The 72,089-nt window shown below is 36.4% G+C and overlaps 2 protein-coding genes and 3 long non-coding RNA genes across 7 annotated transcripts in view; all 5 read left to right on the forward strand.

Moving 5' to 3' along the window:
- LOC126810239 (organic cation transporter protein) overlaps positions 1 to 6,764 on the forward strand; it is a 14,203-nt gene extending 7,439 nt beyond the window's left edge. For all 3 annotated transcript variants that reach the window (XM_050535243.2, XM_050535244.2, XM_050535245.2), the window contains exons 7-11: positions 723 to 935; positions 3,124 to 3,350; positions 4,573 to 4,754; positions 5,808 to 5,959; positions 6,603 to 6,764. In XM_050535243.2, coding sequence (XP_050391200.2) covers positions 723 to 935; positions 3,124 to 3,350; positions 4,573 to 4,754; positions 5,808 to 5,959; positions 6,603 to 6,702 — 874 coding nt within the window. In that variant the 3' untranslated portion in view covers positions 6,703 to 6,764. The remainder of the gene's footprint in view (positions 1 to 722; positions 936 to 3,123; positions 3,351 to 4,572; positions 4,755 to 5,807; positions 5,960 to 6,602) is intronic.
- Positions 6,765 to 21,438: 14,674 nt separating this feature from the next.
- Positions 21,439 to 34,712, forward strand: LOC126810309 (uncharacterized). The gene is made up of 4 exons (XM_056098824.1): positions 21,439 to 21,559; positions 22,923 to 23,282; positions 32,625 to 32,742; positions 34,255 to 34,712. Exons 1-4 carry the CDS (start codon positions 21,487 to 21,489, stop codon positions 34,610 to 34,612), a joined length of 909 nt encoding a protein of 302 aa, XP_055954799.1. The 5' UTR covers positions 21,439 to 21,486; the 3' UTR covers positions 34,613 to 34,712.
- Positions 34,713 to 39,231: 4,519 nt separating this feature from the next.
- Positions 39,232 to 42,168, forward strand: LOC126810288 (uncharacterized). The gene is made up of 3 exons (XR_008786189.1): positions 39,232 to 39,579; positions 40,512 to 40,695; positions 41,076 to 42,168. It is a non-coding gene; the product is annotated as an uncharacterized LOC126810288 (long non-coding RNA).
- Positions 42,169 to 43,272: 1,104 nt separating this feature from the next.
- LOC130010803 (uncharacterized) lies at positions 43,273 to 44,498 on the forward strand. The gene is made up of 3 exons (XR_008786080.1): positions 43,273 to 43,534; positions 43,740 to 43,819; positions 44,167 to 44,498. It is a non-coding gene; the product is annotated as an uncharacterized LOC130010803 (long non-coding RNA).
- Positions 44,499 to 49,836: 5,338 nt separating this feature from the next.
- On the forward strand, positions 49,837 to 56,950 carry LOC130010804 (uncharacterized). Its single transcript, XR_008786081.1, has 3 exons — positions 49,837 to 49,917; positions 52,495 to 52,669; positions 56,408 to 56,950. It is a non-coding gene; the product is annotated as an uncharacterized LOC130010804 (long non-coding RNA).
- The last annotated feature ends 15,139 nt before the right edge of the window (positions 56,951 to 72,089 follow it).

The raw sequence follows: 72,089 nt of genomic DNA on the forward strand, positions 1-72,089 counted from the left end.
TAACCATCTTTAATATGTTACGAACAGGTCAGGAATTTTGAACTAAGTTTATCATAACTCGACTATTTAGCATAAGCTGACAACATAATATTAGTTCTGACTCACCACTGACAGCCAACCATCCTGCTAGGGACAGGACCATTTAGATTAAATTTATTATAAATCTATTTTTTCAGTAAAACCTAACGGAATAGTATTGATGACTCTCCACTGGTCTTAACCGTCACTGATATGTTAAGAACTAAGTTTACTAGAAACACCTGGAAATATATTATCTCTGATTCGCCACTACGGATCACCCATCAAGCCAACCTGTTTCACAGAGAATTGCGAGTCCTCTAATATATCTGTAAAAGATAACTGCCTTTAGCACGTGCCGTCACAGCACGCGGCGTCAATCATTGGCTGAATGGCGCGTGCATTGTTTACATAAGATGTTACTGCTTCGGGCAGAATGCTGCCTTTTAGTCATTTTAATACCCATTTAAACTATAGAAAATAATTTTACCTACAAATACTTTAAACGTCTTTATTTATTTGTCTAATGCATCAAAAAATGTTTTAGAATTTAATTTGTCGGTGGAAAAAATTAAGACTCATTAAGTCGCATTGATGTTATCCTGATCAGCGTGCCGTCAAGCTAACAACATGGCAATTTCTGACTAAAATAATTATGACGCTATTTTAAATAAAAGATGTAGAAATATTCATTCTGATTCAAGGTTATTACCAGAATCGCCAAGATGGCTTCTATCCAAAGGTAGATATAAAGAAGCAGAAGCAATAATACGAAAGGCAGCTAAGGTCAATGGGGTGGAGCTTCCTGGAAGTCTTTTTGATAAATCATCCCTTGAATCACCTAAGAGTATTCAAATATGGAAGATATGTACAACGCCTCAACTACTGAAAATATCACTCATAGTTTTCTTCAACTGGTAAATCGATAATTCTAAATTAAATTATGGTTTGATTCTAATAATGAAATATAAAAATATATCATGAACACATTAGTGTATCAATTTGAAGATTCTTTCATATGTTATGAAGGAGATCTCTGGGTTTTTTTATCGTTGGTGGTCGAGAAAGTTCCTCGAAATATTTCGATGTATTTTCCCCTTGCCGGTTGTATTGGAAAAGGGACAGTGTCTTGTCATTCTGCCCCGGGTAAACGCACGTTGTCGTACACGTAGTCGAACTACCGATAGGTGGAATTCGCTGTCTGGGCAAAATGACCTCTTTAATATTGGAACAGAAACGTAGATCTGTCTTGAACTCCATTATATTTGTAGACAATGGAAGTGAAATGAAATGAAATGAGGGGTTTAACGCCCTACTGTAGTGCTCCTACTGGGCTAATGAACACGGGCATACGCCATACAATGCTAAGATTGAAAAATATGTACGGGCAGCGGCACTATGGCCTACTCTTATATTGAATTCCAACTGCTAAGGGCTCTTTTACGTGCACGCCATTGTATACACGGATACTCGATATTTTCGTACCATCCGAACGACTAGACAGCTGTCCTTTTCAGGCCCTCCATTCTGCTCCTGAGACACGGTGGCTAGGTGGTTAAGACGCTGGCTCGCTAGCCTGGAGGTCGGGTGTTCGATCCAGAAAGTTCATCTGGATTTTCCGACGTGGTTTCCCCTTGTCAGTGGTGCAGAACGGGGGGCCTGACAAAGACAGCTATCTAGACCTTCGGATGAGACGGAAAACCGAGGTCCCGTGTATACATTGGAATGCACATAAAGATCCCTTGGCAGTTGGAATTCGATATAAGAGTAGGCGATAGTGCCGCTGTCCGGGCAAAATTTCCCTCATAGCACACTGTATGGCGTATGCCCGTCTTCATTAGCCCAGTATAGGAGCAGAACAGTAGGACGTTAAACCCCATTTCATTCCATTTCATTTCCACTCTGCTCCACTGACAAGAGGGAACCACGCCGGAAAATCCCGATGAACTTTTTCGGCCAATGCAGGGATCGATCGATTAGCGTCTTACCAACTTACCCACATGTAGACATGATGATGAAAATAGTTGTATTTTACGTCAGTATGATCATGTCTACATGTAGACAATGGATTTGTTCATTTTGTAGATGGGTTCCAGGCATGACTTATTATGGTTTAACGTTAAATGTTTTATTAAAATGGATTTGTTTTTGTAGGGGGGTTGGTTAGCACGTGCGTGCTGTATCATAAGGCCTGTCATTGAGTCAACATCCGTGGTTTCGAATCACCGGTTGTACGCGACAAGGAGTAGGGTCGCCCAACACGGTGGGTTTTCTCCCGTTTCCTCTCACTGCTAAAGACCCCTACACCCATTCGAATTATTGAAATAAAATTAAACTATATGTTAGTCCCAAAATGACCTAGGTTGTGTTGAGTGGACGTTAAACCCATCTCTCTCTCTATCTCTCTCCCTCTCTCTCTCTTTCTCTCTCTCTCTCTCTCTCTCTCTTTATAATTAACTGCAACGCATATTTGATTATTTTGCAGAAAATAAACTAGGTCATTTCGGGACTAATACATGGTTCAATTGTAAAATAAACAAACATCCAAATAAAATAGTATTTTAGAGGTTGATTGGCCAAAACAAACCTCTAAAATACTCTTTTATTTGGATGTTTGTTTATTTTAAAATTGAACCAAAATAAGATATATCAATAATAAGATATATGTCTTCCTCCCGGTGAGTTTTTTTATGAGAACACGCTATCTGCAAGTGTTCGAGGTCCAGTAAAATCATTTGGGTATAATATGCCAGGAAAGCACGCGGATATCTTTATATCTGTCTTTTGGTTACTTATTAAAGCGTTTCATTTGTCTTTTAAATGATTCAGGCTCCAATGCAGGCGTCTTTGAAAAATCCCCCTCTTGTCAAACTTGCATCGATTCTTCGAATAATATCACTACTGAACAAATTATCCGGTAATCCACAGGTGGCGATGTAACCGGCCGCAAATGCTAGTTTTGACAAACGGAGAAGTTTCGCTGAAAGAGAGATGTTAATTCATACAGAGAATGTATCCCCCACATTAGCACCTCTCTCTCTCTCCCTCTTATGGTTTAACTTTAAATATTTTACTTATTTAAGACAATGACTTTGTTTTTTGTAGGTTTGTTGCAAGCATGACTTATTATGGTTTAACATTAAATGTTTCAAATCTAAGCGGCGATACTTATCTCAACTTTACAATTTATAACGTAGCAGAAATGATCGCCTATATTTTGTGTCTTCTACTATTAGACAGATTAGGAAGGAAGATTTTACACTGTTCTTTTATGTTATTTGGGGGTATAGCTTGCCTGAGTACCATGTTTCCGGTTATATATGGAGATGAATGTAAGTAGAAGGTTTATAGTAGGTTACCCACACTTTCACAACCGTTTTCACGGCAATACTATATATACCGGAAAACAACGGAAAACAACGAAAGACAACGAAAAACACCGAAAAACAACCGGAACGCGCCGGGAAAACATCATGTTATGCTAAATACCGAAAAACACCGGAAAAACACTGAATACCCGAAAACACACTAAATACCGGAAAATATCCTAAATAGGTCACCTGGAGCCTGGTCCTCTGTATGCGGGGTGGGGGTAGGGTTAGGGTTACGTTTTTCCGGTGTTTTCCAGAGGACCAGCGGGGGGTTAAAGTTAGGGTTGGGGTTAGTTTTTTCCGGCTTTTCCCAGAGGACCAGGCTCCGGATTCGGTATTTAGTGTTTTTCTGGTATTTTCCGGTATTCAGTAAAACATCGTGTTTTCCGGTTGTTTTCCGGTGTTTTTCGGTGTTTTCCGGTATATAGTATAAACCCAGTTTTCGTGTTTTTATAAAATGGCCCACAGTACAGCTTTAGTAAACGATTAGCTAAATTCCTGATGTGGGGAAACACATTTAGGTTTAATTGTTCTATCGATTAAATTATTGAATAACGTATTTGTACACTATTCTTTATTAGTAGAATTCATTACTGGACTGGGGGCCGCGGTAGCTCTATGAGTAAGACGCTGGCTCACTAACCAAGGTCCCAGGTTTTGATCCCAGTAAAGTTCCCTTAGTCAGGAGTACACGACGGATGACCTGATAGGGTACACTTAATGAAAAGCAACGTTGACAGCTGGAATTTAATTATTTCGCGGTCAAACTTTCACTCATAGCATGCATGCCATTTACTCGTCTCCATTAGCCACCGTGGAACGGAACGGTAGGGCGCTAGACTAGTTGTACTTCATTAATTCGGGGGGGGGGGGTATGGCTGAATGGTTGTCGTGTGCGCGTTGTATCATTAGGTCTGTCATTGAGTCAACTGACTAGATTTTGATTACCCGTACGTGAGAAGGAGTACGGTCGCCTGTTCAACCTCGTGGGTTTTCCCCGAGTCCCCCGGTTTCCTCCAACAACTAAAAACCCTTACGCGCAAGTGAATTAATGAAATAAAATTAAACCATATGTTAGTCCCGAAATGACTAGTTTATGTACAGTGGACGTTAAACCCCCATTTCTCTCTCTCTTTCTTCATTAATTCAACAATAATTCATATTAAAATATTATATATTACAGCTCACATATGGATGACATCAGCCTTATCGATGGTTGGAAAATTGTCGATATCAGCAGCTTATGCCACCATATATATCTTTAGTACAGAACTGTTTCCAACAGTTCTAAGAAACTCAGCTTTAGGAAGTAGTTCTACCTGTTCACATTTTGGGGGAATGTTATCACCCTATATTGCTGATCTAGTAAGTATTTATACAGCAAACATTGTTAGTCATTTACGGGACGCATAGAGCCCTGAAATCACAGTCTGCTCGCTCATGTGCTCATCGTTGTAGACTAACTATCGTTGAAAAAATCATTCGGCGTCCCAGAAAAGATATAAATCGACACCAAAAACATGGAAATCGATCAAGTTGAAGCGTTTTGGCGTACAACACCTGTTTCGGCGAGATGACGTCATTGTGACTTCACACAGTTGTAATGACGTCATGCACGACCGTTGAAATCATTGTTTTTGAGTGTGCTTGCCCTGTAATATCCCCAAAATGTAACTGATGTTCTTGTATTAGAGAAATTCCCTAATCACTGTATTCTAAAAACGGCAAAAAAACAACATGGCAGATATCGATGACGTCATCAGCCGCTACGACGTCATGACGTCATCAATTACGTCGACCAACCATGCAATGTGAAGAGGATGTCAATATGGTTATGCGTAAGAATAATTATTCATTTCAATATATTCACGGTGCATGATTTTATCCATACTTCAATTTTAGCGAGTTAATTCTGCAACGTTTTTAGAAAAAAATGCTATTAATTTGGCCAGTACTGTACATTGTACTGTTTGCATGTACATTATATAATTGGGATCCCTGCATTGACCGAAAAAGTTCATTAGGATTTTCCGGCGTGGTTTTCTCTTGTCAGTGGTGCAGGACGGAGGGCTTTCCCCGGTAACTGTCTAGTTATTCGGATGAGACGAAAAACCCAGATCCCCTGTTCACATACGCGGCACATGTAATTTGATATAAGAGTAGGCCATAGTGCCACTGCGCAAGCAAAATTGCCATCATAGTAAACTGTATGACGCATGTCCGCTTTCATTAGCCCAGTCGGAGCAGAATATTAGGGCGTTAAACTCCATTTCATTTCATGTATATTATTGAATGTACATACTTTAAATGTATTTGTGTAAACACTGGAACGGTATCAACATAGGCCTAGCTTGTTCCTCAATCCAATTTTAAATGACAATAAAATATTGTTTATATAAATACAATAATTTGTTTCAGGGGATAATAATCGGAGGAGATTTGAAAACAGCGCTTCCGTTAATAGTATTTGGTTCAACATGTGTAACAGCCGGTTTGCTGTCTCTACTTCTTCCAGAAACATTAAACCAAAAGCTACCTGAAACTATCGAAGATACTAAATCCCTTCATAGGTATGTAAAATATATTATATTCTTTAATGTAATGGGGGTCACTGTGCCTAAGTGGGTAAGACGCTGGCTCGGTAGCCGGGAGGTTGGTTGTTCGATCCCTGCATTGGCAGAGAATGTTCATCCAGATTTTCCGGCGTCGTTCCCCCTTGTCAGTGATGCAGGACGGAGGACCTGGCAAGGACAGCTGTCTAGTCATTCGGATGGGACGAAAAACCGAGGCCCCGTGTACACATTGGTGTGCACGTAAAAGATCCCTTGACAGTTGAAATTCGATATAAGAGTAAGCCGTAGTGCGGCTGTCCGGGCAAAATTTCCCTCATAGCACACTGATGGCGTATGCCCGTCTTCATTAGCCCTGTTCGGAGCAAACCAGTAGGACATTAAACCCCATTTCATTTCATTTCATTTCTTAAATGTAATGACGCATTGTTTATGTGTCCAATGGTTCGTTATGTTTTATTGTCATGCCAAGACGGTCAATGCACTATGAATGTCTCATTAGCCATGCTGAATTCATGTTAATGAAAACCCCACCGTTCTTTGCCTTAGACGGCTTTAAATAATGAGTAATAATCCACTCCACAAATACAGTAATTCATTGTTGAATTTGCTTAATTAAAGCATTTTTCTTGTATTTTTTAAGGAAAGGTCAACGTAAAGGTGAAATCGAGATGCCAGAAATCAACGATAATAATGACGTAATGGAAAAATTCCTGACTGTCGACAAGACAGTAAAGGCGTGAATATTTGAATATTGTATATTTACAGTTCTCAGCATTTAATAAATAATATTTGTATTTTTAAATATTGTCTCGCCATGAATATGTTTACTGTCCCGCCATATAATATTCCACTGCTGGAACGTCAGACAACATGAAATGCAATGGGGCTTGACGTCCTACTTTTCTCCCCCGACTGTGCTAATGGAGACATACAAACGCCATGCAGGGTGCGATGAGTGGGGGAGGGGTGTTGACGGGAAAACAGCCTTAAGGCCTACTCTTATATAAAATTCTGTAAAGGTTCTTTTACGTGCACGCCAATATTTACACCCTACCTGGTTCATGTGTAGGAAGCTAACGTTATTAGTCTATTTTGTGTTGTACAGCAGTGCGCCAGTAATGTGGTACGTGAAAACCTCAATAAATGAAATGAATTGGGGTTTAACGTATTACTTCCGTCCCGTTTGCTAATGAAGACGGACATACACCATACCATGTGATATACAGGATAATTTGCCCGGACAGCGGCGCTACGTCCTAATCTTATATCGAATTCCAACTGCCAAGATATTTTTTACGTGCACGCCAAAATGTACGCGGGACTTCGGTTTTTCGTCCTGCAAGGGGAAACCACACCGGAAAATCTTGAGCTTTCTCGGCCAATACGGGGATCGAACCCGCGACCTTCAGACTAGCGAGCCAGCGTCTTACTCACTTAGCCACCGTGGCTCCCTTTATTTCAACAATTCACTTGCGAATAGGCGTCCTTAGAAGTGGGAGGAAACACGATAACCTGGAGAAAACCCACGCGGTTGGACAGGCGATCCTACTCCTTGTCACGTACACGCGGGGAATCGAAACCATGTCACCGGACTCGATGACAGACATTGTTATTTCACGCGCATGCGTTAAACCAGTGGCCCCCTCTCCCCTACACTTAAACATCCATTATCTAAGAGCTAAATCTGCCTAATGCAGGTCTTTCTTTGAGCCTTAAAGGTATATTATAAATTATTACTTAGACATTTATTAACCTGATTTTAAATAGATTAGAACTGTTCGGTCATTAAATGATTTAATTTAAAAATGGATAAGCGAGAATAAGACTCGAATCACTAGTACGGTAGGAACGATCAATGCACAAATCTTATCAAAACTACAACCATTGATAACTTTGCTCAAAATAAAGTAATTATAGTATAGCGAGAACGGTCAGCTCTTTATCCAAATCTTAAATAAAGCAACTTTAATAAAAGTATTTTCGTGATGTGATTTTGGAGTGGAGTAGACTATGTGATATTATCTTTAGTATATTTATCAAGGCATTTGTATTAGCGTCGCGCGCTGATATGAATCTTTTTCCTCTTAGCTTAATTATGCTATATTCAATTCTAATGTAATTATGTTGTAAGGTGACACTCACCGAGAAACATAATAGTATAGTTTGATATTTAGACGTTTTTCGTGATTCTGTTAAAAAAAACACCCCCACCACACACACACACACACAAATACAAAGAATAATCAAAGTATCAAATACGATTGCACATCCAACATTTCTTCACCCACCAGGATAATGAATCCGTCCACCGAGAAACATTATAATATATATTGATATTTAGACGTTTCTGTTGATCCTTGAAAAAAGTGGTTTCGAATCCCCGGTTGTACGTGGCAAGGAGTAGGGTCGCCTGTCCAACCTCGTGGGTTTTCTCCGGGGCCTCCGGTTTCCTCCCACTGCTAAAGACCCCTACGCGCAAGCGAATTATGTAAATAAAATTAAACCATATGTTGGTCCCGAAATGACCTAGTTTGTGTCACGTGGCAGGCTAGCGATGCCATCTAGAGTTGATTATGCTCTGGATAGGTTAATTAATGTCTAATTAATAATTTAGATAACATTATTTCAGGCTTAAACAAAGACCTGCAATAGGCAGATTTAGCTCTTGCATAATGTATGTTTAAATAAGGTTTAACGTGCTACATTGCTTCACCCAGCGGTATAACGAATACAGGCATACTCCCTACACTGAGCTAAGAGGGAAAGTATGCCCGGTCAGCAATTGAATTCCAACAGTCAAAGGTAGTTTTATGGGCACACTAACGTGTACACGGGGCCTCGATTTTTCTTACATAGAAAGTTCCAAAAGCTTCGAGAAGGGGTGTGTGTGGGGGGGGGGGGGCGAATGGTTAGCACGTGCACGCTGTATCATAAGGTGTGTCATTGAGTCAACTGGCGTGGTTTCGAATCCCCGGTTGTAGGTGGCAAGGAGTAGGGTCGCCTGTCCAACCTCGTGGGTTTTCACCGGGTCCGCCGGTTTCCTCCCACTGCTAAAGACCCCTACACGCAAGCGAATTATTGAAATAAAATTGAGCCATATGTTAGTTCCGAAATGACCTACTTTGTGTCGAGTGGACGTTAAACCCCTTTTCTCTCTCTCTTATTACGATTCCGGCCTGCTATCCGCGACTAAAAGAAACAAAGATGATTTCGCATAGAGTACCATTATAAACATATTCTGGATTAAATATTTAGTTTCTATATGGAAAATAGTAAATGCAGCATCACCCCCCCCCCCCTGCCCCCCAAAAAATAAACAAAACAATCCCTGATTGTGTGTTGTACTATTTTTCATTGAATACACATTGTTAACATGTTTATGTATGGTTTAATGGTCGAGAGCGAGACATTAAGTAATATATTGATACTTCACGAGGCTTTAGCGGAGTGTTGTTTCGATATATTACGCAATGCCTTTTAGCTCGGGACCATTAAACAACTTAAAATACAGACACTATCCCGCACATGCTTTTCAATGAAATACGTCACGCGAGTCCAAAATTCATCTAGTATAGATAATGTACGATTGGAAAGTTGCCCGTACATTATTGGAAATAATGGTTCGCCAACATCCAAGGATGACGTCACATCTGTATTTTAATTCACTCTTCGAAACTGTGCTTGAAAGAAAAAAAATATCTGACAATTAAACATTAGACATAGATTGTACATTAATAGCCCAATATTCAACGTGGAAACGTCAAACTGAATGATTGATTGGACAATACGATGTGTCGCAAAAGAATTTGCCCGACAAAAATTATACTTATGTAACAAATTCTATACCAGACCCTCCAAATACTTATTTTTCTAACAAGCCTGTTTGGTAACGTGTTCCAACACTTGACAACGGAAGTCATTATAACTTTGTTTTTTGACAGTTCTGTTTCCATCAATTTTTAGATAGGATTTTCTGTATCTGTATATACCTGTCTGTGTCGTTTTACCTTCAAACAGGAAGTGTTACTTGTATTATAAAGTTCATAAAAGATTTATTATTTTAATCTATAGAGTTGTCGATAACAACAAGATGGTGTAACTTTACCTTCCCTAAATGACAACATGTCGTAGCAAATACTGGTCACGGTTTCTACACAATTAACAAACTATTAAAATAACGTGACCGGATCAAAAACGTCGATATTATGTAACCGAGAAGTTGTTGTATACGGGCATGGGATCCTCGCTATATGATATTACAATATCTAATTATACTTCCTGACCAGGTTGATGAATAAAAGAAACGGGACCAATATATGACATAACATACCAGTTAAGCGGTTGACGTATATAGATGGGCTGGTACTAGATACATCGAAATAGTTTCCAGGCGTAGTACTACAACGTATATCGTTAAGTATATATTTGTAATCCTTTATCCGGTGACGTATATATCTTAACTGGTCAGAGTAAGTATTATATCTTTGTTTTCGTTAATATTCACCATTATACACAAGCACGACGTTTCGATAATTATTCTCTTATCGTAACCACAAGCACATACCGATATATTCACATAATACATTGAACAATTGGTTCTAAAAACATATGGAGAGAGAGAGAGAGAGAGAGAGAGAGGGGGGGGGTTAACGTCCACTCGACACAGACTAAGTCATTTCGGGACTAACACTTGGTTCAGTTTAATTTCAATATTTCGCGGAGGGGTCTTTAGCAGTGGGAGGAAACCAGAGGACATGAAAAAAATCACGAGATTGGACAGGCGACCCTACTCCTTGAAACGCACAACTGGGGAATCGGAACCACGTCAGTTGACTCAATGTCAGATCTTATAATACAGAGCGCAGTTGATAACCATTCATTGAAGTGGTAATTATTTCCGCAGTGATGGTAATTATTCTCATTGGAGTGGTAATTATTTCCACCGATGTGGTAATTATTCTCATTACAATGAGAAGTTTTAAATCTTTTCAGAAGGATGGTGTTAGTTGGTTACAGAATGATAAAAATATTGATTTACTGTGTTTGTCTCTTTCCATGTTTTATACTATCTGGTAAGTAGAACATTATTTACTCATAACACGTGATAAACGCCCTGGTTAATAAACCAGTTAAATCATAATATACTCATAACACGTGGTATGCTGTCTGGTTAGTAAAACAGTTAAATTATAATCTGCTGATAACACAAAACACAACAGCTTATTTATTTATCTTGTGTTGATGTTGAATGAAGCGTAATATAAACGAATCGTACATTCTGGTTTACATTCAAAATCCCAAATGAAACACCCCATTGTCAGTTAATTTACTTCTAGACACACGATAGTTTCCTACTCGATATTATTTATTTATCTTGTGTTGATGTTGAATGAAGCGTAATATAAACGAATCGTACATTCTGGTTTACATTCAAAATCCCAAATGAAACACCCCATTGTCAGTTAATTTACTTCTAGACACACGATAGTTTCCTGCTCGATATTGGGGTTACATTATCGCCGTATATGATACAATGTTGACAATATTCCTCAAATTAGACTCTACGGTTAACGGGACTGTGGTTACAAATTCATCTGTGTTAATCTTATATATTTTACCTTTCAGAAACTAAAGTCAGTACAGCTTGTTTTGGCGCACTAGGTCCAGAAGAGTGTGCTAAACATAGACTCAGCTGTACAGAACCATTGTTTATATCAATAACTAATATAACATTTGGATATCGACGAGGGTGTAACTATTATGGTGTAAGTAGCTGTGTTAATACAACCTGCTGTAGAGAACAGCCTGGAGATTGTTTTACACCTTACAACCAGACACTTCTATCACAACTACAACAAACATGTAAGGAGAGATCCAGCTGTGCACTTGATAGACATCAGTTGTATGAACATTCTCGATATTGTCGTCTGGGTTATATATTTCACTCATACAGCAAGATAGAATATCAGTGCATAGGTAAGTTTAAAATACCGCTTCGACGTCATCCTTTGATGTTGGCGTAACACTATTTCAAATAATGGTATGGGCAATGTGCTAAACGTACTTGATTTATACTAGTTGAAATATTGGACCCGCGTGACGTATTTCACTGAACTGCACGTGATGGATAGTGTCTGTATTTTATGATATGACGTCATCCTTTGAAGCTGGTGGACGGTTGTTCGATCTCTACATTGGCCGAGAAAGTTCATCCTGATTTTCTGGTGTGTTTCCTCTTGTCAGTTATGCAGAAAAGGACAGCTGTCTTGTCGTTCGGATGGGACAAAAAGATCCATTGGCAGTTGGAATTCGATATAAGAGTAGGCCGTAGTGCCGCAGTCCGGGCAAAATTCCCCTCATAGCACACTGTATGGGTATGTCCGTCTTCATTAGCCCAGTTTGGCGCAAAGCAGTAGAACGTTAAACCCCTATTCCATTTCATTTCCAAAACTACATTTTAAAAGTTACATTGCAAATGTATTCAATCAGGTTAAATGTAACGAACTTATTTATCCATAGTATGGCGTATGCACTTCTTCATTAGCCCACTTCGGAGCAGAATAGTCGGATGTTAAACCCCATCTCATTTCATTTCTCGACATTGGTTATACCAAAACAGGAACGTAGCCTTAAATGTGACCATTACAATTTCATTTTTAGCAATATAATTCATTACCTTGAAAATAATTAATTACCATTACCAGTATGGCATGACTATACGTGTATCAATAAATGTACGATCCTCTTTATAGACATTGCAAAGACAACTTTATTTTTTTTCTGAAATCAGCCAAAAAATCTTTGATTCACCATTACAGAGTTTTGTCTATAAATTGTCACTTCTATAAATGACAAACTCAAGACAAAGTCGCTCAGCAAAAACCACAAGTTAAAATGTGTTTGATTCTTTTATTCTTTACTTTTCTCCTGTCACTGAATCAACTACTATGATCGTATCTGTAATAAGTTCTCCAGCCACTGAACAATACCGAGAAACCATAGTAAGACAAGGTAGTTTTTAATTATTACTTGCTATCTCAATTTACACAAATCTATAAACATGTATTATTGAAACAAAATAACACTTTTGAATACTGCTACTCCGTATTTCAATTGATCAGATACAGAATCAGCAACCGTTAATGCAACTTTTGCAGGTGGAGAAACAGCGATTGTTGGTGGAGTTAAAGAACTAGCTATTGTTGGTGGAGTGTTAGGAACAGTTATAATCACCTGTATTGTTATCATGGTTATTCTTGTAATAAAAAAAAGGTAAGTTGTGTTATATCAGTAATACTAAATAGGTAAAAATTGTTATATTAGTAATACTATATAGGCAAATATTGTTATATTAGTAATGCTACATAGGTACACATTGTTATTACTCGTGCTAAAAAGGTAATAAATGAAATGAAATGAAATGGAGTTTAACGTCCTACTGTTCTGCTCCTATGCTGGGCTAATGAAGACGGGCATACGCCATACAGTGTGGTATGGGGGAAATTTTGCCCGGGCAGCGGCACTCTCGCCGAATTCCAACTGCCAAGGGATCTTTTACGTGCATTCTAATGTATACACGGGACCTCGGTTTTTCGTATCATCCGAAGGACTAGACAGCTGTCCTTGTCAGGCCCCCCGTTCTGCACCACTGACATGTTCGGTCCCGTGTTCGGTCCCGGTGTTGGCCAAGACAATTCATTTGCCAGTCAGAGCAGAACAGTGGGACGTTGAACACCGTTTCATTTCATTTCCGGCGTGATTCCCCCTTTTCAGTCGTGTAGGATAGGGGTCCTGGTAAGGGACAACGTATAGTCGTTTGAATGGGACGAAACATCGAGGTATCATGCTCGTAACAGTCCCTGTGGCAGTAGTAGCAGTGTCCACTCTCATAGCACGTTGTATGGCGCACGGCCGTCTTCATTGGCCCGATCGGAGCAGAACAGTAGGACGTTAAACAACATTTCATTTCATTTCATTACCAACATTATTTTCTAACTACCAGTACTATAGTACATAAACCTAGTCAAGAAATTACCGTAAACGCTAATCCATTTTTGTATAATTACAGAAGGTTGTCGAAACTGAATTCCGAGTCGCATCAAGATGATCACCTATATGATTCCCCACCAAGCAGGTCTAGAGATGGGCAAAGTCAACATTCAACTATAAACAATGAACGCACTAATTATTATAATATAGGTAACGTCAGCAGATCAACACAACAGATAACCCATGGACAGACGCACGGTTCGAACGATAGTCAACGTTCTACCACAGCCAATGGAGTTTCACAAATCCACCACAACAACCAGCATTACGAACACCAGTATGAATCAACACTAAGTGAAGTCCCAAATCAACCAACTGGCTATTATAATATAGATAATCCTTATACATCTAGACAGCATACACCAAATGATGAAATGGACAGACAGAATTATACTACAACTGATGGAGATGCACAGAACAACCAGCATTGTGAACACCAGTATGAATCAGCACTAAGTGGAGTCACAAATCCACAAACTGTTTATTATAATATAGATAATCTCACCATATCAACATAGCATACAGCAAATGATCAAATGGACAGCCCGAGTTATACTATAACTAATAGAGATGCGCAGAACAACCAGCATTACGAACACCGACATGAATCAGCACTAAGTGGAGTCACAAATCAACAAACTGGGTAATATCAACACAGTTAGACGCGTGGGTTAGGGTGCGCTGCTTACAGGTTAGCCCCTTCCCCACTGGGAAATCCCGTGGAAGGTGTTCAGCCAACCCCTGGATCCAACATCCAATATGAGTCAACATTGCGTGGAGCCATAGATCAACCAAAGATGGTTTATTATTCTTTAAATACGCGGGAACAAAATGGTTATTATGGGTAACATCAACACAGCTACACGGTTACCACTTGAATAAAAAAACGCGTGGTTTAGGGTGCTCATCACTAGTGGTCTGCCCTGTTCCACTGACAAGGGACGTACTCAGCCAACACCTTGAACGAACCCAACCGCAACCCGAGCAACAAACATTTCTTTCATTGTAGATAATTATATATCATATTTTATAGTTATAGTTTGTATTGTACACGTAAAATAACCTTTGATATCTGGCGACGGGTAGGAGACGCCACTACCCCGGCAAAATTATCCTATCTCGCATTACACAGGTAAACCTAGAGAAACAATATAACATAATAATTTTATCTAAAAGTATGGTGTTGACGTGACCCTAAACTCCATTTCCATTGTAAAAATAAAAGAGAGTTTAACGTTCTACTTTCGAGAACCAATCTGAACAACATGAGTATTTTTGTATACATGTATATATTGTCTCGTTATATTTTACATTTTATCAGTACTTGATAATGACTGGAGAAGCCTAGTAGAATCGTCGCTCAGTAATAAGCAGTAATTGTATTCCATAGAATTGTGACCTGTATATGAGGATTGGGTATGACAGCGGTAGTTCCATTTACCTTTCGTCGCATTCCAGCTGCAAAGGTCATGAGTAATGGGTTGACAATTTTACAATTCAAACAAATTAACTTGCTTAGGGAAATTATTAACTTGATACAAAGTTTCTTCCCAACATTTAGCCATTGTGTGTAAGTTTTGTGTGCATTGGTGCAGATCTTTTTCTTTTTACCTTTGTTATGTTATTTTGTATGTTTGTTAAATTCCATGGGATCTAGTTTTTTTTGTCCCATCCGAAGGTCTTGTCTAAAAAAATTCACGAGCATAATTATGTTTTGAGCTTCAAAAGTTTCATTATGAAAAGTATAGGTTCAGTAATTTAAGTGTAACACCAAGGTTGTGGACCCTGTAATGTCACAATTTTTATCCGATTGTGATGGAACTTAAAGCATATGTTTATACACCAAATATCGCGGTTCCTTTCGATTGTCGCGCATGTCAAACCATAACTGTGATGAGGTACCATATTCCACAAGATCATTTGTGTTCAATGGTGTTTTTTTACCTCAAGAGTTCCATAAAATATTTCATTAGCCAACCAGCAACATGGTCAAATCTTCTATATGCCATTTTCATCTACGAATGCCGGAAAACACACTAAATACTGGAAAACATCTTAAATAGGTAGCCTGGAGCCTGGTCCTCTGTATGCGGAGGGGGGGGGGGGGTAGGTTGTTCCGGTGTCTTCCAGAGGATCAGCGGGGGGTTAAAGTTAGGGTTAGGTTTTTCCGGTGTTTTCCAGAGGACCAGGCTCCGGATTACCTATTTAGGGTGTTTTCCTGTATTTACTGTGTTTTTCGGTATTTAGTGTTTATCCGGTATTTTCTGGTATTCAGTATAACATCGTGTTGTCCGGTAGTTTCCCTGCAGTACAGCTTTAGTAAACGAATAGATAAATTCCTGATGTGGGGAAACACATTATTAGTTTTAATTTTGTTATCGTTTACATTACAGAATAACGTATTTGTACACTATTTGACTCGAACATTATGAATAGTAGTAAATTCATTACTGGACTTGTGGCCGGGGTAGCTCTATGAGTATGGCGCTGGCTCATTAACCAAGGACTCCAGGTTTCGATCCCGGTTGAGTTCCCTTAGTCAGAGGTGCACGACGGATGACCTGATAGGGTACCTGATCTAGTTGTTTGGCGTGCACTTAATAAAAACCAACATTGACTGTTGGAATTCAATTATGTCGCGGTCAAACTTTCACTCATAGCATACATGGCATTTACTCGTCTCCATTAGCCAGCGTGGAACGGAGCAGTAAGACGCTAATTCTAGTTTTACTTCAGTAATTCTGGGGACAGGGGTGGATGGCCGAATGGTTAGCGCGTGCGCGTTGTATCATATGGTTTCTCATTGAGTCAACTGGCTTGATTTTGATTACCCGTACGTGAGAAGGAGTATGGTTGCCTGTCCAACCTCGCGGATTTTCTCCAAGTTCTTCGGTTTCCTCCCACTGCTAAAGATCCTTACGCGCAAGTGAATTAGTGCCGAAATGACCTGGTTTGTGTCGAGTGGACGTTAACCCCATTTCTCGCACACTTTCCTCATTAATTCAACAATAATTCATATTAAAATATTATTTATTACAACTCACATATGGATGACATCTGCCTTATCAATGATAGGAAAACTATCGATATCAGCAGCCTATGCCACCATACATATCTTTAGTGCAGAACTGTTTCCAATAGTTCTCAGAAACTCAGCTTTAGGAAGTAGTTCTACCTGTTCACATTTTGGGGGAATGCTATATGCTATATTGCTGATCTAGTAAGTATTAATATAACACACAATATTAATAACAACATTAACAATTATTTGTCTCTAAGGTATAAATGCCATATTTAAAGATAATCATATCGTTAGGTACATTAACAAAGTCCCACCACACTCCGCAAAGTCCAACAATACTTCACACATCAAAGTGTGATTTAGACTACAGTCTCAATGGTATATGCCATATATTTTAAAGATAATGATGTCGTTAGGTACTTTAACAAAGTCCAACCACACTCCTCCAATCAAAGTGTGATTTAGACTACAGTCTCAATGGTATAAATGCCATATATTTTAAAGATAATGATGTCGTTAGGTACTTTAACAAAGTCCAACCACACTCCTCCAATCAAAGTGTGATTTAGACTACAGTTTCAATGGTATAAATGCCATATATTTTAAAGATAATGATGTCGTTAGGTACTTTAACAAAGTCCAACCACACTCCACCAATCAAAGTGTGATTCAGACTACAGTCTCGATGGTATAAATGCCATATATTTTAAAGATAATGATGTCGTTAGGTACTTTAACAAAATCCCACCTTACTCCAAAGTGTGATTTAGACTACAGTCTCAATGGTATAAATGCCATATATTTTAAAGATAATGATGTCGTTAGGTACTTTAACAAAATCCCACCATACTCCAAAGTGTGATTCAGACTACAGTCTCAATGGTATAAATGCCATATATTTTAAAGATAATGATGTCGTTAGGTACTTTAACAAAATCCCACCTTACTCCAAAGTGTGATTTAGACTACAGTCTCAATGGTATAAATGCCATATATTTTAAAGATAATGATGTCGTTAGGTACTTTAACAAAATCCCACCATACTCCAAAGTGCGATATAGGCTGAAGCCAGACTAGTTATTAGGAGATGGGAACAATGAGTCCTTGACCTGATGTGTGTTATATACTATTCAAAAAAAGTAGGGGATATTTGATTTTGGGGGCATAATACTAAAATATGCAAATGACTACGAAAAAAGTCACTATAGAACCTAACAGAAGAAACATTTCCAGTTGCATGTGACGCCCAAACGCACCAATAGCTACCGCATGGAATGCAGGTGATGCTTGGGATCATCATGGGGGTCCAACCCAAGATTTGCACGACTCTGACTTTGAATGTTACAGTCATTGTGGCATTGAATTCCAGGGTGGAAACATCAGTTTAATTGTTTTAGTGACCAGAAAACAAATTTTGATATGCGTCGGCTTACCCAAAATGAAAGGTTACGTGCCCTTGGCATGCTACAGATCGGCACAACACAGGCGGTTGTGGCGCGGACGATGAATGTTTCTCAGTCTGTCATAAGCAGGCTATGGTCCAGATACCGTGATACACAATCTGTACAGGACAGACCACGCTCAGGTCGACCAAGGGCGACAACTCAAGCCCAGGATCGATTTATCCGTACCTTGGCCTTGAGAAATCGTGTCATCACAGCAAATCAGATCAGCGCTCGTCTTCAAACAGACACTGGTGTGAGAGTGAGTGGCCAGACGATTCGGAATCGACTGCATAGGGGTCACCTTCGCGCCCGACGTCCTCGCGTGATCCCTTGTTTGAGAGATCATCACATTCAGGCAAGACGTCGTTGGTGTAGGGATCGTCAACACTGGGATAATCGACGCTGGATCAATGTGATGTTTTCAGATGAGTCAAGGTTCACTGTTGATTTTTTGGACAGACGTAGGAGGGTGTGGCGTCGTCGAAACGAGCGCTTCCAAGACGTTAACGTCATCAGACATGATCGATTTGGGGGTGGTTCTGTTATGGTGTGGGGAGGCATCACTGTTGCTGGAAGAACGGCTTTACATGTTGTTGCAGGGCGTGTTACAGGCCAGTACTACCGGGACAACATCTTGGCAGTCCATGTTGTGCCGTTCGCACGACGTCATGGCCGCCGTTTCATCTTCCAGGATGACAACGCAAGATGTCACAGGGCCAGGATCGTTACAGGTTACCTCCAACAACAGAACATCACCACATTACCTTGGCCAGCACTGAGTCCCGACCTCTCCCCCATCGAGCATGTCTGGGACATGCTTGGACAGAGGTTACGTCAACGTCAACAACGTCCTGCCAATGTCCAAGAACTTGCTGCTGCGTTGCAACAGGAATGGGACAATCTGGACCAAAATGACCTTAGACGTCTCATTAGGAGTATGCCACGTCGGATCAATGCTTGTTTGGCAAACAGAGGAGGATTTACCCGTTACTGACTTGGTTGTGATGCTGTGGTAACTTTGCTGTTTGACCCCGGGTATCATTTTACCCTTATAATGGTCAGTCTGTGCCTTACTTAGTATAACGATCATTTGGAATAAATCGATGAATGTGAACTTCATTTCATTTTGTCATTTGTTTCTTCGTCAGTTTCATTAGGTGACTTTAATAACACTTAAAAATCAAATATCCCCTACTTTTTTTGAATAGTATATATTCCGCGTGTTATACACCATCTCTGTTGTTTTGTGTTACTGAGTTATATTTTGGCGTGAATTCCCCATTCTTTGTCAATAAAATGATCACATCCAGAACGAATTCTGTGTCACCCAATCAGTGTTTGTATGAAGGGACGTATAGGCTATACATATCTTCATCAACGTCGCTCATTAAGAAAAATATTCAATGACACAACCTCACTAAATTCAACTGCAATTGGACACAGGCACAAAGGGAGGTCTGTGGTGAAAAGCACCACAAACCCAAAACACTCTATCAAAATGATTCTAAGACGAAAATTTTGTGGAATGTGGTACCACACAGGCACATAGGGAGATCTGAGAAGAAATTTTTGAAAAGATTGATATTTTTTTTCTAAGTCCAATATCTTGTGGAACTCTTGTGGTGAAAAACACCACAGACCCAAAACACTTAATTTTTTTTCCAACTAAATGATTGATTGGAAAATACGATGTATTACAAATGGTACTTCATACAAAATAATTTGGCCGACAAAAATTATATTTATGTAACAAATCCTATACTTATTTTTCTAATATACATGAATAATAATTGATCAAACATTTAGAAATAAGCCGTTTTGGTAACGTTCACCATCACTTGACAACAGAAGCTATTATAACTTCCGTTTTTAACAGTTCTGTTTTCATCAATCTTTAGATAGTCCAGCAGGATTTTCTGCATCAGTTGTTTTACCTTCAAACAGGAATGGTTGCTTGTATTAGAAAGTTCATGAAAGATTTATTTTTGTTAATAGATATATTTTTCGATAACAACAAGGTTGTGTAACTTTACCTTCCCCTTAATGACAATGTTTTGTAGCAAATACAGATCACGTTCTGTACACAATTAACCGTTGACAAAGGTTCTACCCTTGACCAGTGGCGGTTCAACTGTTTGTGATATATCGGTAATCAATAAATCCCACAATCGCAGACTTGCATGTTGTAGAGTCCGAATGATTTCTTACCAAACTCATTCTGCTGTAAACCTACTATAAACAATAATACGTGAACCACGTGCGTTTTACGATCCTCAAAGTTTTGGGGTATAGGTTCAATGCGGCGGGAATATTCATTCACTTTGATTAGGGAGCGCTTGATGTATATGTTGATAAGCTTAATGGTGAGCGGAAATGGAAAAGGTGAGAGACTTAAACGTACAACAGTTTCTGAGATAAAAAAAAACCCACGTAAAAGGGGCGTAGGCATTGGATCGTCTTTTAAATGCAATAAATTATTCTGCGACTTTGCATCCGTTGCAAGGTACAGCGACAAACAAGTCACGTAACACAAAAAATGACTTATTTTAATATATTTTTTATAGCTTGGGGTATTTCCTCGCGAATACTATGTTTTGAGAAGAAGTTGAAGCATCATTTTAATAGATTAATTAGTTTGAATATGTTTTAGTTCAATTATATCGTCAAATCACCCACTTTGTACGCGGGAAGGTATCTTTAAGTTTACATTACTGAATGCAATTTACTGAAAACAAATGACACGTGATTTGTAGGGCAGTTAAAACACTTCCCGGTCAGGTCAACGAATATGTTATTTCTAAAGTTTTAATATATTTTAATTGGCTATAGTGTTAAATTCGGGTGACACAGACATTTTAATTGTGCTACGAATATGTCAGTTCTGAAGTTTTTATATATTTTAATTCGTTACAGTGATATAGTCGGGCGATACAGACATTTTAATTGTCCCTCGACTTTGAATAACCAGCTACATTACTTCTTTCTCTTTTAATATTTTGAGAATAGTGATGCTAGGCGATTATATGATGATAACGAAATTGGTTTACTGTTTCTGTCTCTTTCCACATTTTATACAGTCTGGTAGGTAAAACATTATTTACTCATAACACGTGATCAACTCACTGGTTAATAAACCAGTTAAATCATAATTTACTCATAACACAGGTTATACAGTCTATTGGTAAAGAAAGTACATTGAATTCTACCGTTGACAAAGGTTCTACCCTTGACCAGTGGCGGTTCAACTGTTTGTGATATATCGGTAATCAATAAATCCCACAATCGCAGACTTGCATGTTGTAGAGTCCGAATGATTTCTTACCAAACTCATTCTGCTGTAAACCTACTATAAACAATAACACTTGAACCACGTGCGTTTTACGATCCTCAAAGTTTTAGGGTATAGGGTCAATGCGGCGGGAATATTCATTCACTTTGATTCCCACACTCGTGATTAGACGACAGATGGTATCTGGTCAGCTCTATCTCGACGATCAGTCCCCGAAATAGTACCATGCTGCATTTTTGGCAGTCTATTTCTTAAAATTTCAAGCCGAAAATATTCATTCATTTCGATGCACCTATTCTGTTCCTTTGACACCTGGTCGGATACGGATAAACTAGTGAGCAGGCGACAGTCGGTATCTGGTCAGCTCAATAGGTGTTTTGGATCTCCGCCACCTTGGCACAGATTATAAATGAAATGAAATGAAATGGGGTTTAACGTCCTACTGTCCTGCTCCGAACTGGGCTAACTAATGAAGACGGGCTTACGCCATACATCGTGCTACGGCCCACTCTTATATCGAATTCCAAATGCCAGGGGATCTTTTACGTGCACGCCAATGAGTACACGGGACCTCGGTTTTTCGCCCCATCCGAACGACTAGACAGCTTTCCTTGTCAGATCTACTGCTAACACGTGGTATACTGTCTGGATAGTGAAACCGTCTAATTATCATCCTCGGTATCCCCAGTGTTTTCATTCCGTTCTACTCCATTATACTCTGGGTTAATCTATGGGGGAGACACGTTTTCAAATTAACCCAGGGTATAGTGGAGTAAACGGAATGAAACCACTGGGGATACCGAGGATGTCTAATTATAATCAACCAATATATACTCTGGTCAGTAAAACTCATGCACCCATATAAAGCTAGTTAAATTATAATCGACTTATAACGCAAAGCACGACGTGTTAATGCTAGAGAGACAGTCATAGAACTTTTAAACGATGGTGCTACATTCGGGTTTCAATTTACACGTACCTCATTCCCAGGCAATTTTCTTCTAGACACACGATAGTCTCCTAGTCGATATTAGGGGTACATTATCGCCGTATATGATACATTTTTTTACAATATTCCTTAAATTAGAGTCTACGATTAACGTGACTGGGGTTACCTATTTATCTCTGTTAATTTGGCATTGATGTACCTTTCAGAAACTAAAGTCAGTACAGCTTGTTTGGGGTTTCCAGGTATAGGATGTACTGACCATGCACTCAGCTGTACAGCATCAACAGTTATATCAATAACTAATATAACGTTTGGATATAGACGAGGATGTAGTATTAGTGGTGTATCTAGCTGTCGTGATAAAACATGTTGTAGAGAACAGACTGGAGATTGTTTTACACCTTACAATCAAATTCTTCTATCAGTATTGCAACAAGCCTGTAATAGTAGATCCAGTTGTACTCTTAATAGAAATAATGGCTTGAATGAAAGATCTCCATCTTGTTTTAATGGTATTTCTGCATTTCATTCTTACAGCAAGATAGAATATCAGTGCAGTGCCATAGGTAAGTGTATTAGTAACTAATATAACGTTTGGATATAGACTAGGATGTAATAGTAGTAGTAGTAGTGTAGCTATATGTTTTGGAACAATGTGTGCCACACCTTTAAGCCAAACTCAACAGATCTGTAGTGGGAAATCAACCCGTACTATTTACATAAATAATGGATTTGTAAGAAACATCTAGATTCTGTGGTGGGCTTACTATGCGACATTCCAAAATCAAGATAGAATATGGTTGTAGTGCTATGGGTAAGGGTATTAGTAGCCATCTTGATTGGCAGCTCTAGTCCGAACCACGACACTGACATTGTTTATTGTAATTACATTGTCATTTCGTTCTTTGACATACAGCCAATTACAATGCCATATATTCCTGGCATTAGGTATTGCTTTAAAGTGACACAATTACATTGATCTGTTTAGTCACAGTCAAGTTAAATGTAAGCGAATTTATTTACTCGTATTATGTTCGTAATTGACTATTGTCTGTTTTCACTGTTCAGATGGTTTCGGTTTGGTGTTTTTTACATGTCCATCGGCTATGACTTCCTATATGTATCACATAGACGATACACTCCCATAAATTACCGTGTTATACAAATAACCCGAATTGAAAGTAAAACTCTACTAGTTTTACCTTTTCGCTGCTCGCTGAATGGGACAAAAGACAGTATACATAGCACCAATTGGTAATGCTTTGGTTAAGACAAAATATCTCCAAATCTAATGAAAATGTGTTGATGAAATTTTCAGGAATCTTAGTAATGTATAATTTGATCTTGTATCTAATTTTGATGTCGATAGTTTGATTTGTCGCGTCAGACTTTTGCTCTGCTCACCTGCACCAGGTCCATTTACCAGAAGAATTATTACGAAACCAACACGTTTCTTCATTCGAATATGTAGTCAAATGTACTTACCAGTCCGTGTCACTTCCAACTAGCTGCAATATCGGAGTCAAAATCTTCATATTCTGAGCCCGAATCTTATAGAATAGTTTCCAGAGCCGAAATACGTTTTCTTGATGCCATTATGACTTGATGCTATTGATCAAAATAACCCAAATATATCAATACAAACTTTGTTTCTCACGCTTATAAAAAAAACTTTAGGCATTTATGGGTTTGATGTCCGTGTCCATTTTTAGTAACATTTCTCTTGCGTTGTACGAAATGAGATTATATGTCCTAAATTATTTTGTCGATTAAAGCCGTCTACCGCAGAGACCCGTCTAGTCGGTCATATCTGCAGTATTCGAAATGGAGTCGCCACTCAAAAACACCATAGCACATAGTAATTGTTGATCATAAATGATTAGGTGTGTTTGGTTCATTACTTTTCTCCTGATAGTCTATATACGTGTATTAAAGTATGGTCGAATGGGAAATAAACCCCCTCTAAATTATCAAGGCAAATTACTGCGTATAAATATTACAGTGTGCATTTTTTTATATTTGTGCTCAATGAACTTCCTCAACTTAAATCTTTATTGGCATATATCTTCAAGAAATTTTGAAAACATGACTATCACGCCATTTTCAAACATCATCTTTTATGTAAACACATTTCTGAAATACAACAAATAGTAGAAAACCAGTCATAAATTAATTAAAACAGTTTTCAGGTATTCAAATACATTCATAACTAGGCAGTGACAGTTGTAGCACCATGGGCCTTTGTGTCTGACGTGGAGAGTGAGTATCGCAGGACGGTCGCCACATCTTACATACGACCCATGCATTTTTTCTTACTACATATTTCTGTAGCCTTGTGATCGTCTAGAATTAGTCTCCAGCTGTCTTCTGCTTCACGTTGTGTATTTACTTCTTACTGTTTTCTCTTAAAAGACGTTTGGCTTCCTAGATTAACAATGCAACAGTAAAGTTCGCTTATACATTTTATATATCAGCTGCTTAAATGGATACAAGCATAATAGATAACAATACTAGCTAAAGCCATTTCTCCACCCTAGCCAGCCTCGCGGTTGTCTAGGAACTCAGATGGAACCTCTCTGGAAGTCTGCTTGAAAGTTTCAAATATATATCTTATATAGCACTCACGTATATCACGCATAACAGAGAGTGTTCATGGCTCTGAACTTGTGTAATTAACAAAATGATTGGTTAAATTAAACCCAATGACGCAATAGTACTTTTCCTTGCACATGTTCTCTCTGTGGTATTTTATAGACACATGTTTTCGCTAAATAACTCTTTTTTATATAACAATATGTCATTTATACCCTAAGTTGATTTAATTGGACGTTGAAGTGGACGGTCGTGTAAACTAGAGCGGTCAAAGTTAATGAAGTGTGACGAATTTCCTTTATAAATTATGTTGTAAATCTACCAATGTGACTGTGGACATATTTTCTCTTCGATAAATAATACTTGAAGTACTTGGATAATACTTACTATGGATGGCGGAATAGATGTTTGGAGAATGCAAATAGGACTTTATTTTCATAAAATGGTGGCAACGAAGCATAGAACAAAGTTTCTTAGCACAGGTACTTTCTCTCTTTCTACAACATTAATTTTGACAATACTGCTAATCCTTGCAGGGGATGTAGAAACAAACCCAGGCCCCCAAACCAGACAAGGACAAATCTCAACCACTGGACAGGTTGTCTATCCCCCACAACAACCGAATAAAAACGTGGAGAGTCATGAGATAAGTGAACTGACAATATTGATCCAATCTTTAAAATCTGATATTTCGGCGTTAAGAAATGAAGTGAAAGACATAAAGACAGAAATGAAGGAACTTAATATTAAGGAAGAAGTCTCAAAAATTAGGGACGATGTAACTAGTTTGATTTCAGAAAACGAGGACATTAGAATTCAGTTAGATAATATTGAAAATAGGTCACGACAAAAGAACATAATAATATACGGCGTCACAGAAAGTGATCACCCCGAAGACAGTGAACAAATAGTAAGAGATCTGCTCAGTAATCTCAAAATAGACGGTGCTCACGACAAAAGAGCTCTCTGTATTGAACGTGTTCATCGAATCGGAACTAAGAAAACACCAGCCATTAGGCCAAGACCGTTAATCCTTGTCATGTCTAGCCTCAAAGATAAAGAACTCGTCATAAGTACTGCTCGAAAAGAGTTCAAAAAACCCGAGTCGGAAATTAGTGTGTCTGATGATTATACTGAGCGCATTAGAAATATTCGTAAAACACTAGTCCCGCATCTCATAAAAGCAAAAACGGCGGGGAAAAAAGCTTTCCTTCGATATGATAAATTAATTATTGACAAAGATACCTATGAAATTGACCTGTCGACAAACGAACTAATAAAATCTAAAAAAAGAAAATAGCAACCAAGTAAGTGTCAAATCGAATATACCCATACTCTACCGCAATATGTATACACAGACACAATCTCTATCTTCACTTGGAATTGCCAAAGCTTTTCGCGCCACATAGACAACGGTGAACTCAAACATAAATTAGGCAATTATGACATTGTTGGGCTTTGTGAGACATGGTTGTATAAAGATAATCAGGATGTTCTTTCATACTTACAAACACATCAATGTTTTTCCTCATATAGGCAGAAAGGTAAACACGGAGGCCTGCTTGTGTATATATCCCTATCTATAAACGCCGGCATAACTCGAATCTATGCCAGCTTCCCAGATACTATTATCATCAAACTGGACCATCAATTTTTTGGGTTCAAAATGGACGTTATTGTTATCTTTATATATATCTCACCCGAAAACTCTAAATACTACCACGGTAAAGACTCCTCAACACTTGAATCATTAGAGGAAATCCTAATCCTATGCCAGTCCGACTTCCCACAGTGTTCCATATTACTTGCTGGAGATTTAAATTGCAGGACTGGACAACTAGATGACTTTACCTATGATGACTCTTTGAAATATATACAAGACACCAATGACGTTTATGAGCAAGACACCTTCAGTACACCTCGAAAAAACCTGGACAAACAAGAAAACAACTTTGGGCGAGAATTTATCAGGTTGTGTAAGGTGTTTGGTATTCACATATTGAATGGACGTTTTGCTAGTGACCCTAAAGGTGACCTTACGTGTTTGGCTAATAATGGTCATAGTGTAGTTGACTATATGGTGGCCTCCACAGATCTTTTTCCACAAATAAGAGACTTTAAGGTTGGGCAATTTGATGACTCTGATCACTTTCCAATTCAGTGTGAAATAAAGGCGAACATCGATCATGTACAAAACACAACAAATGAATGTGATTCACAGACCCATGAGCGGCATATATTCAAATGGAATCCATTACACAAAAATGACTTTATAAATACTATCTCAGACGATTACTCCTGCAATATTCTTGGTGATCTCAAAAACGCCTTGACACTTGACGTTAATGTTTCTGTTGAACAGCTCAGTCATGTCCTTGTTAGAGCAGCTAAACCAATGTTCAAAGTGTGTCGTCCATATCGTCGTCTCTATACCCAACCCCCTTGGTTCGATCAAAATTGTGAACTTCTAAAACAATCAAAATCCAAATCTCTAAATGTCTACAGAACTACTAAACGTGATATTGACCTCAACAACTACAAATTAAAAAAAAAGAGTTCAAAAGTCTGTGTGCCTCGAAAAAGAATGAATACGGTCGACAACTAAATTGTAATTTGGAAAGTGCGATACCGAACCCGCAAATATTTTGGGGAAAAGTAAAATCCCTTCTACGGAGAACACCAGCCAATCCAAAAATCTGTTGCGATGAATGGATAGCATATTTTCGTGATCTTTTGAACTCTAACAGCCCATTAACCGACCACTGGTACCAAGAGTCTTTATCATCACATGATGATCATTGTGATATTTGTGAAAGTGATACTCCGGAAGAATTAAATAAACCCATCACAGAATTCGAAGTTTCTCAGGCAATTAAGAGTGTCCGCAATAATAAGTCACCTGGCATCGATGGACTATGTAATGAACTGATCAAAGAGAGTGAGGCCACCATAAAAGAGAGTGAGGCCACCATAAAGTCAGCCCTTTGTAATATATTTAACGCAATTCTGAACAGCGGGATCTTCCCTGAGAAATGGGGCATGGCCATTATAAGTCCTATACACAAAAAAGGTTGTGTGGACAATGTCGATAACTACAGGGGAATCTCCTTGCTGTCCAGTTTGTGTAAAATATTTACAAAAGTATTAAACAACAGATTACTATCCTGGTGTAATTTGAATAATATTATTTATGAGTATCAAGCTGGATTCCGCCAAAAATACTCTACTGTCGATAATATATTCTCCTTACAAGGTATTATAAGGAAATATCTATCGAGAAAAGGGGGGCGAATATATCTGCTATTTGTGGACTTCCACAAAGCGTTTGATTCCGTCCAGCATGACTTGCTCTGGGTCAGCATGATGGAAGCAGGTATCCATGGAAAATTCATCAACATCATCAGAAACATGTATTCCAAGTGTAAATCTTGTGTTGCTACACCACTGGGACTAACTGACTTCTTTGCATGTAATACGGGTACCAGACAAGGCTGTATATTAAGCCCGTTATTATTTTCGCTCTTCATAAATCAATATGTCAGTGAGTTGCAAAATAAGAAATGTAATGGTATCTTTGTATCAAATGTATTTCCCAATGTATTCTCTTTGCTATTTGCTGATGACATCGGAAATATGGCCGATACTGTGTTTAATCTACAACACCAAATTAACTGCCTAGCATCATTTTGTGAGAAATATGGAATGTCCATCAACACCCAAAAAACCAAGATACTTGTATTTAGAAACGGTGGTCCACTGAGATCATATGAAAAATGGAGTTACAATAATGTCCCAATAGATACTGTTTCTTTCTACAAATATCTAGAGGCTGTGTTCTCAACAACACTTAAATGGTCGAAAACAAAAGAAGTTCAGATTGTACAATCCGAGAAAGTTATTAATATGATGAAATGTATAGACAAAAAGTGTCAAGGTATTAATCTTAGTTGTGCTGTACAAATATTTGATAAAATGATCCTTCCAATTCTATTGTATGGCTCCGAGATATGGGGACATTCTTTTTGTACCAAGATAGAAAATGTCCATTTAAAATTCTTCAAATATGTATTAAAACTGCCTCCTCATACTAGTAACTCTGCTGTCTTGGGTGAACTCGGGAGATCCTACCTTTTTGTTAATTCTGCAAATAGATGTATCAGATATTGGGTTAAACTTGTATGCATGCCAGACCATAGAATTCCCAAACAAACGTATGTAATGCTACATAACTTGGATATGAATGGTAGAAAAACATGGGCAAGCGATGTTAAAAATCTATTATTTAGGTATGGTTTTGGTATAGTATGGATTTCCCAAACAATAGGAAATTGTGCTGATTTTATCTACCTATTCACGCAGAGAATCCGTGAATGTTGTGCTCAAGAATGGCACTATTCCTTACATGAAAACTCAAGGCTTGTCTACTATAGCCAATTCAAAAGTATGCTTGGTCTAGAACCGTATTTGTTGTCAACTTATGACAAGAAATTTAAGCGCGCGCTCATTAAATTTCGTTGTGGATCATACCTGTTTATGAACATGCTTTGTAAATGGCGTAAATTACCAGAGGAGTACAAAATATGTAGTCTATGTGATCTGCATGAGTGCGAAGATGAGTGTCACTTTCTACTAAGATGCTCGGCATACGATAGCCTTAGATCAAAATATATCCACGTAGATAATAAGTATGATACAAAGTACCAGTTTATTAAGCTAATGTCCAATAATGAACAAACTGTCGTTATAAATATCTCAAAATTTATATATTTTGCAATTAAAATACGTAAAACATTATCAACTTCTGCATAAATCTTGTATACAGTTTGTCAATTATCTCGTGAAAATGTTCATTTTCATATTCAAATTGTAGATATTATTCCTTTCTTTACTAACCACATTGTCATAGGTATAGCTATTTATACACTATTATAACATTGTAAATAGTAGTCACTTTCTACACTAAACTGTTCCCTACCTTTACTTATGTACCACTCTTTTTATTGTATTTTTTTTTTTCATAAATCTATAAAGTGTTATTGAATGATTAAAATTGAATTAAGTGTACAGAACTTTCACTCAAATATGCTAACTTTGTACTATGGCCGTAAGGCTTCAATACATGAATAAAGATTATTATTATTATTATATATGTGAATATGTGTGAAACTATTAATTTGCCAAATATATTAATTAAAGAAATATAAAGTCATATTTTTTCTATATTCTTTGTCTATAAATTTAAAAACAATGTCTCCACGACTATATTGCTAAACAATATAGGCAAATTTGTTTTCTTTTTTGGTAGGCTAGTTTCTCTCACCAATTTTTACTTAGTCGGTGGAATTTATTTTTAAATCACGCTTTGACCAAAGTCTGACTAACATGATCTACCTAATAACAAGTTATTAGTCACAAGAGTCGAAAATAGCAGCTGAAATACGGGCCTAATCATTATGCCAAAATTGACAGTTGACAACACGTCAGAACAGTATACATAGCAACCACTAGACTTTTACGCTAGACATCACTGTCATAGTTTTATAGCGTATTTTACTGCAATTGTGTGTACAAGAACTAGCTACAACATTGAGGTAACAGTCTGCAAATAAAATATTAAAGGCTAAAAAATTGCATGAAACTCCCGCAGCGAAATCATCTGTGTTTCTTTTAGTCGCGGATAGCAGGCCGGGATCGTAATGAGAGAGAGAAATGGGGTTTAACGTCCACTCGACTCAAACTAGGTCATTTCGGGACTAACATATGGTTTAATTTTATTTCAATAATTTGCTTGCGCGTAGGGGTCTTTAGCAGTGGGAGGAAACCGGAGGACCCGGAGAAAACCCACGAATTTGGACAGGCGATCCCACCGGGGATTCGGAACCACGCCAGTTGCCTCAATGACAGGATTTATGATACACCCCCCCCCCCCGGAATCGTAATAAAACTAATTTCCTGTCTTTTTATTAAAAATCCTCAACGTTAATTATTTTTTGTCGATATCCGCATAACATTTTCTTTTTTGATTAATTTACCAGGCATTTTAAATTTGCAAGAAGACAAGGACGGTATAATTCTATTGAGAATAATTTGACAAATAAACGCAAGCACGTGGCCAAATAACGACTTTTTTAAAATGTGTAAAATGTTTCCTGAGTAATTCCGAAGAAAATCCCTAAAAATTTGAGCTACAATATCGATAAACACTTTCTCGTTTCGTATTTATCTGGGGTTTATTCCCCATTTAACAATGCTGTCGTGTCTCGTGCCCTAATGATTCAGGCATGGTTAAATGGACAATAAACTCCCTCTAAATACGAAACAGGAAGTGTTTATCTCCTAATTATCTGAGAGATAAATTTACCTATTGCAGGTTGTTCTTTTGGCTTTAAATGTTTAAATTATTAAACATACATTATGCAAGAGGTAAATCAGCATATTGTAGATCTTTCTTTAGGCTTCAGATGTTATAGAAATTATTAATTAGACTTTTATTTACACGACAAGCCCAAAATCAACTCTGTAGACACACGGATGGCTTGGATACAGTTTGGATTTAAACAGTCGTCAACTTAAAATTAAATCAATAAATGGCGGGCCAAGCTAACGTTTAACGTTAGTCGCTGATGTCACTATCGGAAACTGGTGATGCAAGGCCTGTCAAGCGAGGTTACCATAGCCATTAAGCATGTTACTTGATAATTGAGAATATGTGGGTCGAGTTATCGCCTGTCAATAAAAAAATCGCCAATTCTCATACACGGTGCAAACACAATCGATGCCTTTTTCTAGTCCAAACTTCCAACAGTGACAAAGTAATTTGACTGAAATGTTCAACATTTTCTTTTTTATCATCTATTTTTGAATTATTATAGCAAGAATGGCCAACTTTTTATAAAACTCTTAACTAATGTATCTTTAAGTAGACATTTTATTAACATGACAATACCATAATCATCTCTCTAGACACTTGCATGGCTCCAATTTTAAGTAGATTAGAACAGTTCGGCCATTTAATGATTTAATTTAAAAATGGGGAAGCGATTATCGTAGTTACGATAATAAACAATTAATGCACACATCTTTAAAGAACTACAAACACTCGTAAATTCGCTTAGAATAAAGCAATTTGAATGAATTACTCAATATATTCATTTTACGTTATCTTTATTTTTAAACTGTTATAGCAAGAGCGACCAGCCCTTTATTTAAATCTTGTATAATGCGTTTTTAATAAAACAAGCAACATCTGGATAATGCTACTTTGATTTTCAATTGATCAGCTACAAAATAAAAAATGGATATTGTAACTTTTACAGGTACAGAAACAGTGCCTGTTGATGGAGTTAAAGAACTAGCTATTGTTAGCGGGTTCTTGGGAGCGGTTATAGTCATCTGTCTTGTCACCATTGCTATATTATTAGTATTCTTTAACGGGTAATTATTGTTATATTAATAAAACTAAATATATTGTTAAACTACTAACACTCAATAGGTAAATGATGTTATACTAGTGTTACTAAATAGGTAAATATTGTTATATAATGAATCTCTTACGAGTAGGAGATTTTATTTATCATCCAATCCTTTCTTACATGCACAAATAAATAAATATAATTCTTTGCTATAGATTTCACTTTTACTGAACCTGATTACATTACAGCGTAGTGATACATCATTTTTGACAGCAATTCAACCAATTAAAAGTCCTTTATACTGACCCAGTTTTTCCATCAAAGACGAGTTGAAGATTTTATTTATCACCCAATCCTTTCTTAAATACACAAATAAATAAATATAATTCTTATCTATAGATTTCACTTTTACTGAACCTGATTACATTACGGCGTAGTGATACATCATTTTTTGACAGCAATTCAACCATTACTGCCCCAGCGTTTCCATCAAAGTCAATTAAATAAAAATGGTTCCTTTTTAATAAGAAAGAAATTACTTTTTATAAAAAATGAACTGTTCTTTGAAAATAAAAATGTAGTTCCTTTTTGATTGACCAGTCAAATTCATGTAAAGCGATATATCACAGTAGATTTTGAAATTTATCACAGAAGCGACATCTACTGTAGAATATATTATTGGGTGATACAATATTAATACTAACTAGTTAATTATTGGTAATACTAAATAGGTAAATATTGTTATAATAGCTATAACAAATATTTAAATATTGTTATATTAGTTGTTTTTTTTTTTTAAAGTACGTAAATAATAAATACGTGAACATTAGTTTTTATTTCTAGGGCCTAATATACTTTACGAGTTTACGGTATTAAAAATAATAAACTACCGTATTGATTCTCAGCATTCGATCAACAAACTCCATAATATTAATAATGTCTTGCATATCATTCTACTTGTAGGTGAGATGGGGGATGGCTGAATGGTTAGTACGTGCGTGCTGTATCATAAGGTCTAATATTGAGTCAACTGGCTTGGTTTCGAATCCCCGGTTGTACGTGTCAAGGAGTAGGGTTGCCTGTCCAACCTCATGGGTTGAAAGCGCGAGAATTGGTATTCGCGACGATCGAATCTGATAGGATCACAAGTTGGGCTTGTACCCAATCGAAATTAGTGCCGCGATATGCAGGTATTACGTGAAGGCCTTGATAAGATGTACGTAGTTAAAGCCAGATCACGCCTTCTATTGAAGATGACAGTTAACGTAATTTATGTTTTCTCCAGTTGTCCCCCTTGATTAGTCGGCACACACTTTAATTTCTAAAGATGATTACCCAACTACATGAACCTGGTCATGCCATTCTCGTAAGCCCAGTCGGGGAAAAACAGTAGGATGTTAAACATCATTTATTGTCATTTCAATAATAACTTTATTTTCTAACGTTCATTAGCCTACTCTACTACATGAACCTGGTCATGTAATTCTAATAAACGCTAATCAATTATTAAAGAATTCGAAATGTATACTTACAGGAGGTTGTCTAAACTGAATTCAAAGTCGCGCCAAAATGATCACAAATATGACCCAGCAATAACCAGATCTAGAGACGAATCACCAGCTGTGTACAATTCTTTAAACACCCGACAACAGAATGGTGGTCAACAACAGAATAATACAAATGGACAAACACGCAGTTCAAACAACAGTCAACATACAACTATAGACGGTGGAGATGTACAAATCAACCAGAACAACCAGCATTACGAACACCAATATGACGCGGCGCCAGTAGGGATCGAAGATCAAACAAATGTTGTTTATGATCCTTTAAATACACGAGAACAAATTGGTTTTTATAATATGGGTAACATCAGCACGGTTAGCACTTGAATAAAACCGTTCAGTGATGGTTGGGGTGGTAGTATATTCCCCATCATGGATAAATGATGATTCTATAGGCACTTGATTCTATACCTACTGAACACAACAAATGCGGCATATTCACATTTCCTATGATAGCGTTATAATTTAGAACAGTGTATACATTAGTAGTCTAAGTTTGTATATTATAACTTAATCAGTTTCGGAAAGAAAATTATTGGCTATTTTGTTTATTTCCTTTTAAGGACTATAAATTATTTTCTAACAGACCAAACGAAACATAAAATCATCGCCGCTTTGATTAGTTATTCGGAGTAAATAATGAATTGTCGGCGGCCTTATCATTGTTAATTATCAATCAACTAATCATTAATCCGTGAGAAGTGATTACGGATTAGTATTACTCAATGACACGAACGGCTTGTTGATTGATTTACAATGTTTTGATTAACACTCAACGGCTATCTATATACGACCAGATTCAGAATTAAGTTGTTGGTATCCGAGGATCTTTTTATTTTGTGTTTTTAACAATTTTCAAGTGTAAATAATTTAATGAAATCAACCTGTCCATAATATCATGTTCATTGTATTGGACGTTAAATCTTTAATAAACAACAACAACAGTTGTTTTCTGCCACTTCTCAGAGTGAATCGCATATAGACACCCCATAACATTGTCCAAATCTAATTTCTATCGTCTGCTTGAGCCTCGATGCGGCCACGGAACCACAATGCTTTGCACGCGTTGTCTGGGCCAATCAGCAAACGAGTTGTGTTGGAAGCATAGCAACAAGCGATGTGTATTTACATTTTTAGGGGTTTTAAAACCCTTTTGTATTCCTTCAAAATGAATTCATCGGCAATATTTTGGTCATATTTATAAACTAGAGATTCTCCGTTTTACAACGATGCCATGCATTTTGCAAGAGGAATGACAGGTCGCCCCGCTGCGAGCAGAGAAAAATATCTAATTCCACTGAAAATATTCAGAAAAATACAGATTTTAAAATGTTTTATTTCTATTTTGATCTTTTGAGTCGATAGATAGTATATTTATTGACTCATTTTTGTGAAAATCTCAATTTCGATCAAAATCAATATTTTCGCTTATTTTGTCTCTTGTGCAAAATTAATTTTCCCGCATCCGACTCATATTGATGCGGCGAGTCACATTTAGGCTATTAAAGTCAAGAATAGTCTATGTTCTTTACTATCTGAATTATAATATTAAAATGTATATGTAGACAGGTATAAGCTGTCTGTTATTAAACAACTCATTATACTTCCTATACATACATATGAGACACGTGTGATCTATGTTATTCACTATACCACTTACACGAATGTACACACCGTATCGAGAAAGATATACTAGCTATTATATTATTGCACTAATGAATAACATTGACTGAACAGAAATATAACAGTTAATATACCTCCTGGTCAGATACATGAAAATAAGACAGGTAGACTATATATTATATAATAGTTCACAGTAGAAAGACATAGGTAACCTGATAGTAATTACGGCGGTGGAGTGTACAGGTATGTGATGACAATTTATGTATAATGTTAGTTATTAGTACTTCTTCATGGTGGTATCTTCCGGTGAGACATATTTAAACTACATAAGCTTAGTATCTTTGTTTTACGTTAATATCCACTATTGGTGGATGCGACATGAACAGGCATAATACATATTTAAATCCAACCTCTCGGAATAGACCACATAACGGTTGTTTGGGATTGCATAACAAATTGACATTTAAATGGAATAGAATAGAAAATAGGGTTCAGAGGCTGAATGTATCCAATACGCACGTTTAATGCTTGGGTATGTTTACATAAATGCTAAGAGTGTATCCGCGAGAAGACCATGCAAAAATCGCAAAAAGTGCTAAGATGGGGGGTCGAAAGTTTTTGATCAAACTTATGGTATGACACCCCCTAGGGGCAAGAGGTAACATGCTGAAGTGGTTACAGTCTGATGTCGCTCTAAAGGACTGTACAGGAATTATTCATTTTATGGGTAAAATTGCGGTTTTCACATGTGTATTTATCACCTTTTTTAAGCACAGACTGCATTCTATGGTGGAATAGCAACCTTCTAATTTTGACCCTGTCTGATAAAGCGGGTGGTCAACTTCTACCCCAGCACTAATTTGAAAAAAAAATCAATACATACTAATTTTGTGTGGACTTGTTTTCGGGTACCATATTCACATTGTCCTTATAGTGCAGAAAAAGATACAATGTAACGTTCTCTTTCATGGTCGCAAGTAGAATTTCTTTGGGTGGTTTTGAAGTGCTAAGCACATAGTATCCATAGGTGTAAAAAAAATGACCGGAATGCAACATACTTAAAATATACAGCTTATTGAAAAGTGCTAAAAAAAAAAAGCTTTTGTGATACATTTTTTTGCGAATTTAATTAGAGAAATAAAATTTTTGACTTTTATACGTTTTCATCATATCCATAGCCATTATTTGTACCTTGTTGTACTCTATGTAAGTGTGTATTTGTATTTATTGTATATTTGGTATTGTCGAATTGTCCCTTTAACATATTTGTTGTATTGTCTCTTTAAGATTTCATTTTCAAACAAGTTACCGAAAATGGCTACAAAATGTTTAATTTCAGAGCATGTTTCCACTATTCATTTTGGGACACATCCACTGATTTCTACAATACAGAAATGTGGAAGCTTAAATATTAACGGCAACGAAGCCTAATTGCGTCGAAGTGGGTGACATTGAACAGTGTAGTATGGTAGCTACAGCTCCCGGGCACCGTCAGCTGCACCTTCAGGGCCGGATTTAGAATAAGAGAGGCCCTAGGCAAACCCCCTGAACAGGGCCCACGACATGGGCCCTGGGACAAGCAACTCGGTGAGAGGGTGGGTCGGGGGAAGTCATGCGGTTGGTGGTTCGAATCTCACTTTTAGGTGAATTTTCCATTTTCGTTGGATTATTTTATTTAAAATAATGTCTATTTGAGAGTAATGGATATGTTTGTTAAGATTGAGCACGTCGAAACTCCAATGGAAGGTCGTGGACAACTGCAGAAGTCAATTCCCGTTGACGCCAGATGAGCCATGAACGATTACAAGCCTTTGAAAGTATTTTTTTTCAAGATATTTTTATAAAACAGATACTAATGTATTTTTGGGCTGGTAGTAAACACCATATGAATAAAAAGGAAAATAAATTGTTAGTTTTTTTTTTATCTACTACGGTTAATTATCTCCAAAATAGGGAAATTACAGGTTAATTTCATGGGTTATTGTTTCCTTTACCTAGTTTTTGTCAAGTCGATTCCGGTCATTTTTATTTTTTGTATCAAATGTTGGGAGGTTGCTTGTTCACGTGAGCATAAATTTTTTAAACCCACCCCATGAAAGAAGTAGCTATAGGGCGTCAAACTTTGGGTGACGAAAAATGGGGAATTTAGACAGGCTTTGATATCCAGTCCGTGTACAGATCTCGTTCGACAGAATCGTCTGAAGTTAATATTGTGGTAACAGCACTGAGTCATCGATAAACTGTGTGAGTTTGGTCTTTCTGCTACGTATAGTAAAGGTGTAAGGACTTGCCAAAGTTGGTATTTGAGAAAAGACAGATTTTGGCAATTTCACCATATGAAAAATGTTTTTTCAATTTTCTCATACAGGAATTGAAAGATTTAACTAATATTGCACATTTATGTGTTTTGGGACTATCCCAACTTATAAACCAAATTTGGTCAAAATCTGTGATTGAAGCCTTAGCACCTTCTGCATGGTTTTCTCGCGGACACGCTCCTAACAAGCAACGGGGTATATTTTAGATTTTAAACTGCTCTATTACTATACAACATGTTAGCCTTGATCTATTTCAGAATATTAAATTTAAGTCTTGTCATATTAATGTTTTCAGAAGGATGATGTTGGCTAATAACAAAATCATAAATATATTGATTTACTGTGTTTATCTCTTTCCATTTTATAAACTGTCTGGTTAGTAAAACATAGATTACTTATAACACATGTTTTTCTGTCTGGTAAGTAAACCAGTTAAAATATAATATACTCACATTGTATACTTAAAATCTACTTATCACAAATGCTATACTGTCTGGTTAGTAAAACAGCTATATTATAATCTACGCATAATACATGCGATATTGTCTAGTTAACAAGTTAAATTATAAGCTATACTCACCACGTGTTATGTTGTCTAGATAATAAACAAGTTAAATTATAATCTAAGTATGCCACATGTTATGTTGTCTAGTTGGTAAAAGAGTTAAAATATAATATACTCATACCAAAAAGCTGTATCTATTTTTATTGTATTGCTGCTGAAGGATGCGTAATATAACCGTTAATGCTAAACAGAGAATCAAATGACTTTTAAACGATTGTGCTACATTTGAGATCCAATTAAAGCCAACCGCAATACACGTACCCGATTCCCAGCCAATTTCCTCTAGAAACATGACTGTTTCCTCGATATTGAGGATACATTATCACCGTATATGATATAAATGGTGATACTACTAATTATAAAGCGTCTACTGTTAACGGAACTGGGATAACAAATTCGTCTGGGCTAATCTTACATGTTTTACTTTTCAGAAACTAAAGTTAGTACAGCTTGTTATGGTTCACTAGGTTTACAGTGTACTGAACATAGACTAATCTGTACAGCATCAACAGTTATATCAATAACTAATATAACGTTTGGATATAGATAATTCTGTTCACCTGTAGGTATATGTATTAATACAATATGTTGCAGAGAACTGACTGGAGATTGTTTTACACCTTACAACCAAACTCTTCTATCACAGCTACAACAAACATGTAATGGGCGATCAACTTGTACTCTTAATGGAAATAATGGCTTGAATGAAAGATCCCCACATTGTGAATTTACTATTACAGCTATATTTCATTCATACAGCAAGATAGAATATCAGTGTAGTACCATAGGTAAGTGTATTACTAGCCGGTACCACTGACAGCTCTATCCCTGGGTAGCTCTAAGCCGAGAACCGAGCCAAGATACTTGCATAGTAAATAATTACGCATACATCCAATAAAACGACACATATGTCTTTCATTTCAGTATTAGGTATCACTTTCTAGAGACGAAACCTAATTTTAATAGTTAAATTGTCGAGATTTAGTATATACAAATGTAATCACTCAAGTTAAATTTAAACGAATTTATTTATACGAATTATGTCATGATCACTGCATAGCTGATTGCTTGCAAGTAATTTGCAGGAGCTGATGAGCTGTAGATGCTACTTTTGCTTTGAGGTTAATCTGACAATGGGTATACCAAAACAGGGACGTGGCCATTACATGTAACCAATATTACCATTACCATTTCTTTTTAAATACGACCATTGCATTCTCATTTTAGCCCTGCTATTCATTACCATAACATTGAAAGTAATTGATTACAATTTTCATTGTTATGACTATATAGATATATGTAAGGTCCTATTATAGACATAGCCTTTTTGTCTAAAATCTAACTAAATGAAATCTTTGATTCGCCATAACAAAGTTTTCTGTTTGAATTGTTACTTCTATAAAAGACCACACCAAGACAAAAGCATAATAATTATTAATCATTCATGATAAAATGTGTTTGATTCTTTACTTTTTTCTTATCACAGAATCAAGTACCAAGATTGTTTATGAAACAAAACTTCTTCAGCAACTACTTCGATCATATCTGAAATAACTTCTTTAGGAACTGAACAATCCCGAGAAACTTTATTAACGCAAAGTAATTTTTACTTGCCATCTGCATTTTCAATTTTCACAAATCTAGATAGTCTATAAATATACACGTATTAAAAAATAATACAACATTATACATAATGCTAATTTGTATTTCAAATTATCAGTTACAACAGAATCAACAGCCGATAATGAAACTCTGGGTGGTGCAGAAACAGCGTTTGTTGATGGAGGTAAAGAAGTAGCTATTGTTGGTGGATGTGAAGATCTAGCTATTGTTGGTGGAATATTAGGAACAGTTATAGTCATCTGTATTGCCATCATTGTTATACTAGTAGTATACTTCAACAGGTGAATATTGGTAATACTTCAACAGGCGAATATTGTTATATTAGTAATACCATTGGTACATTATTAATACGTAAATATTCGTAACTATTAAAATACTTTACTACTATAATGAGTCTCATAATTCTATCAATAAACTTTTAGCACATCAATACCTGTAATACATTCATTGTGGTGGAAGGGGTGAATATACATACTTGCCATTCTATTGGGGTGGGGGTTACAGTCTTATAGTTAACGTTGTTTGTTTTTACTCCAACATGCTTCAATTAAAGTTGTCCTCTTTAATTAGTCGGTTAACCAATACAAACTTTTTTTTTCAAACATCATTACCCTACCACGTGTATCTTGTAATAGAATTCAAAATACATGTATAATTACAGGAGGTTATCGAAGGTGAATTCAGCGTCGCACCAAAATGATCGCCAATATGACTCAGCACCAACCAGATCTAGAGATGAATCCCCGACTGTGTACAATTCATTAAATACAGGACAACATTCAACTATAGACGGTGGAAATTCACAAATCAACCAGAACAACCAGCATTACGAACACCCGTATGATGCGGCACCAAGGGAACAACAGATCAACCAACTGTTGTTTATGATTCTTTAAATACACGAGAACAAACTGGTTATTATAATATGGGTAACATCAACACAGTTAGCAGTTAAATACAATTATTCAGTGGGGGTTGGTGTGGTAGTGTATTCCCAATTATGTTTATAATGATGATTCTATAACTACTGAACACAGGCAATGGATGAACACAAATACGATATTGCAGCTTCAATATACATAATTATAGCTTCAATAAAGATGTTGAATAATGACGCTATGGTTAGGCTGTCGTCGATTACTGGTTAACACCAACCCCTCCGCCCATATGAATACAATATCGTAATAATGTCTTGCACCAATGACCACACGAACACCCCGTGCAACATTCTCGGCCAACACCGACAGCAAACCCCGCCCTCCGGGTTGGATTAGTGCTTTACTCACCGAGCTACCGTGGCCCTCCAGCTACAAACATATAGTTTCTTTGTTGAAGATATACGATGTTTTATTATACCGTTTGTGTATGACAGGAGTAGATTAATTTCATACTAACTTTGTGTTTATTTTTTTCAAGGAAAACTAATATGGAATAAATAAAAAATATTTTGATATCGATACCCGTTATCTGTGTAAATAATATTTATACTAATACAATGTTTTGAGATTAATAATACAGTGTTTATTTATTTACATGGTTCTAAATTCATTAAAATCATTTTACGCTAATTCAGTTGTGATCATTTGGATATGCTTGTAAAAGGGAACGTAATAATTTATGCGTACTACAAGTACTACCACCTTCCACTGTTGATGTACAGTGGTCAGTCAGGGGTCCCATGCACGCTTAATGTAAGCCTGATTGTTAATCTGTAACTATTGTATTATATAATATTACTATTAGATTATATAATATTAATCATCAAATGTATTGCTCGGTTATGTGTATTACTAATAAATTTATTAGAACCTAAATACAATTTTTTAAAAATTCAGTGTCGCTTTGCCAACCAATCTCAGAACATTAACAGTCCAATCCAATGTATATGGGCAACTGGACACCAATAAATTCATATTACCAAAGGTAATCGTTCTATTTGGTTTTTGATACCCGTGCCTTCTATATTGATTGAAATTATTAATTAGGCATGTGTTCACATGACAAGCCAATTATCAACACTATAGAACATCGGTTGGTCGTGATATTGAATAGATAAACACTCGATGTATTTAATAGTTTAATGTTAAAATGGATAATCGGGACATGTGTGTATTATCGAGACACTCTTGTCCAAACTTCAAAAACCTTGGCTGCATTGTCACGCGATCGGTATACATTGGCCCAATTAAAGGACAATATTGGTGCCAGTCATTATCACATATGTGATAGAGCTGGTTAAACACATTCCAAATATAATTTTAACACAGACACCATTGCTACGATAGCTGAGTAATGCAGCTATTGGACGGAATTATTAGTGAGCAGAAATTCGGCCGTGTATCTGTTATCACTCGTCACATCAGTCAGTTATATAGAGGTATGACTCGTGTTTTCCTTTGGCGTTCGTCACTTCCGATTCAGGAAACCTGTATTGCTCAGATATCGTAGCAATGATCTCTGTGTTAAAATTATATTTGGAACGTGTTTACTTAGTTTTATCACATATGTGATAATGACTGACACCAATATTGTCCTTTAAAAGAAATATGTAACCATATTCTATATATTTGGAAAGTGGATGACGTAGAAAAGTAATAGATGTGCATAATTGATATGGGTATAATGTGGGTTGTTAGCTTCAAGAAATATAGTGATTTTAGATGTTATAATCATAATAATAAAATGTAGATTTAGACAGGTATTAAACCACTCAATATAATTCATATACAGGTACATGACTATAAACACATGTGGTCTATATACACCACTTACACGAATTTATACAATGTATCCAGGTATGACATGCGAACTATTGTAAGATTACACTACAATACAATAGAACCCGAGAGTTATATACTATAGGCCTAACAGTTAATATACTTCCTGTAATATTCAGATACATGAATATAAGACAGGTGGGCCATATAGAAGTTACCCATTTATTAGACTGACATGCGTAACCTCACAGTAGAAAGGCTGGTGTAGTGTACACGTATTTTACGACAACTTCTGTGTGATTTTGAATAATTTTAATTCTTCATGGTGGTAACATCAGGTGACGTGTATAGACCAAGTAACAGTTAACCAAATACTGTATTATATGTAATAATAATACACTAGGTATGTATAATATAGATATAGTCGCGGTAGATCAAATAAAGCCTTAAATGTAATGATAATATCGCCATGCATAATATCATCATATTTAAATACAATAGTAGAATAGAAAACATCAATTTATGCTTGACTTTTATTTGGATTTAAGTAATTTAAAACACACCTTGTTATATTACATCTAGAATTCCTGCTGTTTAAATATTTTCAGAAGGGTGATGTTAGCTAATAAAATAATGATAAAGACATTGGTTTGTTGTGTTTGTTTCTTTCCATATTTTGTACTAACTGGTAAGTAAAACATTACTCATATAATTTTATATTGTCTGGTAAGTAAAACATTACTCATTGCATGTTATACTCTCTGGTAAGTAAAACTTTACTCATAGCATGTTATACTGTCTGGTAAGTAAAACTTTACTTATAACATTTTATACTGTCTGGTAAGTAAAACATTACTCAATGCAGGTTATATTGTCTGGTAAGTAAAACATTACTCATGGCATGTTATACTGGGTTTCCATTAAAAACAACCAAATGACACGTACCCCATTCTCAACCAATTTCCTTCTAGACACACGATAGTATATTATCGCCATATATGTTACAATTTTGAAGATATCATATTTTACCTTCAGAAACTAAAATTAGTACAGTGTGTTATGGTATACCAGGTATAGGAGGTTGTATTGACCATAAACTCATCTGTACAGAACCATCTATTATATCAATAACTAATATAACGTTTGGATATAGGCAAGGGTGTAGAGTTAGTGGTGTAGCTAGCTGTATTGATACAGAGTGTTGTAGAGAAGAGACTGGAGATTGTTTTACACCTTACAACCAAACTCTTCTATCAGTATTACAACAAACCTGTGATGGGAGGTCTAGTTGTATTCTTAATAGAAATAATGGCTTGGATAAAGTATCTTCATATTGTTTTAATGGTATTCCTATATATCATTCGTACAGCAAGATAGAATATCAGTGTAATACCATAGGTAAGTGTATTAGCAAGTGTCACGACAGACAGCTCTACCCCATAAGTAAGTTTATTAGTTGCCGCAGCTCTACCCTTTGGTACGTGTTTACTTGTGCCCAAGTGCTGTATTCTGGGGGTTGTAGCTTATTCCAACACTAACGACGAAAACTCAGATAAATAGTTAAAATTGTACTTTTAATAAACGAGTGCCCAAAACTGGCTAACGGTCACAATAACGAGATAGGTATCGCTAGGGCGAGCCGGTCACCAGACTAAAGTTACAGTAGAATATAGAACATATATACAAGCTTACGATTAAAATAATTATATAATAATATTTGATCAGAAATGTTAAATTGTACATTGGAAACAGATGTTTAAATACAGAAGACGATATGGACATAGCAAGAACGCGTGTTTACTATAATTACGTAATATATATCGTTACATTAAGTATAAACCCAAACAGTTAAAAGACCAGAAACATTAAAGAGATATCAATTCGGACATTGGTCAAGCTATTTTGACTAGAATTAAATAGTAATAAAATATATAGTATATAATTGCATTTCGTCAATGGCTATACAACAAAACTAGACTTAATCCTTGCATTAGGTATCGCTTTCAAGTGACAAAACTCAGATATATTTTAGAGATTGAACCTTTGCAAATATATTTAGTCAAGTTAAATGTGGGCGAAATTATTTAGCCGTATTATGTTTGTAAATGACTGTTGCCTGTTCCACTGTTCAGATGGTTTCGGTTTTGTGTTTTTACATGTACATCCGCTTTGACGTCGGTTCCAAACAAGTTCTTCTTTTATGCATAACATAGCTAACATACTCACATTACCGTGTTACACAAATAATCATAACTGTAGCTGAAACTTGACTTTATAAAACGTCTAAGTAGGAACATACAGGTGATGGTAGCACAACAGCAAGCGAACAAGTGCGGAATCACGGAGTAACTAAAATCTTGAATGAAAATATTAAAGCTGTAGTTTTACTCGACACTGTGTCACATAAGTATACTACATCCTGTGATTCTCTTTAGCCGGTCTCAAATAATTCGTCACATATATGGCGGCGCAACATATCCCGGTTGGTACTAACTTGCCATAAAACCACAGTTCATTTCATATCAGTATACCAAAACTTAATCGCGCAGAAAAACACCTTAGCGCTTAGTTATTATTATTCGTGTATAATATATTGTGTTACTCTTTCTGTCTTTATTTTCGCATGTCCTTTTACACAAAGCTAAATAATCTATTAATCCATAAATATGTGTATTAATAAACATTATGAATATGCTACTTTGAAATTCAATCAGGTACAGAATCAACAATCAATACTGTATATTTGTCTGGTACAGAAGCAACGACTGTTGGTGGATGTGAAGAAGTAGCTATTGTTAGTGGAGTGTTAGGAACAGTTATAGTTATTTGTATTATCATCATTGTTATACTAGTAATATACATCAACAAGTGAATATTGTTATATTAGTAATATACTTTAACAGGTAAATATTGTTATAGTAGTTATACTAGGACATACGAAGGGTATATTCTTATCACCCCCTACACCCCAGGGGGTATACTAAGTAGATAAATATTAAAAACGTAAATTGTGTTATATTATTAAATACGTAATTTGTGTTATATTATTAATACTAAATATCTCAACATTGATTTATTAGTAATATACTTTACCGTATCAGCATACTGCTATGCTGATTTGCCAGCATTATACCAACCCACTCCTGACATGATAACATAGTATTGATACTATTAATGTGGGAGGGATAGGTGTACATGTAGAGGATACGATCCTAGACTTATCGTGGCTTGTGTTTTTTCCAAGTTGCACCCCCACCAAGTTGCACCCCTAAACTTTATTTTCTTACGATCATTACCCCACCATGTGCACCATGTGTAAATTTCTTTAGAATTCATCCATTACTAAGTTATTCAAAATGCATGTATAATTACAGGAGGTTGTCTAAACAGAATTCTGAGCCAAACCAAAATAATCACCAATATGACGCAGCACCAAGCAGATCTAGAGATGAATCACCGGCTGTGTATAATTCTTTAAATATAGGACAACAGAATGGTGGTCAACAACATAATACAGCCAATGAACAAACACACAGTTCGTACAACAGTCAACATTCAACTATAGACAATGAAGATCCACAAATCAACCAAAACAACCAGGAAAACGAACATGAATATGAATCAACACTACGTGCAGTAACAGACCAACCAACTGTTATTTATGATCCTTTAAATACACGAGAACAAACTGGTTATTATAATATGGGTAATATCAACACAGCACGTGAATACAATCGTTCATTGGGGGTTGGTGGGGTGGTAGTATATTCCCTGTCATAGATAAACACAAATACGATATTACAGCTTAGATATACAGCACAATAGCTTTAATATACAGAATAATAGCTTCAATAGACAGAAAAATGGCTTCAATACAGCAATTGAGGGTTTTGTGGTTGGTACGTGTACACATGAACTCGTATTTCGTCGTATCCAAACGACTAGACGCTGTTCTTGTCAGCCCCCCCCCCACCCCTGCACCAGACAAGGCCAAACCACACTGGAAAGTCCCAAGGAACCTACTCAGCCAACAACGGGTAACGAACCTGAAATCTCATTAACTAGTGCTTTTATCACTGAGACACCGTAGCTCTCGGCTATATATAATAATATACTAGTTCAATATAATAGCATGTTTTATGTTTGGTATATCTTTCTAAATGGCTGACTAATGGACCCGAAGAACCCGTATCTATTATGTATCCAAAATACTACAGTGGTCAATAAAATTATTTTACGTTATTTCAGTTGTTGTAAATATTTGCTTGTAAACGATAACGTTATTAAATAACTGACAACAATCAGTCATTATTTATGGCCATGCGTACTGCAAGTACTACCATTTATGATATAAAATGACCCTTGACGGAAGTAGATTTTATACCATTTATGTGATTATGTGAGTGTGACGGACAATTGCCAGAATAATATGTTCTCTTTTCACCGTTGATACAAAGGACCCACAGACATTTTCAGCTAGGGGCCTCATCAAATATATTGCTCGATAATGATCACAAAGGATACTATCATAAGAATCCAAAAAAAATATCTTAAAAGCGAAATATTACTATAGCTAGTAAAATCATGACAATGATGCTGTTGAAATCATATGTATTTATCGAAGCTTCAGCGTGGTTAGATATTGATTTCTGGTTACATTGTCATTAAAATTTACCATTTGTTGTGCTGAAGTATATGTGTTCGTATTTTATTCCCAACCCAGAACTCTGCCTTAACTATAGCTGTCATTTCATTGCACTCACCGGAAGACAGCGTCGCTTTACCTTTCCATCACACAGCACTGTCAGTCTAACGAATATGGACACTCGGCACCAATATATTTCTGGGTGTCAATAGCTGTTGATTTTGGAGTGTAGAATCGAAGAAAACGGTTTGTATGCACATTTGCTGACTTTAAGGCCGAAGGATAAGATGCTGGTTACGTTGAAATGTAGGGCGGACAGTTGCAATCTTAATAGTATGCAACTTCAAATGTGTGTCCATATTGAATGATATTGCTTGTCAGCTAAACGTTCAAACAAATTGCTCCATCTCTGACAGAAAGCGTTCAACTGACTATTCGAAGATTTGTACCAATAATAATCTTTATCCTGTACTCTATTGAATGATTAGTCAGTGGGTCATTCCACGTCAATTCGACCAGCGGGTGAACCAAACATCAACGATTTCGCTCATGTATAGTATTTCTTCAGTTTGGGACTTGTGTTTTTGAACTTAGCGATTTCACTTCCATTGAAATCTGTTCACAATTTCTTTCAACCCCTGTCATGTGATCTACATATTATATACTATACCACTTACACGAGTCGGGGTTATTAACTTCTGAAAAAAACAGCCTGGAGGTCGGGTGTTCGATCCCTGCATTGGCCGAGAAAGTTCATCCAGATTTTCCGGCGTGGTTTCCCCTTGTCAGTGATGCAGGACGGAGGGCCTGACAAGGACAGCTGTCTAGTCATTCGGATGAGACGAAAAACCGAGGTCCCGTGTACACATTGGCATGCACGTAAAAGATCCCTTGACAGTTGGAATTCGATATAAGAGTAGGCCGTAGTGCCGCTGTCCGGGCAAAATTTCCCTCGTAGCACACTGTATGGCGTATGCCCGTCTTCATTAGCCCAGTTCGGAGCAAAACAGTAGGACGTTAAACCCCATTTCATTTCATTTCATTTCTGAAAAAAACAAGTTTAGAAATACACAAGCTATTATAATATTACACTATTATAATATTACATAATTCACTGAACACACGACACATGTGATGTATATATACCTCCCGAATATAACAAACGTATAGCCTATTTAGTATAAACTGTATAGAAGGACATAGGTAATCTGATAGTAAAGTGGTGTTATATACAGGTATGTTACGACAACTTCTATGTAACTTTAAATAGTTTTAATTCTTCACGGTGACACATATATTACACAGGTATAGTATTATATAATTTTATCATGTTAATGTAAACATGCATTATATATATCATCATATATTTAGATTCAATCGCTAAGAACAGACACAGTACGTTGGAAATGAAATGAAAGGAAATGAAATGGAGTTTAACGTCCTACTGTTCTGCTCCTAACCTGGGCTAATGAAGACGGGCATACGCCATACAGTGTGCTATGAGGGAAATTTTACCGGACAGCGGCACTACGGACTACTCTTATATCGAATTCCAACTGCCAAGGGATCTTTTACGTGCACGCCAATGTGTACACGGGACCTCGGTTTTTCGTCCCATCCGAACGACTAGACAGCTTTCCTTGTCAGCCCCTCCGTCCTGCATCACTGACGAGGGAGAACCACGCCGGAAAATCTGGATGAACTTTCTCGGCCAATGCAGGGATCGAACACCCGACCTCCAGGCAAGCAAGCTAGCGTCTTACCCACTTAGCGACGTGATCCTCCAGTACGTTTGACCGGGAATGTATACTATCATGATAATTAAATGAAATAGTAGAATAGAAAAAACATAAATACTAGGACGTATCAAGGCTAACTGTTTCTAATACGTAAGTTTAGGTGTGTTTAGTTAAATGTCTTAAATAGTGTGTATTCAAGATTTACAAATTCGCTATTCATTTTACTATACAATATTTTAGCCTTGACCTTTTCGAATTTATTGAAATTAAAACATACCAAGCTATATTAATTCTAGAATGCTTGCTGTTATAATAATTTCAGAAGTGTGATGTTAGCTAATTATAGAATGATCAACATATTGGTTTATTGTGTTTGTCTCTTTCCATGTTTTATACTGTCTGGTAAGTAAAACAGTTAAATTATAATTTACTCATAACACGTGATACACTGTCTGTTGGTAAACCAGTTAAATTATAATCTACCCATAACATCGTTATACTGGTTGGTAAGTAAAACAGTTAAAATATAATCAACCCATAACACATGTTATAATTATATAGTCTAGTTAAATTATAATCTACCCATACCACAAAGCATCAGCGCTTTATTTATTCTCAATACGTTTTGCATGGGTGCAGCGTAATATAACTTTTAATGCTAAACAGAATCGTATAACTTTTAGACGATTGTGCTACATTTGGGTTACCAATGATAAAACAAAAACAAATTACACGTACCCCATTCTCAGTTAGTTTCAGTCTAGACACATGATAGTTTCCTTATCGATATTAAGGATACATTATGTGTGGTTTCTGGTCGAGAGCGAGACATTAAATATTATATTGAAACAACACGAGGGACGCCAAACTCTGGCACGTTCTTTGCAATAAAATACGTCAAGCGGGTTCAAAATTCCAACGTGTATAAATAATGTACATTTGGCACATTGTCCGTACCATTATTTGAAATGATAGTATGCAAACATCAAAGGACGACGTCCCATCTGTATTTTAACGCCGTATATGATTTCAGAATCTAAGGTCAGTATAGCTTGTTTTGGTCCACCAGAAATAGGAGTATGTGCTGAACATAAACTAATCTGTACAGAACCACTGGTTATATCAATAACTAATATAACGTTTGGATATAGACGAGGATGTAGTAGTAGTGGTGTATCTAGCTGTGTTGATACAACATGTTGTAGAGAACAGTGTGGAGATTGTTTTACACCTTACAATCAACCTCGTCTATCAGTATTACAACAAACATGTATTGGGAGATCAACTTGCACTCTTAATATAAATAATGGTTTGAATCAAAGATCTTCATTTTGTTTTAATGGTAGTCCTATATATCATTCTTACAGCAAGATAGAATATCAGTGTAGTACCATAGGTAAGTGTATTACTTGCCTGTACGACTAGCAGCTCCACCCCTGTGTAGCTTTAAGCCGAGAAACTAACCATGATAGTTACAGAGTAAATGATTACTCATCGTTCTTTTCTATACACCGAATAAAACGACACATATGTCTTTCATTTCAGTATTAGGTATCACTTTCTAGAGACGAAACCTAATTTTAATAGTTAAATTGTCGAGATTTAGTATATACAAATGTGATCACTTAAGTTAAATGTAAACGAAATTATGTATACGTGTTATGTTTGTAAATGACTTCGTTTTCAAATAACTGTATATTTAAGAATCCTACATGTATCACATAACTGATACACTCCCATTAATTACGGAGTTAACAAATAACCCTAACTAACTGAAGACGACACCGAAAAGCAGAAATATCCATTTGAAGGTAGTACAATAGCAGGAGAAAAAGGACAGAATCGCTGAATGACTAAAAGCTTGAGCGTCATTCATTACCATTACCCATTATTTTATGACTGTATAAATACATGTAAGACCCTATTTTAAATATTAAAAGGACAACCTTATTTTCTGAAATCGTTGATTCTCAATTAAAAACGTTTCTGTATGAATTGTTATTTCAATAAATATTTCAATCAAGACAAAAGCTACATTTTAAGTGAGTCGCAACCAGATTAGTTAGTAATTATTATTCAATCATGATATTAAGATTTGTTTGATTCGCCTTTTCTTTACTTCTTAAGCAACTGAACAATCTCGAGAAACTATACTCTTCAAAACAAGTAGGGGATATTGAAATGCAAATACAGGTTGTGATATGATAAATAGTCATGGACACTCGACATGCTTTGAAAGTATGTTCACGGATGAAGAACATATCTCCCCAACAGAACCACTGAGCTGCATGTGCGACACACAATAGCGCCATACACGATGGAGGAGTTCATTGTCAGATTTGACACTTCATGGAAGGGTTGATGAAAACTGCCGCTTGCTGGTTTATCCTATCCATGTTTGCTTTCGTATCGGTTCTTGCATAATATTTACTGTTTAGCGTATCTTTTCTTTAGTGTGTTACGTTTAATTTGATCGGTAGACGTGTTCGTCAATGTCAACCGACAACACTGCAAGAATTGGTCGTGGCACTGCAAGAAGAGTGGGTAAGATTGCCCCAAATCGTAATTAGACGATTGATTAGGAGCATGCCACGACGAATTGCTGAATGTCTGAGGATTGGTGGAGCAATTACTCATTATTAAGACAAAAATCAAAAACGTCCATTTTCACTTTTGATAGTGTATCTCTTTGCGAATGAAATGGGGCCGTCAGATAAGCCGCTTATATGAACTGTTTATGTTCATGTGTAGACAACGGGCCTGTTATTAACATACACTGGTTACCTCTAATAAAAACAGCAGTGCATTTCCACAGTGCAGTTTTGTATTTTTTCTGAATATCCCCTACTTTTTTTTAAGAGTATATATTAACGCAAGGTGATTTTTAATTACTAATGTACACAAATTTAGATCGTCTATCAATAATATCTATTGTACAAAAACATATGAATAATGTTTCTTTGTATTTCAATTGATCAGTTGCAGAAACAACATCCGATAATGTAACTATTGGTGGTAGAGAAACAATGATTGTTGATGGAGTTGACGATCTAGCTATTGTTGGTGGAGTGTTGGGGACAGTTATAGTCATCTGTATTGTCATCATAGTTATATTAGTAGTATACTTCAACAGTGTACTCAAAACACTAAATAGGTAAACATTCTTAAACTAGTAATACTATATTGGTATTGGTCATAACGAATAGGTAAATATTGTTTATACGTAAATATTGTTATATCATTAATATTGAATAGTTAAAATTATAGCCATCTATAGTATCACCATGTATTGATTCTGATGATCCTCTAACTCTGCTGCATCGGTATTCTCGGGTCATTGAGTCCACACTTGACGTATTTGCTCCTGTAATGTCCCGCAAAAGTAAAGGCAACCACCAAAACGCCTTGTATACTGATGTCATTTAGTCTGAAATAATTCTCAGACGAAAAGCAGAAAGAAAATGTGTAAACACGGGCCTTGAAGTTAATAGACAGTTATTCCAAACAAAGTCCAAGAAGGTCATAAAATTGATCTCGGATGCTAAGACAACGTTTTATATAACTAAACTCTCTGTAACAGATTCTAAAGATCTTTTTAATGTTATCGATATACTTATATCTGAAAATCAAAAGAAATTATCAAAGTCTAATTCAGATGTTGTGCTAGCTGAACGTTTTACTTTTAGTGACTTCTTTCATGACAAATTCAGTGATATCAGACGTACTTTGACAATACTAGCAGTGGATTAAGGGCGTTTGAAGAACATGATTTACCAAGCCGTTTGTTTGGGTTTGCCCAGTTATAGATGAACATGTCCATCATTGGTAAGATCAGATCCCCTTCCAACATGGCTTCGGAGGTCCAAACCAATATTAGATGAACTCCTTCCTTTCATCACTACCATCATAAATTCTTCAATTGCCAACAGCTGTGTGCCGACTCCATTAAAGACCGACCTTGTAATTCCACTTCTGAAGAAACCATCGCTTGATTGCTAGATCCTTGAGAACTATCGCCCTGTCTCAAATCTTGAGTTCGGAAAGGTGCTCGAAAGGGTGATAGCAAGACAAATCACTAATTATCTGCAAGCTAACGATCTCCATGGGCCATTGCAGTCTGCTTATAAAGAAGGTCACAGCAAAGAGACAGCACTTTCAAAGGTAAAAGCCGATATTGATGCAGCAATGGATAGCAAGCTTATACTACTATAGCACTTTGTTCAATCGACTGCAGTGGGAATCAAATGATCGGCGCTGGATTGGTTAAAGTCTTATTTAACTGACAAAGGCCGATGTGTCCATATTCATACCACTGTCCATTGGAGTCCCACAGGGGTCAATAAAAGGTCCACTTCTTCCCTTACTGTATGTACTTCCACTTGGAAAAATCATTCATAAACATGGTTTCAGCTATCATGGTTTTACCGATTGTACAACAATTGTACGCAATTGTACAACACATTCATTCCTTCAGACCAGTTGTCAATACACAGTGCCCTAACGAAGCTAGAATCCTGTAGCAATGCTATTCGGACATGGATGAATCAAAACAAATTAAAGCTGAACCATGAGAAGACATAATTCCTGATCACAACTGTACAGTATCGACTTTTCACCAAAATTAAACATCGGCGATACCGAAATTTCATCATCATCATGTAAAGCACGAAATCTGGGTTTCACCATGGACAAGTCAATACTATGTGGTTAACAGTACTATGTGTAAAATGTACATGAGATAAAACCAATATCCAGAATCAGGAGGTATCTTACTAAAGATTCATGCGCTAGAGTTGTATAAGCATTGGTCACATCTCAGTTGGACTATGGAATTGGACTCCTGGCTGGCATTCCAGATATCTCCTTCAACCGTTTCAAGTTGTACAAAAAAACGGTGCTCGACTAGTTGCCAAGTCATCTTGGCAACCGTACAAGTTAGAAACCATTTTGTTGTATCTGTATGATCATATGGGTTCATTCTATTTGTTGATTGGAATCAACATTACAAATCAGAATAAAATATCTGTTTTGAAGGCTTAAAATACAGTTTTTGCCAAAATTACATTACTTCCGGTGATACTAAAAATGTTAAATTGGTTTTATAACACCGTCTATGATATTGGGCATCACATGGTGAAAATTTTAAGATCGAATAATAATTGACACTTTTATGGACCAAAAACCTTCAAAAGTGACTTGTAGAAAACCGTCTATTTCTCCGCAACCGAACAAGTTAGAAACAATTTTATGATATCTATATGACCGTATGAAATTTATTAATATGTTAATTTAAACCAAAAGTTAAAAATATTAATACATATTAAATAATTCTTGGTTGAAAAAAATATTGATTTTAAAAGTTAAAAAATGCAGTTTTTGACAAAATGGCGTCACTTCCGGTGTCAATTTTAAATTGTAATCAATAAGATATGACGCATACTTGCTTTTTGAATCAAATGGTGTCACTTTTATGAAAATCCAATAATTATTGACTATTCTACAGGCAAAATAACGAAAACAGTGACTTATGCAAAATTGCCCATTTCTAGGCAACTGCTTATATTACAAACTAATATAAACATACATTTTCTTCGTATGGATTATAGCTACAAGTTTATAAAAGTTACGTAGATTTTAAAATCTGAAAAGCCTGAATGGGTTGTAAATAGGTCAATTTTACACCCTTTTTCACCTCTTAATCGAATTTGCTCGAAAATGAAATCGAAATTAAAAAATCTGAGCTCACACTTTTTTGCACCTTTAAAGGGTACACTCTTTTAATTATATCAGTTTTTAAAAAAATAATATTTGCTTTCGAAAAATGGTACCTAACTGTCAAAATTGTAGTTTTTGGTAAAATTACGCCACTTCCGATGCCGACAAATAACTCTACCGGTAACAACAAAAATGACAATTGAGACAACGGAGCATATGAACTTTGTTTTATACAAATCGAACAATAAATAATTAATCTAGGACTGAAAAACTGAATTAGCCAATGGCGGCTAAGGAAAACTACGGAGACAAAAAAAAATCACATTTTTGCTCAAGTCAGATGACTCTTTAATTCTGTGTAAAACACGACTAAAAAATATTCATAAATAAAAAAAAAATAGTAAAAATTTAAATTTTCTAAATTTGGCGCCTAATATCTGCGACGATTTGCCGAAAATCAAAAGTAGCGTAGCTATGTGCCCCTGTCTCCGGCTATGCCAAAATGCATCGAAAGTTAAAATCCAACGATTATTGTTAAAATTACTGGAATATTTTTAAAAACGAATGCTTCCGTGATTTCGGACATTTCGCATTGTCACGGAACGTTCAAAATAGTTTTATCCTCTAAGTCACACCCACCGAAGAAATTGAAACGATGCGACAAGCAGTTGCTGAGATATAATCAAAACTGAATTTGAATAATAATAATAATTAGAATAATAATTTTAACAAAAACAATAGTGTTTCACACAAGCTACGCAGTGTGAAACAATAATAATAATAATAATACTAATAACAAACAGGTAATAATAATAATAAACTACTACAGTGTTTCTCAGCATTTTATCAAATAAACCCCGCAGTCCGATTACCATGTATGCGTTTTCTTTTCGTTTCCGTCAATGTTTTCGCCGGTTACGTCAAAACAGCCCAATTACATTTGCATTAGACCAACTACATGGAAAACGGGGGTTAGTATATCAATCATAACGGCATTATTGTAGAAGAGTTGGATGCACATGTATGGTATTCTGCTACCATTAACGTGCTCTGTGTTTCCTTCTCCCGGTTACTGCCATTAAAGGTGTCCTCGTTGATTAGCTGGATCGCCATCAGTTATAACTTTATTTTCTAACGATGATAAAATCATGTATTCAAAATGCGTGTATACTTACAGGAGGTTGTCGAAACTGAATTCAGAGTTACACCAACATGATCACCAATATGACTCGGCACCAACCAGATTTAGAGATGAATCACCGACCGTGTACAATTCTTTAAATACACGACAACAGAATACAGCCAATGGACAAACACACAGTTTGAACAACAGCCAACATTCAACTATAGAAACTGAAGATGCCCAAATCAACCAGCATTATGAACACCCGTATGACGCGGCACCAAGAGGAACAACAGATCAAGAAACTGTTGTTTATGATTCTTTAAATACACGAGAACAAACTGGTTATTATAATATGGGTAATATTAACACACCACGCGAATAATCTCGTCAGTTTCGGCGAGAAGGCTTTTGGGGTAGCTGCCCCCAAACTATGGAATAAACTTCCTCATTCCATTCGGTCATGCACTTCTCTGTCATCATTTAAGATTTCTCTAAAAACGCACTTGTTTAATAGGGCTTTTAATTAATCATCTCTGTGATAACTATATTTATATTTTATGCAATACTTCCTTTTACTCAACTTTTATGTATATTATTCACTTTTTATGTTTTAATCTTATATTTGTTTTGTCAATCATATTATCTTTATTGTAAAGCGCCATTGAGCACTTTTGTGGAAATGGCGCTATATAAACGCTTATAAATAATAATAATAATAATAATAATAATAAAATGATTTAGTGACGATTCTATATCCACAGATTATAGCTTCGATATACATAATTATAGATTCGATACACATAATTATAGCTTTACTACAAATAATTACAGCTATAATATACAGAATAATAGCTTCATAATGCAGAATATTAGCTTTAATATATAATAGCTTCAATACAGCAAATGAACAAAAGACGTGTGGGTACGAGAGATGATGTTTGGTGATTAGCACTTCCACTCCGCCCATATGACGTTTCGGTTAGGATGGCATCTCCGCCCATATTAATATGATACCGCATATTAAGTAAATAAGTAAGTAAAGTAAAGATCAAACAAACTGCTGGACACATCTAATTCTGTAGCAAATAAACAAAGCTAAGCGATCAACACAAATAAGGCTAAAAACTACAAACATTAATGAACTGGGGTTAGCGTGCTATTGTACTGCATTGACATGGTCAATGAAGAAGGGCGTTTACCATGCAGTCTGCTATGGGGGATAACTGCACTACGGCATATATTCCTATATCAAATTCCAAATGTCGTAGATTTGTTATCGTATTTCTACAACATGTATGCTAGTCGAATGTTTTGAAGTAAGTGCGTATAATATGCACTGTTAAAGTCACTTAAGTAGATAAAATACCAACCTGATCCAAGGCAGTTTTGTTGAAATGGGTTTGTCTCTCGCTCTGATCGGTCCGCCCGGAATATCAATATATTTCACGCCCCACCGAATGTTTCATCTGCGACCTGTATATTCCATTTACTACCCATATATTTCATTCCATGACATATTGTGTATAACACGTAATCATATGTATGCATACACGATAATTATACTAATCCAGTGTATAAGGCGAATAATATCATATCTTTTATGTACGCTAATACGGATTTTGTAATTATATTTTGCATATGTTTGTAAAAGAAAACGTTATTAAATAAATGTGAATAACTAGTAATTATTTCTGATATTATGTTGATATATACTTCACGGCCATGCAAGTGCTTACTGTAATATAAAATTACCCTTACCAGAAGTCGATTATATATCATGTGTGTCATTGTGGCGTACGGTGATAAGTGCAAGCATAATGTGACCTTGATGGTTAATATGTAACTATTTTGTTATATACCTTTAGTCATCAAATATATTATTGCTCGATTACGCGTACTACGAATAAAATTATTATAACCATTCTAAAAAAAACAACATTTTAAAACATATTGTCGTAATCGCAGGTATTTGTCGGAGCTTTCACATGCTTAAGATATTCATTGCGGGTATACCTTGACAAATGCCATTCGCTGTACATAAGTATTTTTGTTCGTATTGTATTCCCGACCTCATAACCCGGTCTTAAATAAAGCTGCTATTTCAGCTGGTATGTTCTTACCGGAAGTCAGTGTTACTTTACCACCCCATCACACAACATTGACAGCTGATATGTCCTCACCGGTATACGACATTATAGCTTCGATATACATATTTATAGCTTCAATACAGAAACTGAATAAATGACGCTATGGTTAGGGTGTCGTAGATTACTGATTAGTACCATCACCTCCGTTCATATGAATACAATATCGTAACAAGTAACGATATAATACACCACTGTACATATCTGATTATATAATCAACACAAATACCATTACAAACTACAAACATAAATAAACATGGGGTTGAATAAATGACGCACGGTTTAGGATGCTGCTGTTTAGTGTCTGCCCCTCCGCCCATATGAATACAATACCGCCCACACCTGATTATCTAACCCATGTCTTGCAGCATTGAGGAGGCGAAACCACACAATAAAATCCTGTGCAACTGGTTAGTGAGCCAGTGCGTTACTCACCGATCCACGGTGACCCCCAACTATAAACATATATAGTTTCATTGTTAAAGATAATATCATGTTTTATGCTAGCTCATATATTTTCATTATACAATTTGTGTTTGACAGCAGTAGATTAATTACATTACAAACTCTGTTTTTATTTTCCTCAAGGAAAAAAAATATGGAATAAATAAAACACTTTTTGATACTAATATCCGTTACCCGTGTAAATAATATTTATACTAATACAATGTTTTAATATTACTAATACAATATGTTTTGATATAACTAAGTACATGTGGAATAAATAAAAACTATTTTATACTAATACAATGTTTTGAGATTAATAATACAATATTTATTTATTTACATGTTTAAAATAATTTTAAGCAAATTTAGTCGTATTTATTTGTATATGTTTGTAATTAGATAACTGACAAAACAGTAATTATTTATGCCTACTGCAAGTACTATCATTTGTACCGCAAGTTCTACCATTATAGTATAGAATAACTCGTGTTGGATATAATCCTTGAGAGGCATTTAGCAGTTAATTTATGATTTAATACTAGAACACTTATTATGGATACAATCACTTGGGGTATTATACTGCAACGTTTCAACAGAATTTCAAACAAATATCTAATGTGCAAATGAGACATATCATGAGTGACATATACCCTGTTGGGGGAGGGGTATAGGCGTGTGTTGGCCAAACGGTTTGTTTAGCGGGACTCGTGTCTCCCCTAAGTATGACTCTTCGCAGCTACAATAGATTTTGTAAAGACAGCTTTTGGGGTGGATGGGTTCAACTTTCCATTTGCTTTTAGGATGACATCTACTCCAATCTATGGATGCTGGTCTAATATTCTCCTTATTTGGTATGATACCTTGCCGTTGAATGGGATTGGTATACGTACAGGTTCTTTTAGGGGTGTCAGTGGTTTCGGATCATCTGATAGGGTTTATTAATTATTTTCTGTTTAACCTCTTGTGTGTATCCAATACGTTCAACGAATACTTCCTGTAGGTGCCGGATTTTAACACGGTGGTTGGTTCTACTGCATAGGTTTTTGATTCTCTTTGGTTGATATGGTGGCTGTTTTGGTGATGTATGGATGGTTTCGTTGAATATAGATGTACTGGTCTGCGTGTGTAGGTTTGCGGTAAACACTGGCTGGTTTTGGTGATTTGCTCATCGCATTTGTCTCGGACATCAAGAAAAGATAGACATTTATTTGTTTCGGTCCCCATAGTGAAGTTGATACGTTGCTGCTGGCTGTTTAGATGGTTTAACAGATCGATTGGGTCGTCTTGGTCTTCCAGTATATCAAACGTATCATCTACTTCTGTTCTTGGGAGGTTAGTGAACATATCCACGACGTCATATAGCATCTTTCCATATCTGTTTAGGTTGTTGAGTTTCATACACAAATCTGCGGTGTCCTTGATGAAGGGGTCTGCGTGCTTGCCTAGGAGGGGGAGCTGCTTGGATGAATACTGAGCAGTGTCGTAGTGGACAGGTGTCTTGTGTATCTTAATACTCGCTCGGGCATATGGTGGTCTTGGATGCGTTGATATCAGATGATGACTAGCGATTTTCTTCTGGTCTTTAAGACTCTTTTGGATATTATAGTGTTTACTGCGTGATCCTCCCGTATTCTTCTGATGTTGTGTTGTCTCCTAATAAATCAACAACTATGCTATGATATTCATCTTTGTTCATTAGCTTTCGCTTTATCTGCTGTGACGATGGGGATGGACTGGTAGTCTTTTACTTTCTTCGTGGTTTGGTGTTGTTTTGTCGAATGGTTGTTCTGAGGTGGTTTTCTATTTTGGAGTATGTTAGCGATTTGTTTACGTAAATAATCTACCCTCCCGATGTCACTTGCTTGAAAACGTTGAGAGAATACTCTTCGAAACGTCGCCCAAATAAATCACTTGCTTGAAAACGTTGAGAGAATACTCTTCGAAACGTCACCCAAATAAATCAGTAATTGTTCTTCCATAAGTATGTGTTATAGTTTATTGCTCTATCCAGTTACTAAATGCCTCTAAAAGATCATTATAAAACTAGAACACTTAGTATGGATACAATCACTTGGTTTATTATACTGCAACGTTTCAATAAAATTGTATAAGTCGTTTTCAAGCAAATACCTACTGTGCACATGGGACATATCATGGGTTAAATATACAATCAACGATATCGTTGATTCAAATGTTATGAAAAATTATTAATTAGGCATTTGTTCACATACCCAAACAAATATCAGCTCTATTAAACATCCTTCGGCAGTGATATTGAATTGGTAAAACACTCGTGTCATTTAATAATTTAAATGGATATCGAGATGCTCTTGTCTAAATTGCAAACAATCAGGGTGGAGTGTCACGTGATCAGTATAATTGGTCCAATTAAAAGAAACCTGAAACCATCTTCGAAAGATGATGTCTTCCTATATTCTATATTTGGGTTATTCGAATTGGGTAGACGTAGAAATATAATTTACACAATTGATGTGGGTATAATTTGGGCTATTAATTGGGTTTTTAGGTGGTGTTTACTGTAATATTAAAATGTAGACATGTATTAAACAACTCAGTATACTTCATATACAGGTACATGTATATAAGACACGTGTGGTCTATATCATACCAATTACACGAGTTTAGTATATAAATATATAAATCAACACGCTCAGTAATTTTATACAGTATCTCTGTGTAAGATATGCATATTATTATAATATTATACTATTGAATACAGTTGACTGAACACATGTGGTATATACTATAACATTTAATATACTTCCTGGTGAACTCCATGAATAAAAGACAAATAGCATATATACTAGTAACATATGTAATACACGGACATAGGTAAAACGGTAGTGTAGTATAAAGGTATATTACGACAACGTCTGTGTAATTTTAAAGAATTATAATTCTCCGTGGTGGTAACTACCGGTGACGTATATAGAATTGAATATAGTAAGTGTCATGTGTTTCTTTTACGTTTATATTCACGATTAGTGTATGAGAGGTATTTAAATTCAACCCCTCAGAATAGATCAATTATTCTCTTAGATGTAATAATAATATAGACATGCATGTGTTTATGATATATAAACGAGAGAGAGAGAGAGAGAGAGAGAGAGAGAGAGAGATGGATTTCAAAATTCGCTATTACTACACATCATTTTAGCCTTGATCTTTTTCGAGATTATTGAATTTAAAACATACCCAGCTATAGTACTACTCTTTTAATATATTCAGAAGGATGGTGCTAATTGGTCACAGAATGAAAAACATATTGGTGTACTGTGTTTGTCTCTTTCCATGTTTTATACTGTCTGGTAGGTAATCAGTTAAATTAGTATCTACTCATTACATGTGTTATACTATCAGATTAGTAAAACAGTTAAATTATAATCAATTCATAACACGTGTTATACTGTCTAGTTAGTAAAACAGTTAAAATATAATATACTCTTAACACGTGGTATACTGTCTAGTTAGTAAAACATTTAAAATATAATATTATACTCATAACACGTGGTATACTGTCTAGTTAGTAAACAGTTAAAATATAATATACTTATACTGTATAGTTAGTAAAATAGTTAACTTAGTAAAACAGTTATATTATAATTTATTCATAACACATTATATGGTATATAACACCTGGTTAGTAAACCAGTAAAATTATAATCTCCTTATAATACAAAGCACTGTGATTTATTTTGTATTTAACCAGTGTTGTTACTGGATGCAGCTAAATAGGGAATCATAGAACTTTTAAACGAATTTCCGACATTCGGGTTTCCATTAAAAAACAGCAAATTTCCCTGTAGATACAAGATAGTTTCCTAATAGATACTGGAGATACATTATCGCCGTATATGATACCATTTTGAAACTATTCCTTACATTATAATCTACGGTGAATGTGACCGGGGTTACCTGTTCATCTGTGTTAATCTTACATGTTTTATCTTTCAGAAACTAAAGTCAGTACAGCTTGTTATGGTCCACAAGGATTAGGTTGTACTGAACATAAACTAATCTGTAGACAACCATTGGTTATATCAATAACTAATATGACGTTTGGATATAGACAAGGATGTAGTCGTCTATCTCACTGTGGTAATACAACATGTTGTAGAGAAAAGACTGGAGATTGTTTTACACCTTACAACCAAACTCTTCTATCAGTATTACAACAAACCTGTAACGATCGATCCGGCTGTATTCTTAACAGGGACAATGGCTTGGTTGAAATATCTAGAAGCTGTTATCCTGTATATAGGTTTCATTCGTACAGCAAGATAGAATATCAGTGCAGTGGCATCGGTAAGTGTATTAGTTGCCGGAACGACAGGCAGATCAATCCTTGGCAAGTACAAAGCTGCAAGTCTGATTGATTACTTGCATAGTACATACCTGCATTCCGCCCTTTGCTATACAGCCAATTAAAACCTCGCTTAATCCTTGCATTAGGTATCGCTTTCAAGTGACAAAACTCAGTTATATTTTCGATATTGAACCTATGCAAATGTGTTCAGTCAAGTTAAATTTGAGCGAAATTATTCTGCCGTATTATGTTTGTATATAACTGTTGCCTGTGCTCGCTGTTCAAATTACCGTGTTCCAAAAATAAGCATAACTGTAGCTGAAACTTGACTTAATAAAAACTCTATAAGTAGGAACAGACAGGTGAAGGTAGCATAATAGCACGAGAACACGTGCGGAATCCCAGAGTAAGTAAAAGCTTGCAAGAAAATAGCAAAGCTGTAGATTCTACTTTTAGATGACTCCGACAGTGTGTCACATCAGTAGACTAAATATAACCTGCGATTCTATTTCGCCTGTCTCAAAGAATTCGCCACAAAACTGACGCAATATAGCCCGGTTGGTGTTGACGTGCCATTAAACCATATTTTATTTCACCTCGTGCACACAGTATACCCAAACTTAATGGCGCAGAAAAAAACACCTTAGCCCATAGTTATTAGTGTCCATTCATAATAAATTGTGTTACTCTTCCTGTCATTATTTTCTCATATCATTTTACACAAAACTAGATAATCTGTAAATTCTAGATGGTCTACAAATATATAATACAATTCAATTAGTTACAGAATCAACAACCAATACTGTAGCTTTGTCTGGTACAGAAGAACTACCTATTGTTGGTGGATGTGAAGAAGTAGCTGTTGTTGGTGGAGTGTTAGGAACAGTTATAGTCATCTGTATTGCCATTATTGTTGTACTAGTAATATACTTCAACAGGTGAATATTGTTATATTAGTTATATACTTTGACAGGTAAATATTGTTATAGTAGTTATACTAGGACATACAAAGTGTATATTCTTATCACCCCCTACACCCCAGGGGGTATACTAAATAGATAAATATTAAAAACGTAAATTGTGTTATATTATTAGATATGTAATTTATGTTATATTATTAATACTAAATATCTCAACATTGATTTATTAGTAATGTCCTTTACCGTATAATATACTGCTATTTTGATTGTCATCATTATACCAACACACTCCTAACATAATAACTTAATATTAATACTATTAATGTTGGAGGGATAGGTGTACATACGTGGCGTTTGTAGGGGCTACAATCCTACAGTTATCGTGGCTTGTGTTTTTTTTTCTAAGTTGCACACCCCGCCAAATTGCACCCCCTAAACCTTATTTTCTAACGATCATTACCCCACCATATGCACCTGTAATTTTCGCTAGCATTCATACATTACTAAGTTATTCAAAATGCATGTATAATTACAGGAAGTTGTCTAAACAGAATTCTGAGTCAAACCAAAATGATCACCAATATGACTCAGCACCAAGCAGATCTAGAGATGAATCACCGGCTGTGTATAATTCTTTAAATACAGGACAACAGAATGGTGGCCAACAACAGAATACAGCCAATGGACAAACACACAGTTCGAACAACAGCCAATATTCAAATGTAGATAACGGAGATACACAAATCAACCAAAACAACCAAGAAAACGAACATGCATATGAATTAACACTGTGTGGAGTAACAGACCAACCAACTGTTCTTTATGATTCTTTAAATACACGAGAACAAACTGGTTATTATAATATGGGTAATATCAACACAGTTAATACTTGAATAAAATCGTTCAGTGGGGGTTGGGGTGGTAGTATATTCTCAATTATGTTTATAATGATGATTCTATAGGCACCTACTGAACACAGGCAATAGATGAACACAAATACGATATTGCAGCTTAGATATAATTAATGATAGCATTAATATACAGCACAATAGCTTCAATATACAGAATAATAGCTCTGATATACATAATAATAGATTCAATACACCAATTGAACAAAGGACGTGTGGGTTAGAGTGCTGCTTTTTGTGGTTTACACATTGCCCTCTTCCCATATTTTACGATTGGGTTAGTCAGGATGTTGCCGGTTAGTATCGTCATTTCCTCTCATATAAATATAATACCGCAGAAAATAAAGATAAAACAAACTGCTGGACAGTTCGAATTTTATAGTCACAGGATAATGCTAACACAAATACGACTATAAACTACAAACATGATTGAAATAAGGCTTTAGCGTTGTATTGTTGTGTGTTGACTTGGCCAATGAAGATGGGCGTATACCATGCAGTCTGCTATTGGGGACGTAATGCCCGGACAGCTGCACTACGGCCTATACACAAGGTATATACATAAGGTGTTATATTGTAGAGTTTATTTTATTGTATTTTAGCAATATGTAGAGTTTATTTTATTGTATTGTAACAATATGTATGGTATAAAGTAAGGGCGTATAATATAATTATTCTGTTGATCACAAAGTAGATAAAATACAAACATGATCCAGTTTTATTCTTGTCGAGTGAAGAAGGTTTTATTGAAATGGGTTTTTCTCTCGCTCTGATCGGCCTGCCCGCAATACCAATATATGTCATGTTCCACTGAATGTTTTATCTGCGACCTGTATATTCCATTTACTACCCATACATTTTATTTCCTATGATATGTTAGTACACAAGATAATTATACTAATACAATGTATAGGGCGAACAATATCGTATCTTTTATGTACACTTTTCTAACTTCCAAAATACTAATGTGGCCAATAAAATCATTTTACACTAATTCGGTGTTTGTAAATGAGAGTTGTTATTAAATCAATGGGGTGGGGTGGCAGTTGGAATACCGAGTGGTTAGCGCGTGTGCGCTGAACAATAAGATATGGCATTACTTGAACTAGCGTGTTTTAGATCGCCGGTTATAAGTGACAAGGAGTAGGGTCGCTTGTCCAACATTATGGGTATTCTTCGGGTCCTCCGGTTTCCTCCCACTGCTAAACCGAAGTATTGAAATAAGGTTGGACCATGTGTTAGTATCCGAAATGACCTGGTTTGTGTCGAGTGGACGTTAAACCCCATTTCTCTCTCTATTAAATAAATGTGAACAACCAGTAATTATTTCTGATATTATTTTGATAATACTTCTCAGTCATGCGTAGACCTACTGTAATATAAAATGACCCTTGTCGGAAGTCGATTATATATCATTTGTGTGTGTATTTCGTACGCTATGACAAAGCAGTTGTCGTAATCACAGGTATTAACGTGAGCTTTACATGCTAAGATATTGATTACGGGTATACCTTGCCAAATGTCATTTGCTGTGCAGAAGCACTTTTGATCGTATTTCATTCCCAACCAAATAGCCCTGTCATAAATAACGCTGCTAGTTCAGATGGCAATTGGCAGCTGGTATGTCCTCATCGGAAGTCAGCGTCGCTTTGCCATCCATCACAAACATTGACTGTCTAATATTATATTTACACTAGGCACGAACATTTCCGACAAGGGCGGACATCTGCAGTGTTAATAGTATGATATTTCCAGTTTGTGTATGTCCAGATTAGAGCATATTGCTCTTCGGCAAAACGTTCCGAAAAGTTGCTAGGAAACAATATTTTCCGACAAGATGCTGGTTACGTTGAAATTTAGAGCGGACAGCTGCAGTGTTAATAGTATGCTACTTCCACTTTGTGTATCGTAAGATGTTTAGATTGGACCATATTGCTCTTCACCAAAACGTTCAAAATAGTTGCTCCATTTGTGGTAGAAGCGTTCAACTAATCATTTAAAGATTTGTACCAATAAGAATCGTTGTCCTGCATTATGATTGATCAGTGAACTATATAATGTATAGTGTATAGTATATATTTATTATTTTTAGTTTAGGACTTGCAATGTTGAACTGAGCGCTATCTTTCTTTGACAGTTTTTTTTAAACCCTGTCAGGTTATATACTACACCACTTATACAAGTCTGGATTATTAACTTCTATAAAACAAGCCTAAAAATACAGTAAATTTACACCATTTCTGTAGCACCATGGGTCTTTCGTCGGACTTGGAGAGCGAGCTGTCAAATTCGGTCGCCACATCCTACGTATGACCCATGCATCTTACGACATATTTTAGTAGCCCTGCGATCGTCTAGAATTTGTTTCTAGCTGTCTTTGCTTCCCCTTCACGTTGTGCATTTACTTCTTACTGTTTTCTTAAGACGTTTGTCTTTCCAGGAATAACAATGCAACAGTTCGTTTTTACATTGTATATATCATACCCAGATACAAGGATATAAGCATAGTATAGATTACAATAATAAAGTCATTCTCAAACACTAGACAGCCAGGCTCGCTGGGCGAGTCTGCTGATAGAAATTGCTGCATCTTTTTCCTTCCAGAATCTGTCTGCTGTCTGACGAATTCTCACAAGTATGATAGGTGTGTAGCTTTGGGTTTTGAGCCTTTAATTATCTAACTGTTCAATATGATGTAAATAATTAGAGAGATTGGTTACTTGAACAAAATGACGTCGAAACCCACCCTTATATGGTAAATGGAAATTTACCGGAGAAACTTCCCATGAAATATCTATTATCAACCTAGAATTGAATGTTTACCACATTATGACTTTTTTATGTTACCATCTGTAACTTGATTTAAGTACAATACTACATATATGTGAATCTAATAACTTGCCAAAGATATTGTAAAAGCTAAACTTCTCTGGTTATATGTCTTAAAATGGAAACAAACACTGTATTAGATGTATAACAAGTTTATGAGGAGTCTACTAGATGTCTTCCCTTTTATATCTACATTATGTATTCCTAGCAACTAGTTTATAGCAACCAATTTAGTTAAACACTAATTAATGTTTATTGTTTGTAACTTAAGACGCTGCCCTCACAATACTTGCTAATACTCCAATACAGCTTATACCAGAATTCATCTAATTAAGGTAGCGTTTAGAATAATCTTTAAAACAACAATAGGGATTATAAGATTTAAAATATATGATAAAACACTAACTATTACAATATTAACTAATACAATATAGTACCATCATTAATTTCAAGAGCACAGATTATACAAAAAGTGTTACATTTCTCCAGGTTTGGGATACCCACTATTATAATATTACATTACGGAATACACGTGACTAAACAAATATAATAGTTAATATAGTTCCCGGTCAGATTATTAACCAATATATTAGTTACGACATAGTTTGGTGGATACCTTGGTACAGTGTAAACGTATATAACAACGACTTCTCTTTAATTTTAAATATTTGTAATTCTTCATTTGGTAACTTCCGGTGACAAATATATCTTAATTAAATACAGTAAGTATCATCTCTTTGTTTTACGTTAAAATCCACTATTAGTTAAAGTGATATGAACATGCATAATATAGTGATATCTATTTAAGTTCAACCGTTCAAAATAGATATAGTCGCGATTGATCAAATACTATGTCAGAGGTACATGTATTACTATACTATTCAAAAAAAGTAGGGGATATTTGATTTTTAAGTGTTATTAAAGTCACCTAATGAAACTGACGAAGAAACAAATGACAAAATGAAATGAAGTTCACATTCATCGATTTATTCCAAATGATCGTTAGACTAAGTAAGGCACAGACTGACCATTATAAGGGTAAAATGATACCCGGGGTCAAACAGCAAAGTTACCACAGCATCACAACCAAGTCGGTAACGGGTAAATCCTCCTCTGTTTGCCAAACAAGCATTGATCCGACGTGGCATACTCCTAATGAGACGTCTAAGGTCATTTTGGTCCAGATTGTCCCATTCCTGTTGCAACGCAGCAGCAAGTTCTTGGACATTGGCAGGACGTTGTTGACGTTGACGTAACCTCTGTCCAAGCATGTCCCAGACATGCTCGATGGGGGAGAGGTCGGGACTCGGTGCTGGCCAAGGTAATGTGGTGATGTTCTGTTGTTGGATGTAACCTGTAACGATCCTGGCCCTGTGACATCTTGCGTTGTCATCCTGGAAGATGAAACGGCGGCCATGACGTCGTGCGAACGGCACAACATGGACTGCCAAGATGTTGTCCCGGTAGTACTGGCCTGTAACACGCCCTGCAACAACATGTAAAGCCGTTCTTCCAGCAACAGTGATGCTTCCCCACACCATAACAGAACCACCCCCAAATCGATCATGTCTGATGACGTTAACGTCTTGGAAGCGCTCGTTTCGACGACGCCACACCCTCCTACGTCTGTCCAAAAAATCAACAGTGAACCTTGACTCATCTGAAAACATCACATTGCTCCAGCGTCGATTATCCCAGTGTTGACGATCCCTACACCAACGACGTCTTGCCTGAATGTGATGATCTCTCAAACAAGGGATCACGCGAGGACGTCGGGCGCGAAGGTGACCCCTATGCAGTCGATTCCGAATCGTCTGGCCTCTCACACCAGTGTCTGTTTGAAGACGAGCGCTGATCTGATTTGCTGTGATGACACGATTTCTCAAGGCCAAGGTACGGATAAATCGATCCTGGGCTTGAGTTGTCGCCCTTGGTCGACCTGAGCGTGGTCTGTCCTGTACAGATTGTGTATCACGGTATCTGGACCATAGCCTGCTTATGACAGACTGAGAAACATTCATCATCCGCGCCACAACCGCCTGTGTTGTGCCGATCTGTAGCATGCCAAGGGCACGTAACCTTTCATTTGTTTTCTGGTCACTAAAACAATTAAACTGATGTTTCCACCCTGGAATTCAATGCCACAATGACTGTAACATTCAAAGTCAGAGTCGTGCAAATCTTGGGTTGGACCCCCATGATGATCCCAAGCATCACCTGCATTCCATGCGGTAGCTATTGGTGCGTTTGGGCGTCACATGTAACTGGAAATGTTTCTTCTGTTAGGTTCTATAGTGACTTTTTTCGTAGTCATTTGCATATTTTAGTATTATGCCCCCAAAATCAAATATCCCCTACTTTTTTTTGAATAGTATACTATGAGAATTCATAACATAATCATATTGAAATGAAATGGTAGAATAAAAGTCAAATTGGTTGAGGTAGCTGAGTGTATCCAATACGTACGTTTAATACTTGGGCATGTTTACCTAAATGCCAACAAGCAACGGTGTGTATTCAAGATACACGGTGTGTATTCAAGATAATTCGCTATTATTTTTACTATAGAACATTTTAGCATTTTTCGTTTTCGGGATTATTAAAATTAAAAGTACGGCAATTTGCTGATTTACTATTATCAGAAGGGTGATGTCAGCTCGTTATTGAGTGAGTTTTCTATGTCATCAATTACTTGCAATAATACAGTGGTGTTTCGATGGGTAGTCGGCGAATTATTTATTTCGGGCATCTGAATTTAGGGAGCAATTCAATAAAAAAAATGTTCAGTATTTTCAAAGTGATGACCACATTTACCGTATGGATATTGTCAGAAATGTGACGTAAAAATGTATGTTTGTTTCGATTGCTGTAATAGACACGCAGTTTACAATGAATAATTTGGTTTGTGCGGGATCCAAAAATTTAAAGATCTACTTCAGTCATTTGGTGTTTCTCCACATGTGATCAAACCAACTCATCGTCAAGGTCATGCACTAGATCTTGTCATCACACATAATCACTTGTTAAAAATCGCTGTCTCAGTGACCATAATGCAGTCCATTTCTCTCTACCACGTGATAACGGACGCCCATTGGGGGAACCGATTTTTTCCCCAATGGGCATGGGATCAATGGGTGCTCCGATTTTTCCAGGGGAGGCAGCGCCCCCCCCCCCCCGGTAGCTACGGGCCTGCACTTTCACAATTCCAGTCTGTCTCAAAAATAATATCCTTTCTATGAAACCTAAATCATGTGAACTAGATCCCCTACCATCTTGGATGCTAAAAGACAAGGTTGATATTGTTCTTCCGATAATCTCCTAAATTGTAAATGCAAGTCTCCTCAATGGTGAGTTCCCGAAAACCCTTGGCAAAGCAGACAACATGCACAGACCACTCTTTTAAAAAAAACAACTTTCGATCCGGATACCTGAAAACACCACCGAGTAGTAAGCAACTTAAGTTTTATCTCCAAAATCATTGAAAGATGTGTCTTAAATGTACCAACATCGAGAACCATCTTCAGTCAGCATACCACAGCACCGACACCGCCCTGATAAAGATCACTAATGGTCTTTATCGAGCTTTAGCTTTGGACAGTCAACAGTGTGTAATACTTCTTCTACTCGACCTCAGTGCAGCATTCGTCACGTTAGATAGTGAACACGTACTCAGTGCTCTCTGGCAAGAGATGCTTTATGTATTGTTGTTAGAATCAACGTAATATAACTGTTAGTGGAAATCGTGGAACATTTACACGATTGTGCTACATTTGGTTTTCATTAAAAACAACCATATTAAACGTACCCAATTCCCAGCCAATGTTACTCTAGACGGACCATAATTTCCATATCGTTACTGGAAGTACATTATCTGCGTATATGATACAATTTTGACAAAATGCCTTAAATTAAAGTCTACGGTGAATGTGGCTAGGGTTACCTATTCATCTGTGTTTATAATATTACAAATTTTATCTTTCAGAAACTAAAGTTAGTACAGCTTGTTATGGTCCACAAGGATTAGATTGTACTGAACATAGACTCATCTGTAGACAACCATCGGTTATATCAATAACTAATATAACGTTTGGATATAGACACGGATGTAGTACTGCTGGTGTATTTGTGTTAAAACAGCGTGTTGTAGAGAAGATACTG

This window comes from Patella vulgata, chromosome 2, assembly GCF_932274485.2.
Source record: "Patella vulgata chromosome 2, xgPatVulg1.2, whole genome shotgun sequence".
In the NCBI taxonomy this organism is placed as follows: Eukaryota; Metazoa; Mollusca; class Gastropoda; family Patellidae; genus Patella; species Patella vulgata.

Excerpts from the sequence above, each read along its gene's own strand:
- LOC126810309 (XM_056098824.1), top strand. The coding sequence starts at position 21,487 with ATGCTAGGCGATTATATGATGATAACGAAATTGGTTTACTGTTTCTGT. Across the intron at positions 21,560-22,922 it reads TCCACATTTTATACAGTCTG|AAACTAAAGTCAGTACAGCT; the intron begins GTAGGTAAAACA and ends TGTACCTTTCAG. Across the intron at positions 23,283-32,624 it reads ATATCAGTGCAGTGCCATAG|GTACAGAAACAGTGCCTGTT; the intron begins GTAAGTGTATTA and ends TAACTTTTACAG.